The sequence below is a fragment of the Erpetoichthys calabaricus genome, chromosome 3 (assembly GCF_900747795.2).
Source record: "Erpetoichthys calabaricus chromosome 3, fErpCal1.3, whole genome shotgun sequence".
NCBI lineage: Eukaryota > Metazoa > Chordata > Cladistia > Polypteriformes > Polypteridae > Erpetoichthys > Erpetoichthys calabaricus.
The window spans coordinates 43,735,644-43,807,732 of record NC_041396.2 but is presented as its reverse complement, the minus strand read 5'-3'; the positions used below and the strand labels follow the sequence as shown (position 1 = coordinate 43,807,732).

General features: G+C 39.5%; 1 protein-coding gene across 2 annotated transcripts; it reads left to right on the top strand.

The window, feature by feature from the left end:
- The first annotated feature begins 36,214 nt into the window (after positions 1-36,214).
- yod1 (YOD1 deubiquitinase) lies at positions 36,215-71,015 on the top strand. 2 transcript variants are annotated; one of them, XM_028796708.2, is made up of 3 exons: positions 36,215-36,504; positions 47,962-48,189; positions 64,621-71,015. In XM_028796708.2, exons 2-3 carry the CDS (start codon positions 47,982-47,984, stop codon positions 65,322-65,324), a joined length of 912 nt encoding a protein of 303 aa, XP_028652541.1. In that variant the 5' UTR covers positions 36,215-36,504; positions 47,962-47,981; the 3' UTR covers positions 65,325-71,015. The 2 variants fall into 2 exon arrangements, with proteins under 2 accessions (XP_028652541.1, XP_051780525.1); XM_051924565.1 differs by having other exon boundaries at positions 36,215-36,518; positions 47,980-48,189.
- The last annotated feature ends 1,074 nt before the right edge of the window (positions 71,016-72,089 follow it).

Genomic DNA, 72,089 nt, shown 5'->3' with positions numbered 1-72,089 from the left:
GACAAAGAGTAGGACAGCTGCTGTACAGGCTTTTAAATGTTTGAAGCGCCGCGTGAGATGCAGATCACACGACACGGCAGCAGCAAGCCAGCAGCTGATCGAGCAAAGAGGAGGTAAAAAAAAAAAACTGTATTTGTTTCCTATTGTATCACCGTTTAAGAGGGTGTTTCGGAGGATCGACCACATCTCCTTGGGGTGCGTTCAGCCCCCCTCTTCACAACGCGAGCAGTAGAGATATGAAGTGGCCGGCGTATAGCGCAGGCCGGGAGGGGGGTTTGCGAGCGAAGTGAGCAGCGGGTGAACCCCCTAGTAAAATAATAAAATTATAAAATAATAATATAATAAAATAATAAAATTAATAACACATAATGAGAAGTCAAGAAAAATGGCACCTTTTATTGGCTAACTAAAAAGATTACAATATTAAAGCTTTCGAGGCAACACAGGCCCCTTCCTCTTGAAAGCTTGCATGTTGTAATCTTTTTAGTTAGCCAATAAAAGGTGGCATTTTGCTTGACTTCTCATTACATCCATAATGGCTAACACGGTACAACACCCTAGTACTAACCCATAATGACAAAGTGAAAACATGTTTTCAGAAAGGTTTACAAGTTTATTAAATATCAAAAACTGAAACCTCTCAAATACAACGGCATTGGCTTGAAAAAATTGCATATTTGGTGAGTTTTTAATTTTTTTCTCTGTGCCCCTGAACCTCCAATGTGAAGCACCAGTGTGAGAACTGGAGTTTGGAACACAATTCTGTGTGACAAAAGCATATATACCATGTTTGTGAAGAACTAACTTTGACTTGAAAAATACCAAACTTACCCTTTAATGCAGAGATGCCACCGACAGACACATACCCAATAATAATCAAGAACAACACTTGAAATGACAAAAGGCAACTTACCCATATTTCCTGTGTACATCTTGAGTCAGCAGCACTTTACAAAGCTGGACTCTATAAAGTATAAGGCACACCCCATCTGAGTATCGTTGCACAGGTATGTGCTTATGCATCCATCTGTTGAACCAGTATGTGTGAGCAATAAGGCTGAGATCATCTTGTCACCATTTGCAGAAAGGCCAAAACCAGTCCTTCAAGAGACACTATACACACAATTTACACACACTCACAAGCAGTGGGCCATTTCAAAATGTAAGAGAGAACATGCAAAGAATACAAAGAAAATGTTTGAGCTGAAATTTGAATCCACACATCTGGAGATATGGGACATGGGTGCTAACAAATCTCCCATCATGCTTCACATTTTTGTGGTTAAGTGCAGCACATTCCATAGTCACTGCCATTTCAATTAAACATAATAATTTAATAGTTAGGCTGTACTAAATTTTACAAACCACATTCACATCTTGTCCGCCTGTACTGTTTATTTTGTCACGTCCCTCCAATCATATTTTTTCTTACAGCACAAGCACTGTGATAAGAATATTTACAATTAGTTAATGAGATTTATGCAATATATCTATCTATCTATCTATCTATCTATCTATCTATCTATCTATCTATCTATCTATCTATCTATCTATCTATCTAAATCAAAAGGTGCACTCCTGGACAGGGTGTTAAAGCCTATCTAGAAGCCATTTGTACAAAAGAGAAATCAGCCCTGTGAGTGTTGTATGTATTTGTTAAAAGAGAGTACTTTTTATACCAAAAAAGGCAAGCATAAAGGGCCACAGTTACAAGTCACCTTGCAATCCATTACACAGTGACTTGCCTTTTATGATGTGCATCTTTAGATGTAACAGCTTTAATCAGCTAAAAAGCAGGATGCTTAAAGCTATGAATTATGTTTAACACGTGTAATTAATTATACTCATCGTTTAAATTGGCAATAAATAATGAAATTAAACTACCATAGGTTAGCAAGACTAAGGTAAGCAAATGTAATTAATGCTTTAAGATGTGAAAAAGTGGTCATTGCTGACATCTACTGGATGTATGAAGTATTGCATTGTCTGTGCTGCCACCCTGTGCAGGAACAGACACTAACACTGAAGGGCACTTTCTCCTATTATAACCTAACCGGCAGGAAGTGTTTCTCCAGATTTATATACTCTATTAAACAATTTTCCAGTTTATATTAGAAAATTATATTAGAAAAATTGAAAAGAGCATTAGCGTGGAGGTTACTTTCCCCTTTAAGCAGAATGAGGAAGGCATTCCTAGTCAGTCATGGTTCATTTTGATCTTCATTTTGTTGCTTTGTTACGCTAAACTTGTTATCTTTGTGTGTGTGTCTGCCATATACTGAGGGATAATGGGAAAAATTTTCATAGTCCATTGTGAGAATTATACTCAGGAATGGTATTTTTAAAGCAGAGATTTTATCAATGCTTAATGGAGGTGGTTGTACATAAAATGCAGGCCCTCTTTTCTTTTAGTGCAACTAAGTGTTTGGTTTCTAACTTGAGAGTTAATTCAGGCTTCCAGAATCATTATTAACAATATTCATTTTTAGAGCCTTAATCATTTTACCACAGTCATGTGCAATTCCATTAAATGCCTATAGATGCTGCTGTGGAAAATATAAATTAGTTTACCTGATGTCCAGTTATGCTTCCAGTTCAAGAAACCTTGGGGAACATCTCCTGTATAGTTATTGGGAATCTGAAATACAGGGTGAGATGACCGCAAAAAAAAAAAAAAATTACCCTAAAATAATGTAATACAGATGACTTCCAGTTAAAAAGTTTTAAAGTTCTTCCTTGGGCACTGAATACAACCAGTAAATTCCCAGATCGCCCTCCACTCATTATTTAAGTGCATGGTGACCAGCCACCTCTTTGTCCATAGCTAATGAGTTGAACTTTTCTATGTGTCATCTCATGAACATTTTTCATTCTCTTTGTGTGGCTCATCACTCGTGCTGCAGGGCAGCGGGTTAAAGTGGGTGAAGGGTGGGCTTCATGGGTTTAACAGGGATTTTGATAATATTATATATTTGATGTTCTAATGTTCTAATAAATTTAAAGTTTTTCCTGGTACTTTAGACTGGCATGTTGGTTGAACATACAAGTAATAATTTTACCGTATGCTGTACAAATGCCAATACAAATCCTGGAGAAAGTAGGGTGAAATGACACCTTTTATTTTCTAACTAAATAGTTTACAAATGCAATACAAATCCTGTAATACTACTACTAACAGTATGAATAGTGATGAATGAAACAATTTGTGTGAAACTGAATTCATTGTGAAACTTCGAATTTTGCTTTGCAAAAAAAAATATTGCAAAACAAATTTTGTTTCACTTCTATTGAAATTCATGCCATTCGCATAAGAAGAAAGGTATTTACTTCCATCTGGAAGCATTTTCATGCATTAATTCTGCATACATCTGCCTGTCCATTAGTATTTACTGTAAATATCTAGTAAAAAGGACAAAAAAACACTTGAAGTAAATTAGGATAAGCTATATGCTAAGTAAAGAAGGGGGCTTCCCGTGTGGCGAGTTTTTGCTATGTGTGCAATGGTGCATTTTAGTGTGTCTTTGTGTAGAAAAGATGCAGCACATCACATTTTTAAAAAACATACTGCACCCCGACAGTGATGTGAACAGGAGGCATAAATAAATTTGATTTGACAGATGTGGAACAGATTATTTTATGTAGATGCAAAAAAGAAGAACACAGGTAAATACGGAAGTGTGATCACGGCTTGAGGGAGCAGGATTCCTTGTTTTCCACCTAAAGAACACTTTTAAACCTCAAAAAACTCTTTCCTGATTCTCCCATTTTGCAGTTGCAAAAATGCCTGCAAAGTAAATATTAGTGTCAGTTTTGCAGAACTGTATGCATATGAAATCTTTCCTTTGTCACACTACAAGTTACTACAAGTACAAGAAGCATTGACAGGAATGACTCAATGTTAATCATTACAAGGAAAACCCCATGAGAACAAAACCTGTAAGTTTCATGTTTACTTTATGAATTTTAAATGGATGAGCTGCGGACCAAAAAGAAAGAGTTCTGGCCACACACATTGATTTTATGGGCTATGCCATCTACGAGTTTATTGCCCTGCTTACAGCTTTAAAGTGCAATCCCACTTTGCAATTTGAACCCTGAGGCCTGAAACAGGTAGAGTATGAATATTGTAGTAGGATATGAAGACAGCTTCCACATTTTGACCGCGGCACAGAGGTGTACTCAGAACTGCACACTTCTTTAAATGATGTCAACCTTCAGTTGTTCTGCACTTTATGAAGAAAGCACAATGTTCTTTAATGACAGTCAGCTTATAAGGTTTTAACAAAGCTGAATGGCTGTTCTCCTTTAAAAGGTGTTTATTTGATAGTTGCTGCTTGTTAATATGTGATGATCCTTTTGACTTTGTCTTTTTTGTATATTTGAATTAAATTACCTTCAATTCACTGTGTAGCACATTTCCTTTTATAAACAAACGCTGTAAAATAAAAAATAGGATATCATTCAGTAAAGCACAAAGCTGATTAACATGTAAAATGTTTACTATTAATAAATCCATCCATCCATTTTCCAACCCGCTGAATCCGAACACAGGGTCACGGGGGTCTGCTGGAGCCAATCCCAGCCAACATAGGGCACAAGGCAGGAACCAATCCCGGGCAGGGTGCCAACCCACTGCAGGACACACACAAACACACCCACACACCAAGCACACACTGGGGCCAATTTTAGAATCGCCAATCCACCTAAGGATTCCTGTGGGAGGAAACCAGAGCGCCCGGAGGAAACCCACACAGACACAGGGAGAACATGCAAACTCCACGCAGGGAGGACCTGGGAAGCGAACCCAGGTCCCCAGGTCTCCCAACTGCGAGGCAGCAGCGCAACCCACGGCGCCGCCATGCCGCCCCTATTAATAAATTCAACCAGCAAAACAAAAACAAAATGTTCTTACCTGTCTGGGATCATTGTCATTAGATTAAAGCAGGCCATCATCTATCTAGATGCAAAGGTGGTGGCTCTGAGGCTAAGGATCTGCGCTGGAATCCCAAAGGTTGCCGGTTCGAATCCTCGTCACTACCAAAAGAGATCCTACTCTGCTGGGCCCTTGAGCAAGACCCTTAACCTGTAATTGCTCCAGGGGCACTGTACAATGGCTGACCCTGCGCTCTGACCCCAAGGGGTATGCGAAAACTAACAAATTCCTAATACAAGAAATTGTATAAGGCGAAATAAAGATAAAAAAAAAGCAAAATCTGTTTCTGGGCATCAAAACTCTCAGAAATGCAGAAATGTTTTAAGAATTTAGAATCTAAAATATTGTCATAACAGTAAATATGTTTTTTAGTGTATTTATGACAGGTCATTGGATGACTCCAAATTGGCTGTGGGAGAGTGCGAGTGGGCCTTGTGACAGACTGCTGCCCCTTCAAGGGGTGATTCCTCCTTTTTCACCCAATATGGCCAATCCTGCCCAACCCTTTACCCTAAACTGGATAAAATGGGTCTGAGAATGTTATATTAATAGCCTTAAGTTTTTTTGCTCTGTTTGTAGTATTGATAACATGACAGAAAAAAGACTCCAGCAATAACATTTTTAGGAGAATTTCTTTGATTCTGTACTAGAAAAATCACATGACTGGTTGATCCAGTGGATTCAGAAAGTAGTTTGAGCCCTTCACTTTTAGCACACTTTATTGTGTCATAGACTTTAATTTCACATAAAGAAATTTGCCATTTTTGCAAATCCAGGCCCGGCCTTAGGCATAGGCGAAGTAGGCGACCACCTAGGGCCCCGGCATCCGGGGCACCCCGGATCGACTCCTTGGTCTAATTTTCACGCATTTCGCAGAGCTTCCAGGGGGGCTCCGCCCCCCTCAGGGGGCCCCTGGGCCCCCCTTTCGCCTAGGGCCCCATAATACCTAAGACCGGGCCTGGCAAATCAATCAACACTTAATGATCAATAATGACAAATTTAACACATGGTTTGAGAAAAGTATTCCCAATTTAATAAAGAGCAAAAGCAGAAGTCTCTCATTCATAGAAGTATTTGGACCCTTTTTCTGTGGTGTACCAAATTGTGGTCTGGTACATCCTGCTTGCTTTAATGGTCCTTGACATGTGTCTAGAACTTGAATTAGTTGGACATCATTTAGAAAGGCACACACCTGTATATACTGTATGAGGTCTCACGATTCACACTCCATGTCAGGACAAAACCTGATCAGACTGTGGTGGTCAGACTGCTGTGAGGCATAAATCAAGGCAAGGGGATGAAACCATTTCTAAAGCTTTGAATGTCTCCAGGAGCACAGTGGATTCATTAATTGAGAAATGGAAGCAGTTTGAAACTACCAAGACTCTAGAGATTTCTCTAGAAGGCTCAAAGCTGTAATTTCTGCCAAGGGGGCTTCTACAAAGTAGTGGGTTAAAGATCTGAATACTTACATGAATGAGAGATTTCATTTTAAAATGTGTTATCACTTTTGTCATTATGGTATATTGAGTGCAGAATCTGTCAGAAAATGATGGCCACTATCTAGAAATTAGAACACAAAATGATGTTGTGATAACATCTCCAAAGTTAAATATATATTTATATATATATATATATATATATATATATATATATATATATATATATATATATATATATATATATATATATATATATATATGCTGCTCAAAAAATTAAAGGAACACTTTTCAATCAGAGTATAGCATCAAGTCAGTGAAACTTCTTGGCTATTGATGTGGTCAGTTAAGTAGCAGAGGGGATTGTTAATCCGTTTCAGCTGCTTTGGTGTTAATGAAATTAACAACAGGTGCACTAGAGGGGCAACAATGAGACGACCCCCAAAACAGCAATGGTTTAACAGGTGGAGGCCGCTGACATTTTTCCCTCCTCATCTTTTCGGACTGTTTTTTCACTCGTTTTGCATTTGGTTATGGTCAGTGTCACTACTGGTAGCATGAGGCGATACCTGGACCCTCCAGAGGTTACACAGATAGTCCAATTTCTCCAGGATGGCACATCAATACCTACCATTGCCAGAAGGTTTGAATGTGTCTCCCAGCACAGTCTCAAGGGCATGGAGGAGATTCCAGGAGACAGGCATTTACTCTAGGAGAGCTGGACAGGGCCATAGAAGGTCCTTAACCCATCAGCAGGACCAGTATCTGCTCCTTTGGGCAAGGAGGAATAGGATGAACACTGCCAGAGCCCTACAAAATGACCTCCAGCAGGCCACTGGTGTGAATGTATCTGACCAAACAATCGGAAACAGACTTCATGAGGGTGGCCTGAGGGCCCGAATTCCTCTAGTGGGCCCTGTGCTCACTGCTCGGCACCATGGAGCTCGATTGACATTTGCCATAGAATACCAGAATTGGCAGGTCCATCACTGACACCCTGTGCTTTTCACAGAAGAGAGCGGGTTCACCCTGAGCACATGTGACAGATGTTAAAGGGTCTGGAGAAGCCGTGGAGAAAGTTATGCTGCCTGTAACATCATTCAGCATGACTGGTTTGGTGGTTGGTTAATAATGGTCTGGGGAGGCATATCCACGGAGGGACACACAGACCTCTACAGGCTAGACAACGGCACCTTGACTGCCATTAGGTACTGGGATGAAATCCTTGGACCCATTGTCAGACCCCACGCTGGTGCAGTGGGTCCTGGGTTCCTGCTGGTGCACGACAATGCCCAGCCTCATGTGGAGAGAATATGTAGGCAATTCCTGGAGGAAGAAGGAACTGCTACCATTGACTGGCCCCAACGCTCGCCTGACCTAAATCCAATAGAACACCTCTGAGACAGTATGTTATGGTCCATCAGACACCGCCAAGTTGCACCTCAGACTCTCCAGGAGCTCAGTGGTGGGAGGAGATCCCCCAGGACACCACCTGTCATCTCATTATGTTTTCAGGCATGCATACAAGCACGTGGGGGCCATACAAACTACTGAGTACGATTTGAAGTTGCTGCAATGAAATTTCGGCAAAATGGACTAGCCTGCCGCATCATCTTTTACTTTGATTTTTGGGGTGTCTTTAATTTCAGCCTTCTTTAGGTTGATAATTTTCATTTCCATCAAACAATGTGGCATCCTTTCATTCCTAACACATTACCCAGTCCATATCAATAGAGATATCCAGCAGGCTTTTTTCCCATTGAGATCTGATGTGTTTTCAATTTTTTTTGAGCGGTTTATATATTTATATATATATTTTTTTAACATAATTAAATCTCAAATCAGAAAATACACCTTCACCTCAAAACTGTTGTGGGTGAAAAGAAGAACATTTTAAGAAAAAGCTAGATAAAACAACGAGACAACTTGAGCATTTTCTAACCAAATGGGCTTAATGAACTAAGTGGTCTCCTCTTGTTTAAAAGGTTTCATTAGAACATTAGAACAACTGTGATGAGCACAGGCCATTCAGCCCAACAAGCTCGTCAATCCTGTTCACCTAGATTGTCTAAAATAACATGAAATTAAGATTTGGAAGTCCCTGAACTCCTACTTTCCACTACAATATGCAATAATTTCTTCTGTCTTTATAAACACTAAGAAAACTCCTTGAGGGAGATGAATTCTAAAGAAGAGGAAAGGAAAGTCTACTCTACCCTGCTTGTTTGTTACTGCAACCTGCCCAGAACATGCATTTGTAAAACTAGGAATGCATTAGCAGTTCAAAAATTATGTTACTTCTTTACATTCTGCTGAAACTGTCTTGAGAGCAGACTGTGGATGTCACAAAGGATTTGCACTTATGTCTAAATTCAACTTTGTCTTCTGTTCCTTAAAATCCCATAATTCATGGTAAGATTAAGGTTAAAAACATAAAAGGAGCACTAGCCCTACCTGGTGGTGTTTGCTGAGCAGTGTCACGAGATAGAAATAATTTTTTAGACACTACTTTAAAGCTATTGATGTGTTATACAATTTCAAGTGTTCTTTACGGGAAAAAACACATTTGAACATTATAATTATTGGAAAAAATGAAGGGTGACACAGTGGTAGTCGTAAGTATCAATTCATACTCAGACACTGACTCTGTTTCCAGTTGCTGTGTCTTTGTGGACCTTATGCATATTTTCTCAATAAACTCAGTCATAGTTCAAAGTCATACTGATTTGCTGCTTGGTAACTAAATTCTCCCTGGAGTGTGCACTGAAATGGACTGGCACCCCACTCAGAGGAAAGACCCTACTACAGAATGCAGATGCAAGAAGTTACATCACCCTGAGTTTTAATGCTGAAGCTGGATGTTGTCAACGTGGAGATTGTACATTCTTCCTGAGGGCAAGGATTTCCTCACATGTCCTCAATGCAATGGATGGGTGTTTTGTCCAGGGCTGCTTACTGCCTTGTGTCTAGTGCTGCTAGGATCAGCTCCAGACATCTCCAGTTCTGAAATGGATTAATTGGGATTTATGCCATCATCTGTGTTTCTAGTTAAATTTATTATTCTTCATCAGTATTTCACATACAACTTATTCTGATTTGCCTGTGTTAACTGATAGATAGATAGATAGATAGATAGATAGATAGATAGATAGATAGATAGATAGATAGATAGATAGATAGATAGATAGATAGATAGATAGATAGATAGATAGATAGATAGATAGATAGCACTTTATTTGTCCCCAGGGGCAAATGTGGTTTTTTATAGAAGTTCTTTAAGTAAATATATACATACATAGGCAGATTAATAAATAAATATACACACTTTGGTCTGAACAAAGAAGAAATTTAAAGAGAAAAAAAAATTCTGACTTGGCTGTCACAGTTTCAGTCCCAGTGAGGCATTATGCAAATGTAATAACACACTTCTGAATAATTCATTGGCTGAAAGTCCTCAGTGTTGGTGTGTCAGAAATAGTGTGAGCAGCATTGTTCGTAATGGCACTCAGTTCTGTTTTAATTCTCTCCTTTGCTAGAGCCTCAATGGGATCCAGAGTGCATCCCAGCTTGCCCTTTATTTAGCATGTTGATTCAGTGGGCCTCTCATGAAGTGATGTTACCAGCCCAGCTCATCACAACATAGAAACTCACACTAGCTACCACTGAATAATAGAAAATGTGAAGGAAGTCACTCCCCACATTAAAAGAATTGCAGTCTCCCAAGGAAAAGGAGCCTGTTCTGCCCTTTCTTATATAGTTCCTCAGTGTTCCAAGACCAGTCCAACCTATGATTAATGCAGACCCCCAAATACTTGTAGGAGTGGACCACCTCTACATCCACTCCTTGAATAGTGACCGGACCTAGAGGCTCTTTGGTACGGCAAAAGTTAATAACCAGTTCCTTGGTTTTGCTGATGTTAAGATGCAGACAGTCTTCTTTACACGAAGAAACAAACATTTCCACCTGACTCCTGTACTCTGTCTCATCCCCCTTATCAATACATCCCATAAATGCAAAATCTTCTGAGAGTTTGTACAACTGGTATGACCTGGTGTTATATTTATAGTCTGAGGTGTACAGAGTGAAGAGCAAAGCAGAGGGGACTGTTCTTTTGGTGCTCCTTGAGTCTCATAAACTCTGGTCTGTCTGACAGATAGTCCATTATCCATGACAGCTTAGGCTCATCCACCTTACCTGCATAACAGGGATGACTAGATGGTATTGAAAGCACTGCAGAAGAAATCAAAACACACAATCATGATTTAGTTTGTTTTATTGAGTGGTGTGTATTATTACTAATGGTGAGAAAGAGGGGATTGTCTTTACTGCCTTAAATACAGGGTGATTCAAAAAGATTCATCCGATTTCAAAGTGATTTATTTCACTTGTAAATCATTGCAGAACAATGCAGTAAATTGTAAATCGTGAACATAAGGTGAGCATAAATTTTATTATGTAATTTTACAAGTGCTCAATATGACCTCCTCCAGATGTATGGACAACATCAATGCGATAGTCAAATTAATCCCATACTCGATTGAGCATGTCAGGTGTCACTGTACTCATGGCTCATCCAATGCAATTTCGGAGATCTTCTAGTGTTGTTTGGAGTGATGGCACATAAACAGAATCCTTAACGTACTCCCACAAAAAAAGTCACACGACGTGAGATCTAGTGATCTTGGGAGCCAGAAGTCGAGTTCCAAATTGTGGGCTCCTTTACGGGCCAATCCAGCGATGAGGGAGCTCATTGTTGAGAAATGCTTTCTGCTCAGGGGTTGCCATCTCCTCGCAGATGGAAGGGAGTCATCTTCTGGCAACAGTCAGAAACTCTATGACCCCCTCTTTCAATTGGTATGGGATTGCTTCGTAGGCATCTCATGGTTGTAAAAATATGGCACTTTGAAATCAGATGAATCTTTTTGAATCACCCTGTACCTGTTAGGTGGTTAATTTAATTTTTAACTTTTTGGGATCCCTTTGTAATTAAAAAAATCAATTAATAAATAAATAAACTACAATTAGTCAGAGATGTTCCACAACTATTAACAGCACATCAGTCAATCCTCTTTTCACATCACTAATTTTGGCACCTTCTCTGTCTAAAAGCTATTGAGCTACCATAAGCCTATTTGTGCACCATATTTACATTTTAAAGTGCTGTTATAAAGCCTGTTTTTAATGTAGTCTACTAAGGCATATACTTACTTTCTGCTATCACTGTTATTTTTGAATAAAACTTGTTGTTTCAAAAATATTTATCAAACAAAAATATGTTAACTAACTCTTTAATGACGGAACCAAAAAAATGAAAAATGCCCAACACTCATATCACTTGACTATGTCCTTGAATGCACCTGAACGTTAAGCTATGCACACATTTTCTAACTTTTATTTGAAATTAACAAGGACGGAAAAAACATCTTTGATGATTTTTCCAATTTAGTTGCCTTTATTAAATTGTTAGCACATTGAAATATATTGCTCATATGCAAATATGGCAGGACCCTACACCACTTTCTATTTTTCAGTGACATAGCGATGTACTGTTTAAGTTGAAGATTTAATCAATGGGCATTAAAATAGCTATTCTACAAAATATGGAAACCATTTTTGGATAAAGCCCTGCTTTTTTAATCCTCCAGAAGAAACTTACTTACTTATTCCTGCTTATTTTTTTTTTTTTAAATACCACTTAGTGGAGAAAGGTGGGTGAGGGTTGCCGTAAGAGATTTGTCTAGGACAACCTTTCAGACAGGTTCAGTTATAGCATAATGAGGAATGTTAGCCCTGTCCTCTATGGTTTGTTTTTGACAGGAACCCTGTTAGATAAAAGTGCTTTGGACGGCGTCCTCTGCTCTGTACAGCATATACAGTACAGTATATTGTCAAGCGAACTAAAAAAAAAAACAGGTTTGCAGTTCTTAGTAGACTTCTGTCAATCCATCTAGCACTCATTGCCATGTGTCTTTATTATAAAAAATTGAGTCAAGAAGAGACTATTTCCAAGAGATTTTTTCAAGTCCTGCGAGACGAGACTATTGCCAAGAGATTTGATCAAGTCCCTCCCTCCTCTCAACCATTTCCGGTTAACGGCCCACGGTCCTCTCACCTCTCATTCGTGAGAATACTTTTGTCAGACACAGTTCCTGAGCCTTCAGCTCTTATAAATTTTTACATTTTCCTCACTTTAAGTTCAACAAAAGAAGACTCATTATGTCCAAATCTTAAAGAAGCATTTCATCCTGAAGAGTTATCAACAGAAGAAATGAGTACACAGGCAATCATAGCACTGAGAAACAATGAAGTCAAATGAATTAACGCTAAAATTGTCAATCGGTTACACAGTCAAATTGGTTAAATGTGTATCAATAGACTATGCTGAAGCAGTTGGTGGTAATGCTGTGAAAGATAAAAACAACTTACAATATTCCATAGAATATCTACAACCGTTAACACCATCCGGTCTTCCACCGGCTGAATTACTGTTGAAAGAAGGATGTATTGTAATGTTATTGTGTAATTTATGTATGAGTGATGGGCTATGCAATAGGACGAGATTAGTTGTATTCAAAATTGGTCGAACAATTCTGACATGTAAAATTTTAACAGGCAACAAGAAAGGTAATGTAGTACATTTTCCGCAGAAAACATTAGACATCAAAGGAGATCTTGATATGCCATTCGTATTAAAACGTTTACAGTTTCCCATTAGAATAGCTTTTGCTATGACAATTAACAAATAACAGGGACAAACATTCGAAAAAGTCAGTTTATTCATTAGAGAGAAAGAAACGATATTCACTCATGGGCAGTTATATGTTGCGTTGTCTAATTACTCACTGTAATGTAAAATACTTACAGTGCATCTGGAAAGTATTCACAGAGCATCACTTTTTCCACATTTTGTTATGTTACAGCCTTATTCCAAAATGGATTAAATTCATTTTTTCCTCAGAAATTTACACACAACACCCCATAATGACAAAGTGAAAAAAGTTTACTTGAGATTTTTGCAAATTGATTAAAAATAAAAAAATTGAGAAAGCACATGTACATAAGTATTCACAGCCTTTGCCATGAAGCTCAAAATTGAGCTCAGGTGCGTCCTGTTTCCCCTGATCATCCTTGAGATGTTTCTGCAGCTTAATTGGAGTCCACCTGTGGTAAATTCAGTTGATTGGACATGATTTGGAAAGGCACACACCTGTCTATATAAGGTCCCACAGTTGACAGTTCATGTCAGAGCACAAACCAAGCATGAAGTCAAAGGAATTGTCTCGAGGCACAAATCTGGGGAAGGTTACAGAAAAATTTCAGCTGCTTTGAAGGTCCCAATGAGCACAGTGGCCTCCATCATCCATAAGTGGAAGAAGTTTGAAACCACCAGGACTCTTCCTAGAGCTGGCCGGCCATCTAAACTGAGCGATCGGGGGAGAAGGGCCTTAGTCAGGGAGGTGACCAAGAACCCGATGGTCACTCTGTCAGAGCTCCAGAGGTCCTCTGTGGAGAGAGGAGAACCTTCCAGAAGGACAACCATCTCTGCAGCAATCCACCAATCAGGCCTGTATGGTAGAGTGGCCAGACGGAAGCCACTCCTTAGTAAAAGGCACATGGCAGCCCACCTGGAGTTTGCCAAAAGGCACCTGAAGGACTCTCAGACCATGAGAAAGAAAATTCTCTGGTCTGATGAGTCAAAAACTGAACTCTTTGGTGTGAATGCCAGGCATCACGCTTGGAGGAAACCAGGCACCGCTCATCACCAGGCCAACACCATCCCTACAGTGAAGCATGGTGGTGGCAGCATCATGCTGTGGGGATGTTTTTCAGCGGCAGGGACTGGGAGGCTAGTCAGGATAAAGGGAAAGATGACTGCAGCAATGAACACAGACATCCTGGATGCAAACCTGCTCCAGAGCACTCTTGACCTCAGACTGGGGCAACGGTTCATCTTTCAGCAGGACAACGACCCTAAGCACACAGCCAAGATATCAAAGGAGTGGCTTCAGGACAACTCTGTGAATGTCCTTGAGTGGCCCAGCCAGAGCCCAGACTTGAATCCGATTGAACATCTCTGGAGAGATCTTAAAATGGCTGTGCACCGACGCTTCCCATCCAACCTGATGGAGCTTGAGAGGTGCTGCAAAGAGGAATGGGCGAAACTGGCCAAGGATAAGTGTGCCAAGCTTGTGGCATCATATTCAAAAAGACTTGAGGCTGTAATTGCTGCCAAAGGTGCATCGACAAAGTATTGAGCAAAGGCTGTGAATGCTTATGTACATGTGATTTCTCAGTTTTTATATTTTTAATAAATTTGCAAAAACCTCAAGTAAACTTTTTTCACGTTGTCATTATGGGGTGATGTGTGTAGAATTCTGTGGAAAAAAATGAATTTAAACCATTTTGGAATAAGGCTGTAACATAACAAAATGTGGAAAAAGTGATGTGCTATGAATACTTTCCAGATGCACTGTAGGTCTATTATGCATATGTAACAATTCCCATGAAAATAACAATCTGTTTAAATTGTACATCCGCTTCCCCATACGCGAGTGGCAGAGCCGTGAAGTGTCTAGCGCATAGCGCCCGTCCGGGGGTTGGTGAGCGAAGCAAGCAAAATGTTTAATTTTGTTTAAAGTTTCTGAAACCACCTTCCTCTTCTGAACCTTAAAAACCACACACACTTAATCCATTGTTACCTGGACCGTCTTTAAATCGTATGATCCACAATAATGATGCTGTCACTTATTGAGCAGTATATTACATATGAAGCATATGAAGAGCAAGTGGACCTAATCAAACAGTTACTCACTTTGTAAATTGAGAACTTTAACTTCTCAAAGTGTTCAGGCTCAAAGCTACTACCAAGACACAAAGATCTAACATCACTAATTCAGTAGGATATTTTGAGAAAGTATAATGTAAAAAACATTTTTTAATAATATTGACAATAATCCTGAATTACATAGAACAAATAAAATTGGTGATGACTCTCAAAAAGCATTAAGAAATAATGACAGATCAAGTAGCACAATCGCTAAAGTATTGAACCTTGAAAGACAAGGTGATTAATACAGACCCCTGCCCCAATCACACAGCGCGTCTTTGAGCAATTCAATGAAGCTGCTTAAACTCCAGTTACAGTATATAGCTTCAGCTAGAGTGGTAGTCCATCAGCTCTCACTTACTCATTTGAGATAAGTTTATAGATACCAATGTAACCTAACACAAAGTCCTCCATTGTGTAAGAGGATAAACAGAGTAACTGGAATGAAGTGCCAGGCACAACATGCAAAACCAGCACAGTCAGACTCTAGGCTGGGATCTCAACTCAGGACTCCAGAGCAGTAAGAATACACCACCGTGACATCCTTCAGTACAAGTGGAAAGAGGAAAAGTGTAAATGTTTAGAGTCCAAACTTTAGACTTTAAACTTTAGATACTGTTAACTGAACTATACTTAAGAAGAAGAAGAATCAATAACTGCTTAAGATTTCTAATAAAATGTAATGTAAAAATATATTTATATCCAAACTCACTTATGTAGAGTGCCTTTCCTTGTAGGAAGAGTTTTTCATATCTGTTGAAATAATAACATCAAAAAATGTTGATATGTTTACATTATATGTTAAAATATTATATTCTCTGTAATTGGCAGAATATTTACATTAAGGATGTGTTTATTACTTTGCTTTTTGGAATGGAGTAGTAAATTTGGTAGTGCTGCCACCTCACAGTTTCAAAGATCCCAATCTGACTCCTTGATTTTTTGAGTAGATTCTGTCATGATTATCACAGTTAATGTTACAGTTAGTCACATTGTTTTAAGATGGTAAAGTAAGGAGCCTTTTGTGTTAGGGAGTAGATTGCATAACACAACAAAAGGCTAGATATAAAAAAAGAGTAAACTCTCCTCCTGTTGCTCACACTTCCTTCAAGATTCTGAACATGTATGTAACAATTACATGCATTTTTCCATCTTTGTTGTTCTTTCATTCTGTATACCTCACTTGACACTTCTGAAGACAGATTACCTTTCTCAGTGTTTGTCATTCCTTTATTCTGTATCCTGCACTTGACACTTGACGGATTTGATAAACACAAGCATTTCATCCATGCTTGTTGTTCCTGCAATCTGCAACATGCACTTATTGTTCAGCAGATGGCACTGTGCTTCTTCTTCCTATTATGGTGTTCCTTATTATGTCAACAACCTCCATGATCTGCTTGACACTGAGTGGTCATCGCTGTTGTTCTTTGTCTTTCCTCCATGTCACTTCTTTTGACTATCATTTTGCAGTAATAAATCCAGGAGTAGAGGTCAAGTATCAAGGTTGCCACCACCTCAATTTATTTTCATTTCTAGTACATATTAGGTCATAAGTTTTCGATCAAGACCAAGATCAAGATTCTGGTAGGCCCTAGTAGTCCATCCATCCATTATCCAAACCGCTATATGCTAACTACAGGTTCACGGGGGTCTGCTGGAGCCAATCCCAGCCAACACAGGGCGCAAGGCAGGAAACAAACCCCGGGTAGGGCGCCAGCCCACCGCAGGTAAGCCCTAGTAGTTTGCAAGTAATTCCATGACAGATGGACAGACCTTAACATTTTACATATATAGATATATAGATATTTAGCAGGCTGTGTACTATTGTAAAGGTTGCACAACAAGCAATTAATAATATTTTAAATCTAGCAATTCATAACATTCAGGAATTAATAATATTTTTAATATAGTGTATTGCATTGTCATTTAAAGTCCTGAACACTCAAGGTATCTATCCATCCATATTAAATGCACTTAGCTCAATTGGTTTTTTTTTCTTATTTAAAAAACAAAACCTAAAAACAAAACACAACGCAATTAAATACAAATAACAAAGCTTAGCAAGTAAAACAATATTCAGTTCAATTCAATATCACAGTGACTAGAGTCAAACTATTTATTCAACTCCAGCAGGCCTGGATTAAGGCTGACTGATGCCCTAAATATGGCGACTCTTGGCACTTCCATTGCTTAACTGTCAAGACATTAATAAGGGCTGAAGGTGAAATAAGTTCAGTAAATTCAGTTTTCCTACCATTCCACAACTATATTAAATATAAATTTTATTTTAAATTTTATTTAGCACTAAAGTGCAGTAAGCAATAAAAGCAAATTATTTACTTATAACTAGAACAACAGAAAAAATGCAAATTTGCAACACTTTTTATGTTTTTTTAATAAAATTGTTATAAGGGGAAAAATGCAAATACAAACAATTTTGGAAATTTATTTATAATCAAAATCCCAAAGACTTCATACAGTAAAACAAATCAAAATCTGATATTAACTTGAGTGAAATTATGTGATCTCTAGAGCATACTTTTCAATTTTGAAAATCATCTTTCTACAGAAATTAATGTTGGTGGACAATGTTTTAAAAAAGATATTCTAATGGAGAAATGACATTATTTACAGCAAACAAAACATATTTTGTTCATCCATTGCTTCTAACACTGATGATACATAGCATTTCAACATGCCTGGATCAAAAGATGCAAAATAATGATACTTATTGTTGCCTACTTATGATTTTATTTATACTTTAAAAAAATTAAATCATATTTTTAATAATGCAGATTAAAGTCAGACATGGCTGATAATGACAATTACAAAAAAAATCTGGCTAAAGTCAAGTGTGGCAGTGAAAGATTTAAAGGCTTGATAGGGGAAAAAACTCAGTTGTGCCCCGCATCTCTTGGTGCCCTTTTGTGCTTCTTTTGCTTAACTCTTTCAGGGCTGATGTCGATTTTTGTCAAAATTCAGGAGTAGAGGTCAGTAATCAGCTGTAAACTGCAACAAAACTCACCCTTACGTTTTAGTTTGACTCTTTTTGCTAGAAGGAAAGTTACATAGCTTTGTTGATTGAATCTCGAGTCACTACGCATGCATGACTAGCAAAGAGCAAACAACCTCTAAAATTGCGCTGACATCTGGCGAGAGACCAAAGCAAAATACTCCATAGATGTTTTTTACGTAATTTCGTTGAATAGGACTCTGACTTGTCGGACTCTGAGTTTCATGCAAGTGATCTGGAGATGGATATCAAAAATGAAAGTGAGGTACCAGCATCATATAATTGGTCCCCAGCTGATCGTGGTGCTGAACACTTTTGTGTAGCTGATGCGCCTACAACAGTGTTTGCCTGGGAGGACCACCACTTATGATGACAAGAGGTATAAACCATATTGCGTCACACTGCAACTGCCACCGCCACTCACCTGCTGTGCGAAGACAGCCAGGCAGCCGGCCCACCGTGCTTTCCTGCTGACCATCGAGGTGCCCCTGTGCAGTGACTGCCACCAGAGATGCCAAACATGCGCCAACAGCAGCCACAGCACATACCAGCAGACATTTCATGTTGACTTATGTTTGAAACCATTGCTTTGTGTGCTTTTCAGAAAAATTAGTTTTTTGGAAAAAATATTCAGCCCTCAAAGAGTTAATGATTAATCCAGGGCTGAATCCCAGAGAGTATGTCATTCCATTGCAGGCCACAATAAAACACAAACCCTGACTCATTCATGCACATTCATTATGGAGTCACCGATTAATCTAGCACTCATGTCTTCGAGATGCTGCAGGTAAACTATATTGCACAGACATGAGGAGAACTTGCAGCCTCCATGCAGACCATGCCTGGGGTGAGATTTAAACACAGAGCTATAGAGATGTCAGGAAAACCCTCTATCTTCTATGCCACTAATACCACTCACAACTTTATAGATATTTTTATTTGTCATTAGGGTCCTACAGTAAACATATGAAAAATAAATACAGTGCATGTTGTAATAAGACACAAGAAAGAAAGAAAAAAACATATAAAACAATAGTGAGTTAGTCTTTTTCAGACTGCCCCAAGATGGAGCTAGAGCCATTTATGAAGTCTGCAAGCCAGAAGGGGCAGGTTCATGAGGGGTGAAAGCTGGAAGTGACGTCAGGGACAGATGAGCTGTCAATCGTTCTTTCTGCAGAGGGGAGACAAGAGAAGTCATAAGACAACAGCGCTATCCAATGGCTATGAGTATAACAGTTATTAAAGAGCCCTGAGGTGGTCTCCAAGACATACATATATGAATATAGTGTGCTAAGTCTAGCAAGTATTAGAAGAAAAAAAATCATATTCCATGCAGATTCAAAGTGTACTTTGTGAACTGTTTTACTCAACAGTAGACACACTAATTTTATTCCTTAAAGGAGCTTACACCGAGTCCATCTTTATGCAGTTCTTAGGCCAGGAGTAACTTGATGAAGGTGGAAATCATGCCAACCAAGGATGGACAGGGAATGGAAATGCGTAACAAAGTTCCAAAGATTTCATTTCTTTAAGAAAAGCTACCTGAACAGCCTCACCAGCAGCTTAATAAGAAAGCATGCTACTGTGTGTTGAAATGAGTGTTAAGTCTTCATTTATTTGAGATCAATAGGTTAATGGAGTACACTGTATCCAAAAGCCTAGCTTAGTAATTTTATCTGTTCTTGGATTTTTAAGAAGATACGCATCGTTTATTAAGAAGATGGGTAAAGTAAAAGTTTCTAAATCTTTTACACCTTTGTATTTAAAAAGGAGAATTTTTAAAGATGAATGCTATTTGTCTGAATGCATACTGTGGCGTCCATTGTTCTTTGTCAGAAAAGCACCATCCGAATCAAAAATAAAGATAATTAAAGAATGCCAATTCCATCCAACACACCAAGAAAACTCAAACTCTGCACAAGGGTGGGCATTAGAAAGAACACAAAGAATGGGGGATGGGGGTAGTAAGATCACACAGAGGGAGAGGTTAATTTATCCCACACTCCCAAATAACCCAAAGCTCTAAGCAGCAACTGTACTCCAGTACCTACAAATGTCTGTGCCCTTCAAAGCTGTCTCTGTTAACAGTTACAGTACTGCTGTGGCATCATGGGAAATCATTGTCCAGTTACCAAAGACAGAGGTGTGGCTGCTGCTAAAACTTACTGCAGTATATGTCCCAGGGTTGCTAGGTCAGCGGGAATAACTCTTATTTTTGGATGGAATTTAAGGCCATGAGAGGAAAATGGGGAGAAGAGTTTCATCAGGGACAAATTGGGAAAATACAGTGGAAACTCGGGTCACGAACATCTCGGTCCACGTACAAATTGGGTTATGAAAAAAAATTCGCCAAACTTTTGCATCTGTTCACAACCACACACTCGGGTGACGAACAAGCCAGTTTCTCTTCTAGTTCGTACGCGCCGATGATTTCCGCACGTAATACAGTGTCCATTTTAGGACATCCTCCTCCCTCCGAAAGAACTCCATCCTTCCTACTACCTTCGACAAAATATTCCTCCTCCCTCCTCTCTCCTCCCCCCTCCCCTCTCCTCCGCTCTCAGTTCTCCGATGTCCGTTTTCCGTCATCCACCCTCATATCTCCATCATCCGCCTTCAGCTCTCCGTCAAACTCCACACTCCCCCCGCCCCCCATCACGGCATTTTCGTTAATGAAGTGACGTAATACTCCAGCTCCACCTTCTTCACAAGTTCATTCACCGAATTATTTGTCAATTAGATTTCACAGTAAGATTTTACAGCACGACTCAAACGCGGGAACGAAGGTAAATGACGTTAATTGTTGAATGTCTTTTAATACTATGTAAGCATACATATTAACATGTGTGCATTAAAACATGTGCATTTACGGGGTGATTTCTCAGGCTTAAAAGGTCACCTTTTATTAAAAGGTAAATGCAAACTTTTTTCATTGTGAAGGGCACAAACCACGTCGGATTTCAGCCGTTAAACGCGCGAAAATTTTGGTACACCAGATAAATAAGCACAACATATTATCAGTTGTATTGTATGCTTACAAAACATATAGAAATGTGTTAATCGTTAACTAATAGTATGGGATGGTATTTTTCGACTCAGCTACAGATGCAGATGGAAACCAGAACTGCTTTGGAAAAATACAAACGCCTTACTTAGGACCGATCTGGAAGAAGGTAGCGCAGCGCCTTGATTTAAACGATTCCATGTTTTGGTGGGTTTGCGTAGCTTGTTGTCAATATCTTTACACCTGTTTTTAAGGCTTATTGACTGAAAGGGGCTTTCATGAAAAAAGTTAGAGCTTTGCTACAGGATACACCCTCCACAAGTTAAGGAAGTAAAAATAAAAGTTATATATTTCTGTTTTATTTAAACCTTTTAAGTTTGTATGCGGGCGGCATGGTGGCGCAGTAAAAGGTGCCAGTTAAGAGACCCAGGTTCGCTTCCCTGCGTGGAGTTTGCATGTTCTCCCCATGTCTGCGTGGGTTTCGTCCGGGTACTCTGGTTTCCTCCCACAGTCCTGAAATCCGACGTGGTTTGTGCCCATCAGAATGAAAAAAGTTTGTGTTTACCTTTTAATAAAAGGTGAGCTTTTAAGCCTGAGAAATCACCCCGTAAATGCACATGTTTTAATGCACATGTGTTAATATGTATGCTTACATAGTATTAAAAGACACTCAACAATTAACGTCATTTACCTTCGTTCCCGCGTTTGAGCCGTGCTGTAAAATCTTACTGTGAAATCTAATTGACAAATAATTCGGTGAATGAACTTGTGAAGAAGGTGGAGCTGGAGTATTACGTCACTTCATTAACGAAAATGCCGTGATGGGGGACGGGGGGAGTGTGGAGTTTGACGGAGAGCTGAAGGCGGATGATGGAGATATGAGGGTGGATGACGGAAAACGGACATCGGAGAACTGAGAGCGGAGGAGAGGGGAGGGGGGAGGGAGGAGGGGTGACGGGGGATTCCTCGCAGGGAGAAGGAATATTTTGTTGAAGGTAGTAGGAAGGATGGAGTTTTTTCAGAGGGAGGAGGATGTCCTAAAATGGACACTGTACGCACATGTTCAGTCTCTCCCTGTTTATTCCCTGTGTAGCGAGCGAGTGAGCGAGAGAGAGAGAGAAAGAGCATGAGCGCGAGCAAGAGAGAGAGAGCGAGAGAGAGAGAGAGAGAGAGAGCGCGAGCAAGCGTATATATATTTACATACAGCTCATACGGTCCGGAACGGATTAATTGCATTTACATACAATCCTATGGGGGAAATTACATCGGGTTACGACCAAATCGGGTTGCGACAGAGTTTTGGAACGAATTATGGTCGTGACCTGAGGTTCCACTGTATTGGTAACACGTTAGTTTAGGTGCTACAAAAATGTATCTATTACTAATTTATTCTTATGTAACAAGATCTTAGCAGAGGCTCCCTTTGGTGTTCATAACACTTACAAACCATCAGTCAGTCAGTGATTTACCAACCCGCTATATCCTAACACAGGGTCATGGGGGTCCGCTGGAGCCAACAAACCATCAGTAAAGTAGATATTAATTTGTGTAATGCGGCCTACTACGATAACTTCAATTTGGAGCAGTTGGAAGTGGCTTAAGTGACACATATTTCTTTTGATACTGCATATATCAGTACAAGATATGTGAATCCTCCACATCTATAAGTAATTTTCTCAGTATATCAAAGGCTCTTCACATGCTACACTGCTCAGAGATAAATAACGTATTTTCCACTGCTGTATTTGGACCTATACAACTGCCTGCATGTTATTGTTTCTAATATTTAAACTGTTTAATAATTTACTGCATTTACCCTATTCAAGCTATACTTACTGTATTCACTGTCCATATTTTATTTTAACTGTCACTAATCATTCTGTATATACTCTTGACTTACTCTTGTCTGTACAATCCCTCACTGTTGCATATATTTATATGTATCTTATTATTTGTAATTAACTACTATTTGCACTTCTGATTAGAAACTGTGTTTCATTGTCATGATACTCACTGTATACTGTGTGCTCAATGGCAATGACGTAGTGTCTAATTTAGAGGCTGGATAAACTGGGAGAACAGATGCCCATGGCTACCAGGTTTTAATTCCAGATAACCAATCTAAAGATGTTTTGGATCTCTGATCCACTCAATTTTTCCTAATGAAAAACACTTTGATAAGAGCAAAACAACCAGTTCTTCATGCACAATCTTAACTGGGTGTTGCTTTTCAAGGCAGCTACTTATAATGCACCAGAATGCCGTAACCACACTCTCATATGCACACATGCTCTAGAGAATAATATAGTGAAATCGGGCAGCAAGATAAACAATGTTAGCTTTAAAATAACTGGTGCAGCAAGGAATTTACAGTCACTCCAAAAATGAATTATATCCTTTCAAAATTTCCTGCAATATAAATAAGGTATGGATTAAAAAAGGGAAAACAAGGTGAGCCATTCCACTACTGCTTCAATACCAGTTAAAGAAAGAAAGAAATCATCATTATAACCAACATTGTGACAAAACAAACAGAAAATCACTTTTCAAATGTGCTGGAAGAACTTTTTCAACTGATTAAATACAGAGGATATTCCACAAAATGACCATGATAGCAGGAAGGTAACCACATCAGAACCAAGTCAGTGAATGTATAGTGTTGTATGGAATAAGCATCTAGAAACCACAGATAAAAGCAGTCCTTTGTTTACAGGAAAAACAAAGTTTAGGACTGAAAAGTTGGGAAAGCACAGTAATATTAGACTGTTTATTGTACTGCCCAGTCTACAAAATCTAACCAATGCTGATGCAGTGCCAAATCATTTTGTGAAATGTATCACTTGGTAAAAAAATTATATACTAATATGACCAAAAATATAGCTTGTTGATCACATATAAGTATATCAGTGCTTCTGTTTTTAATTGGACTCCTGGGCTAATTAAGTGATGTGTTATTTCCCAAGTTCTCTGTTTTGGGAACAATATAGGAATTATAAAACTGAGTCTGGTAAAAAATATATATATATATATATTTATCTATATATACTGTATAATTCACTAAGTCCATGGCAAGCAAGACGCACGCAAGACAGAGCCCCGCCCACCAACAATTCACTAAGCAGCCCAACATGGCATGCAAGACAGAGACCATGGGATACACACAACAGAGCCACGGCTGCCAACTCACAAAGCCCCGCCCACCAACTCTAAGACCATGGGATACGCACGACATAGCCCCGCCCGCCAACTCTAACCATCCTCCCGAGTCCACCCTCACTCTTGAGGCATGCAGCACCTCACCAAACACCTCCTCAGTCGCTTTCGTCTCTGCTACAGTCCACATGCACCTCTGAGCCATGTTGACTTTTCATTGTTCTTTTCGGTTCCGGCTGCTCTTCTATATATAATCTACCAAGTCGCCCGACCACGGGATACGCACGCACGCAAGACAGAGCCCCGCCCGCCAACTCTAACCCTCCTTCCACGTCATGGGATACGCACGACAGAGCCTCATGTGCCAGCATGCAACACCTCACCTAACACCGCCTCAGTCGCTTTCGTCTCTGCTACAGTCCACATGCACCTCTGAGTCACGTTGACTTTTCATTGTTCTGTTCGGTTCCGGCTGCTTTTCTATATATAATCCACCAAGTCACCCAACCATGGGATACGGAAGCATGCAAGACAGAGCCCCGCCTACCAACTCTAACCCTCCTTCCGCATCATGGGGTAATCACGACAGAGCACTTACTGTTGCCGGTTGCATTAATAAGCAACCTTTGTGGCGTCACATGCATGTACTTGCACTGACGACAAATATGACAGCTCTTCCTCACGAACAAGATTTCGCAAGACGGGAAAAACGGAACACCTGCAACATTACCTTCACATTGTTTTCCTTTTATTTCTGATCCCGTTCAACAACTGTGGCGACATCAACTTCTCAACTGTGACTCCGGAACAACTCAGTACGCGAGCTATATTAAGCGTCACCAACGAAGACTCGCTACACCTTAATGGACAGGTACTGAAACTTATCCCTACCGACGAAGTAACTTTCACCAGCATTGACTCCATCATCACAGACGATCCCGCACATCAACTTTCATTCCCCGTAGAATTTCTTAGTGGCCTTACTCCCACTGGCATGCCTCCGCATAAACTCAAACTTAAAATTGGTTTAGTCGTCATGCTTCTCAGAAACCTCATGCCAGCAAGAAGTCTCTGTAAAGGCACTAGACTGACTGTTACCAGCATTCACCGCAATGTACTAGAGTGTAAAACAATCGCAGCTGCTACCTCACAAACTGTCCATATTCCCTGGATATCCCTGACCCCATCAGATTCAAATTTGCCTTTTACTTTTACACATAGACAATTTCCTGTTAGATTGGCCTTTGCAATGACAATTAATAAGGCGCAGGGACAAACTTTCAAAAAGATATGCCTGTATCTGCCAAAACCAGTTTTCAGTCACGGACAATTGTATGTTGCTCTCTCCAGAGTTCTATCTTTTCATTCACTTACAGTCGTATCCTCAAACCCACCCCATTTGAACAACTGTGTCTTTCAGGAAGTGTTCACCCATCAATAAATAATTATGCGGCGTATGCTACGCCATGGGTTGGGTAGAATATATATATATATATATATATATATATATATATATATATATATATATATATATATTTGTATATATATATACAGTAATCCCTCCTCCATCGCGGGGGTTGCGTTCCAGAGCCACCTGCAAAATAAGAAAATCCGCGAAGTAGAAACCATATGTTTATATGGTTATTTTTATATTGTCATGCTTGGGTCACAGATTTGCACAGAAACACAGGAGGTTGTAGAGAGACAGGAGCTTTATTCAAACACTGCAAACAAACATTTGTCTCTTTTTCAAAAGTTTAAACTGTGCTCCATGACAAGACAGAGATGACAGTTCCGTCTCACAATTAAAAGAATGCAAACATATCTTCCTCTTCAAAGGAGTGCGCGTCAGGAGCAGAGAATGTGATAAAGACAAAGGAAAGCAAACAAATCAATAGGGCTGTTTGGCTTTTAAGTATGCGAAGCACCACGGCACAAAGCTGTTGAAGGCGGCAGCTCACACCCCCTCCGTCAGGAGCAGAGAAAGAGAGAGAGAGAGAGAAGAGAGACAAAGAAAAACAAACAAAAATCAATACGTGCCCTTCGAGCTTTTAAGTATGCGAAGCACCGTGAGCAGCTGCACAGAAGGTAGCAACATGAAGATAATCTTTCAGCATTTTTAGACGAGCGTCCGTATCGTCTAGGTGTGCGAACAGCCCCCCTGCTCAATCCCCCTACGTCAGGATCAGAGAAAGTCAGCGCAAGAGAGAGAGAGAGAAAAGTAAGTTGGGTAGCTTCTCAGCCATCTGCCAATAGCGTCCCTTGTATGAAATCAACTGTGCAAACCAACTGAGGAAGCATGTACCAGAAATTAAAAGACCCATTATCCGCAGAAATCCGCGAACCAGCAAAAAATCCGTGATATATATTTAAATATGCTTACATATAAAATCCGCGATAGAGTGAAGCCGCGAAAGGCGAAGCGCGATATAGCGAGGGATTACTGTAGTGAGACCCGGGTCCGAACACCACCAGACTAACACCAGCTCTTTATCCAACACATGTTTATTGAACAAGTTCCGCACAGCACACAGTGCCCCCAGCACCAATCACCCTCCACAGGCCTTTCTCTTAATGTCCATGGACCGCCTTTCCTCTCCTCATGGGAGGTTCGTCCTGCTCTCAGTCCTGACTCAAGCTCCCTGACTGAAGTGAGGCGGCCCCTTTTATTCCCACCCAGATGTGCTCCAGTTGCCTGATGACACTCTTCCGGAAGCACTTCCTGGTGTAGCGGAAGTGCTGCCCTTGCACCCAGAAGCACTCCGGGAGTCCCTGGAAGGTCCTTCCTCCACCTTCCTAGGTATGGCAGAAGTGTCAATCTCCCGGGCTCCACGATGCTCGGGGCACCCCCTGGTGGTGGCCACAGGCCCCAGTGGGCTTGAGGCTACTTGCTCCTTCCCTGGGGTTCCCTCAACATCCATGGCAGTTGCCCCCTTGTGGCCCAGGGGACATATAAGCCACCTCACGGTCCTTCTAGGCGTCCCCAGCCTCCTGTGATATATACTGTTGTCACACACGAGCACATAGATAGATAGACAGACAGACAGACAGACAGACAGACAGACAGACAGACAGACAGACAGACAGACAGACAGACAGACAGACAGATAGATAGATAGATAGATAGATAGATAGATAGATAGATAGATAGATAGATACTTTATTAATCCCAATGGGAAATTCACATTCTTCAGCAGCAGCATACTGATACAATAAATAATATTAAATTAAAGAATGATAATAATGCATGTGAAAAAGAAACAATAACTTTGTATAATGTTAAATGTTAACGTTTACCCCCCCGGGTGGAATTGAAGAGTCGCATAGTTTGGGGGAGGAACGATCTCCTCAATCTGTCAGTGGAGCAGGACAGTGACCGCAGTCTGTCGCTGAAGCTGCTCTTCTGTCTGGAGATGATACTATTTAGTGGATGCAGTGGATTCTCCATAATTGATAGGAGCCTGCTAAGCGCCCTTCGCTCTGCCACAGATGTTAAACTGTCCAGCTCCATGCCAACAATAGAGCCTGCCTTCCTCACCAGTTTGTCCAGGCGTGAGGCGTCTTTCCTCTTAATGCTGCCTCCCCAGCACACTACCGCGTAGAAGAGGGTGCTCGCCACAACTATCTGATAGAACATCTGCAGCATCTTATTGCAGATGTTGAAGGACGCCAGCCTTCTAAGGAAGTATAGTCGCCTCTGTCCTTTCTTGCACAGCGCATCAGTATTGGCAGTCCAGTCTAATTTATCATCCAGCTGCACTCCCAGATATTTATAGGTCTGCACCATCTGCACACAGTCACCTTTGATGATCACGGGGTCCATGAGGGGTCTGGGCCTCTTAAAATCCACCACCAGCTCCTTGGTTTTGCTGGTGTTCAGTTGTAGGTGGTTTGAGTCGCACCATTTAACAAAGTCATTGATTAGGTCCCTGTACTCATCCTCCAGCCCATTCCTGATGCAGCCCACGATAGCAGTGTCATCAGCGAACTTTTGCACATGGCAGGACTCCGAGTTGTATTGGAAGTCCGATGTATATAGGCTGAACAGGACCGGAGAAATTACAGTCCCTTGTGGCGCTCCTGTGTTGCTGACCACAATGTCAGACGTGCAGTTCCCAAGACGCACATTCTGAGGTCTGTCTTTAAGATAGTCCACGATCCATGCCACTAGGTATGAATCTAATCCCATCTCTGTCAGCTTGTCCCTAAGGAGCAGAGGTTGGATTGTGTTGAAGGCGCTAGAGAAGTCTAGAAACATAATTCTTACAGCACCACTGCCTCTGTCCAAGTGAGAGAGGGATCGGTGTAGCATATAGATGATGGCATCCTCCGCTCCCACCTTCTCCTGATATGCAAACTGCAGAGGGTCAAGGGCGTGTTGAACCTGTGGCCTAAGGTGGTGAAGCAGCAGCCTCTCCATGGTCTTCATCACATGTGATGTCAGAGCAACAGGCCGAAAGTCATTCAGCTCACTAGGATGTGATACCTTTGGGATTGGGGTGATACAAGATGTTTTCCAAAGCCTCGGGACTCTCCCCTGTTCCAGGCTCAGGTTGAAGATGCGCTGTAGAGGACCCCCCAGCTCCGATGCACAGACCTTCAGCAGTCGTGGCGATACTCCATCTGGACCGGCTGCTTTGCTGGCACAAAGTCTCCTCAGCTCTCTGCTCACTTGCGCTGTTGTAATTATGGGTGGGGATGTCTCTCCTATGCTGGTATCAGCAGAAGGATGTGTGGAGGGTGCAGTACTCCGAGGTGAGAGTGAGAGTGGGTTAGGGTGGTCAAACCTGTTAAAGAAGTTGTTCATTTGGTTTGCTCTCTTCACGTCTCTCTCGATGGTGGTACCCCGCTTCGAGCTGCAGCCAGTGATGATCTTCATCCCATCCCATACTTCCTTCATGCTGTTATTCTGCAACTTCTGCTCCAGCTTTCTCCTGTACTGCTCCTTCGCCGCCCTGAGCTGGACTCGGAGTTCCTTCTGCACGCGCTTGAGCTCATCCTGATCACCGTCTTTAAAAGCCCTTTTCTTCTGGTTCAAAAGGCCTTTGATGTCACTTGTAATCCATGGCTTATTGTTAGCATAGCAGTGTACTGTTCTTACTGGAACTACAATGTCCATACAGAAGTTGATGTAGTCAGTAGTGCAGTCAACAACTTCCTCAATGTTCTCACTATGAGATCCCTGCAGGATATCCCAGTCTGTAGTTCCAAAACATTCTCTCAGAGTATTCTCAGCCTCAGGAGACCACTTCCTGAATGATCGTGTGGTTACAGGTAGGACTCTCACTTTTGGTTTGTAGTGAGGCTGAAGCAGAACCAGGTTATGATCTGCTTTCCCAAGCGCAGGCAGCAGGGTGGCGCTGTATGCGTCTTTAACGTTTGCATACAGTAAATCAATAGTCTTATTTCCCCGGTTGTTACAGTCCACATACTGGGAGAAGGCAGGTAATGTTTTGTCCAGCGTCACATGGTTAAAGTCTCCAGCGATTAGCACAAGCGCCTTAGGGTGCTGCGTTTGTAACTTAGCAACAGCAGAATGGATGATGTCACTCGCTGACTCCACGTCCGCCCGAGGAGGTATGTACACGATGACAACAATGACGTGTCCAAACTCTCTGGGCAAGTAATAGGGACGTAAACTTACGGCCAACAGTTCGATGTCCCTGCAGCAAGTGGATATTTTGACGTTAACATGTCCCGAGTTACATTACCGTGTATTAACATAGAGAGTGAGTCCTCCTCCTTTGTGCTTCCCACAGGTACTTGCATCTCTGTCCGCTCTAACTGTGCTAAACCCGGGTAGCTCCACGTTAGCATCTGGGATGTTAGTTGTGAGCCACGTTTCACAAAAACACAACAAACTGCATTCTTTGTAGGTTCTGACATTTTTCACCAGCGCAGCCAGTTCGTCGATCTTATTTGAGATTGAGTTCACATTCCCCAGAATCACAGAAGGCACCGAAGGCTTAAAACGCCACTTTCTCGCAAGCCGCTTCATTTTTAGCTTAGTGCCCGCTCTGCTGCCACAATACCGCCTTCTTACCTCGTCAGGTAAATAGGGAACCTCACCGGCACTGGCATTTGTTCTCAGCGCTCGAAGTTGAGTACTTGAATAGGCGAGTCTCGGCATGTAAAAATCCATGCCCATGTTGTAAAAGTAAGTGTGGCCAGTGAACAAATCCACATAAAACAGTGATAGGAGTGATCAATAAATAAAAATAGAAAAATAAAAGTAGAAAAGTACACATACACATACAGTCGTACATGGAGCTGCTGAAAAGGCTGCCACTCTCGGCAGCGCCGGATGTAATAATTGAGGGAGCGTTTTAAGGACCCGATGGCCGCCGCAAAAAGTTGTGGTACTAACCTCTCTTTTTGTCTTTCTTCAGAAAAAACGAAGCACCATCACCATAACTATCCCCCCCACCGGGACCCCCCCACCGCGAGGAAGACTGCTGATTCCGTCCACTTCCGGGTTCCTTTCTTACCTCTGGTCCCCTCCTGATGACGTCATTTACCCATCCATCACCACGGCTTCCCCATCATCTCGTCACTTCCTGTTCATCCTTATAAATTGTCCACCCCGCTATTTTTGGAACTGTCTGTTGTACTGAGTTGAAAACACTGACGAAAACCCTTTTTTCTTTACAGTATATAGTGCCAAAAAACCCCAAACCTTTATGCTGTGTCTGTTATTTCTTTACACTGTATATATATATATATATATATATATATATATATATATATATATATATATATATATATATAAATTAACCAAGCAGTTATATGGGAATAATGTTTTTTTTTCTTTTCATTCTACTTTTCCAGGTGTTCTAATTGTTTAATTAATCCATTATTTACTAATTAGTGGGTCGGATGCTAAAGTAGCTGCAGCCCTTGATTATTCAGTGTTGTTTACCAGCATGTCTGCTCTGCTTGTTTTTAATTGTCATTAATAAGATACAACAAAGGAGGAAAACTGCACAGAGAAAGGGCAAAATATAATGAAATCAACAAAAGAGAGATAATCATTTAAATCTATAGAAAAAAGAAAAAATATTTCTAAATGTCTTATAAATGTAAAAATCATGCTGCTGTGCTTTTCTGAATGTAGAATAAGAGAAAAAATACCAGCTAATTAAATGAGATCAGTGTTATCAGGTGTTGTCACTGATTATGAATCTGGTTGGGACAAAAACCTGCAGCCACAGTGGGTCCCCAGGACTGAGTTTGGGAAGCACTATAGCATATGAACAGGCCCGGTCTTAGGTATTATGGGGCCCTAGGCGAAAGGGGGGTCCAGGGGCCCCCTAAGGGGGGCGGAGCCCCCTGGAAGCTCTGTGAAATGCGTGAAAATCAGACCAAGGAGTCGATCCGGGGCCCCCCGGACGCCAGGGCCCTAGGCGGTTGCCTACTTCGCCTATGCCTAAGGCCGGGCCTGATTGGGACAAATAATGCTGTAGTATATTTAAGTATATATGACAATTGCTCACTCGGACAATTTGTTTTGGGGGCCCCCAAGAAGGCGGGGGCCCTAAGCTATAGCTTGTGTAGCTTATACGTAAATCCTGCACTGCATATGAATACTGATATGGTTTTAATGTTCAAATAATGCTCTTGTCACAAACTTTTAAGTGTTCAATCTTAGAAAATAGCTATTAACCTTTGGAAATCATAGCAGTATACTGCCATTAAAATCACATATTGCCTAATACAATAACAGAGAGGAATCTCATGAACAATAAGATGCTCATTGTTAACAGACATGTACTCTCAAATTATAATGCAGATCAGAACATAACAAATCTGACAAATGAGAGGGGACCATTCAGTCCATCAAACTAATTTGTTTAGTTAATGGCTAAGTTGTCTCAATATCTCCTCCAGACATTTCTTAAGATTGTCAAGGTTTCTGCTTCAACTAAATGTCTCAGTAGTATTTTACAGATCCCCACAAATCTTTGCTTAAAGAAGTGCTTCCTGGCTTCAGCCTTAAATACACTTCCCCTTAGTTTCTGTCGGTGTCCTCAAGTACGTGATTCACTCTTAAGATGAAAAATTCTGCTGGATCTGCTATATCAATGCCTTCGAGAATTCTGAAGAGCTGGATTAGGTCCCCACGAAGACTCCTCTGCTTGAGACTAAACAGGTTTAATTCTCCGCGTCTGTCAGAGTAGGACATGTCCTCAAGTCCTGGGGTGCACTTAGTTGCTCTCATTTGCACAGTTTCTAGTGCTGCTGTGTCTATCTTGTATTATGGTGACCAGAACAGCCCTCAATACTCCAGATGCAGTTTCACTAGTGCATCATACAGTCTGAGAATAATATCTCTTGATTTATATTCAACAGTTTTACAATTTAAACTAAAATATTATTTGCCTTTTTTATAGCTTTTGCACGTTGTTTAGATGATGAAAATGTTGTGTTAACATAACCCCAAAATCCTTTTCAGAGTTTGCTCCCCAGGGCCATCTTAACATATGGGCACAATGGGCAATGACCAGGGGCACAGGGGTACATGATGTTTCTGATGCCTATGTATATTTCTGTTTTGCTATCAAAACAGGGATCCCAGCACACTACTTTGCCCTGAGGGCCTATGATGCTGGTAAGACGGCCCTGAGTTAATCACTTTAAAACCGTCTTTTCCATCTTATATTTAAAATTGACATTCCTTTTGCCTACATGTAGCTCTTTGCACTTTTCTTACATTAAACTACATTTTCCAAATGTTTGCCCAGTTCTGAAGCTTCTCCAGGATTTTTTGAAATTTTTACTCCCTCCTCAGTGTCTGCCATTCCTCCAATTTTAGTGTCATCTGCAAACTTCACAAGATAACAAGATAACTAAATCAATGTCGTTAATATAAATCAGAAAAAATACTGAACTCAGGACAGACACATTGATGACCTCACTCCATGTGGTCCATTCTCCTCTTTTTTGTAATCTTTGTCTCCTGCTGGTTAACCAACTTGAGACCTAGTTTTGCAGGTTACCTCTGATGCCTACAGCTTCTAGTTTCCAAATTATGTACAGTACACCATAGTTCTATACACGGATGTAGATGTAAAGATGTACAGTATATATAGTCTCTTGTTGGGTGCATACAACTATCAGTTGTGCTACAGACCAGGAAAAGAGTTGACAACCGCTGATGCCTTGAGCCGCTTGCCTATAGCACATCCTATGGCTGATACACCACCTCCTCTTGAGGTTCTGCTCTTGGAATCTGTGCCTAATGCACCTATTCATGCTACCCAAATTGCTGCACTTGTGTTTTATGGGGTAGTCGCGTTGTAGTACCTGTTTTAGCATGGGAGGATGTACTTAAACTACTTCATGACTCCCACCCTGGCATAGTCCACATGAAGGCTCTGGCTAGAAGTTATGCATGGTGGCCAGGAATGGACGGACAAATAGAGAAAACTGTAAAGTGTTGTACAACATGTCAACAGTCACGGAATGCACCATCAAGGGCACCGCTTCATCCCTTGGAATGGCCAACTAAGGCTTGGTTTCTGATCCACATTGATTTTGCTGGACCATTTCAAGGAATGGTCTTCTTTATTTTGGTAGATTCCCATTTCAAGTGGCTGGAGGTGTCTCTTCTATGCTCCATGTCTGCAAATGCTGCCATCGACACTTTGTGCCTTATCTTTGCTACACATGGATTGCCAGATATTATTGTCTCAGACAATGGTGTGGCATTTACATCTGCTGAATTCAAAGAGTTCACAGAAAGAAATGGAATCAGGCATGTGACAATGGCCCCCTATCATCCATCCTCAAATGGGCAAGCAGAGCGAATGGTACAGACAACAAAGGATGCTCTACAGAGAATCATAGCTGGTAATTGGCAAACACGCCTTGCAAGATTTTTGCTATCTCAGCACACCATGCCCAACTCTTCCACAGGGAAGAGTCCAGCAGAGTTGCTAATGAAAAGATGACTGACCACTGCACTTGATCGCCTTCACCCAGACTTTCAAGCTGACATGCACAAAAGCAGGGGGGTGTGTTTAGGCAATTTCAAACCTTACAGACAGTATATGCATGCAATTTTGTAGGAGAACCACGATGGATGCCATCAGTAGTGCAAGAGGCAACTGGCCCTGTGTCTTACCATGTGCAAACAGAAGACGGACACATTTACTGTCGCCATGTTGATCAGCTTCGAGAGCGGATGATGGATGAAGGACCAGTGCCCGAAGCAGAGTCAATGCAGCAGCCAGCTACCACTGTTCAGCAGCCTCCTAGTAGCCCAGAAATACCAACTTCTTTTGAATCTACTACAGATAATGATACAGTAGTGACACCAACCCCTGAAACTGGTAAACCTGTGGATGTTAAGACCCTGCAGCCTATGGTGTCATTAAGGCCCCGTAGAGCTCTTGTTAGGCCAAAATGTTACAAAGATATTTAAAACTGGGGGAAAGGAGTGTTGTGTATTTGTATGTTCAGTAAGAAGTTTAATTTATATTGATGTTGATTGACATTCCTGTTGTTGGTAATTTCCTGTAGAATGTTAGTGGGTGGGATTTTAGAAGGAAAAAGGAATTTCTTAAGAAAAAGGTTTTTGTTTCTTTTTCTTTACGAAGAGAACCTAATGAGAAACTGACACGATTTTACAGTTATTAAAAACTATATTTGAGAATCATATCAACGTCTGTGTGTCGTAATCCGATATTATATATACTGTAGGTCACTATCTGTTCTCAACTAAAGCTGCTTCACCCAGTAAAGGGCATATGCACTTCAGGATAAAAAAAGGTCAAAGCAATTGACAGATAAAGTAATTTGTGGGGGTCTAAAGGAGGTCTGTAAACAAAATTTAAGAATACAGTTCTAATGTGGTATTCATTTCATTACTGTACTGATAAAATATTTTGTATACATTTGAAAAAAGGCAATGCTTCAAAATGGTGCTATCCAGACTGCTGTCACTTTCCTGCTCCACTGACAGACTGAGGAGATCGTTCCTCCCCCACACTATGCGACTCTTCAATACCACCCGGGGGGGTAAACGTTAACATTATTCAAAGTTCTTGTCTGTCTGTATACCTGCATTGATATCACTCTTTAATTTAATATTTTCTTTATCAGTAGGCCTATGCTGCTGCTGGAGTATGTGAATTTCCCATTGGGATTAATAAAGTATCTATCTATCTATCTATCCTTTAAAAATCATCAGTTTACTAAAACATGCTCTTCCCAGATACCGATTGTATTTATATTGCAGTAGAAGATTGGGTATGTTATGCACACATGTACAAAAATACTTCACGAATAAACATTATTATAAAAAAGTCTGTATATAAAGCATGGCTAACAGAAAAGGTATATGGACTACCAGGTTTGCGAAGCTAGTAGTCCAAATGATTTACAATTTGTCCCCCTTAGTAATCTTAGTAAAAAATACGTAAGAGACTTAGTTTTTCAGAACGGAGGGATATTTTCAAAATGAGGGGGTTGGCTGGTCAATCTGGAGGATTTTACCAGTACCTGACAACTTTGAAAAAAAGAAACTCTGGCGCAGGGGGTTCTTTCATTTCACGGTATTATAACCTTTGTCTAATTTCTAAAGCTGTGTCGCGGAAAACCGGAGTTGTATCAAAACCCCAATCCATTGTAGTACATACTGTGTTCTCTCACAGGGTTGAGAAAAAACAAGGTAGGCACAACATTGACACACAATTCTGAAGAACAAAGACATCTCTCCATTCAACTTAGTTTTATATACAGTTGTGAATAGTTCGGTGAATTTGTCCTCCATGCAGCAGGTGGCAGTAAAATGACATTAAGATTATTACTCGCCAACAATATATCTCAAGTCGTCTTAAAACAACCAGCTCCTTTCTTAATACTTTAGCCGCTTTGACTTACGGACTTTTGTGAAGAGAACGGTCCTGAAAGGTCAGCTTTCAGAAAAAAGCTTTTGACTTCTGCCATTTGATGCTACTTATCATACAATATCAACGGCGTTTCCCTTTCTGTTGATGTAACTTTAATTAAAGGGTGAGCGTGTTGTGTGCGCGTCACGTGTTCGTGTCTGCCGGTGACGCGCATGTGTATGTGAAGCGCGTGCCTGTCAAACATTCATTGTGTCCGTGGCAGACGGGCTGGGACGCCAGGTAAGCACGTTTTGGTTTACTCATCTTTACTTTTTTCCAACTAATGTTGGAATTGTTGGAGTGTGTTTAACCCTAACCTGACGGTTTATTCGTCGGGGCCTGTAATCAGAAAAAGGCATCTGGCTTCTCAGCAGTTGATTTCCATTGTGAAAAGACGTTGCTTCGTTTTATTTCAGATACCTCCTTGCGTACCAGATTGGGTTTAGTTGCTGTTTTTATTCAAACGGCGATTTAGCCAATATATAATATTTACCGCACAGGCGACATCATTGTAACTGGTAAAGGACATCAAAATGACGACTGTGCTTTATGTTAGACCGGCACCCATTTATCTGGCATTTCGGAGTAAACCACCGGCATTTCACCAGGGAATGTAGTAACGTAGGCCAACGAAATGTTTCATCTTATACCTTTTAAATAACATTGTTTAACAGTTTTCCTCGGCAAGCAGCGTCATCCCGTTTCTTTAACTTGCTCTGTATTCCATTTATTAGCGGTCATGTAATGGTTTATTTATTCCATTGTGGGGGAGGGGTTCCCATTGTACGATAACGATAAATGCAGAAATTTTAATTCACAAAACAGTGTAGAAGACCTCTTGAACGGTGGAATTGTCTCATGATGGATTGAATGTACAAAAACAAAATATTGCCTCACGGAACATGCCTGCAATTTGTCTAAAAACCAGGTGTTTAGTGTGGGTTAGAAAGAGGACAGAAATGGCAACCACAAGGTCACCGTTTTATCTGGACATTTTTTGTGGTGGTTCTTAATACGAGAGTAATCATTAGTGTATATAATCACTTGCAGTCCTAAGTAAACAACCTTTGCAAGTTGTTGATTTGTTTTCAACATATTTGAACAGGCAAACAGTGCCTGCTGATAAAGGTGATATACTTGAATGAAACAGGAAAAAGTTGCATTTTCAACGGTTTATTCAACAGAAATATCAATAGATGTCATGATCTACCAGGAAAATGTGAGTACATTGGCCTCAAAAACTGATATTGCCCCCTTCAGCAGAATGTATAACTGCCCGCCAGTCTCTTGACATCAATTGGAGTTAAATTTTTGAAAATTCCTCCATCAAAATTTCTTCATTTGCAGGATGTTTCTGGGGTTTTTCATACATTTTGTGCCTGTTTCAAATCCCCAATTCAATAATCACCCACCACCGCTTTCAAAAGGGTTCAAATCAGGGCTTTGACTAAGCCAGTCCATAACCCTTCATTTCTTCTTTTGGAGCCATTCTTTGGGGGATTTTCTACTTTACGTCAGATTATTGTCCTGTTGAAAGGTCCATTTATGGTTCATCTTAAACTTTTGGACAGATGGCTTCACATTCTCTTCAAGCACACTTTGATATGATGCAGAATTCATGTTTTACTCAATGACAGCAAGCAATCCCAAAACAACTTTTCCATCACCATGCTTCACAGCTAGTATGTGGTTCCTCTCCTGAAATGCTGTCTTCGGTTTGTGGCCTGTCTACAGTTGTTGTGGCCAAAAACGTTATCTTTGATTCATTTGTTCAGAGCACGCTGTGTCAGATAGCAAAGGCTTTTATCCTGGCACACCTTGCATGCAGATCAAATTTGGGCAGTGTTTTTCTGATTGTAGATGCGTGCACTTGAAGACTTTTTTTAGTTTCAAATCGTCAACTCTATGACTTAATTTGTGGGGCCAGCCAGTCCTAGACAAATTTGCAGTCAGTTGAAGTCTGTGCTACTTTTAGATGATTTTCCTTACAGTAGAATGATTTCAAATAATTTGGCAATAGACATCCACAACCTTCTTTCTGAGGACCATAAAGAGCTGTTTTGATCTTAGCATGATAACTCCACACATGTCAATAGCAAAAAGAACACCAGAGCTTCGATATCTGTGGTTTAAATAAGACAGGGACTACCTGCATGCTTCCTAAGAAGTTTCTAATTGTTGCACCTCATCTGGAACACCTGATTTAAATTTTATGGATTTCAAGTGGTGATAAAAGTAGGGGTGTACTTTGACCATATGACATCTGCATTTTTGGTAATTTAGATTATGAGAATGAATACATCATGTCCATTTTGTGTGTCTGTTCAGGTATACCAAATATCTGTTTGCGTTTTATGCAAGAAAATTTAATGCTATCCTTTTTTTAAATATGTTGAAAAAGTCGACAATTTCCATGGGGTGTACTTACTTTTTCACAAGACTTATTGTGAATAAACTACATATAATAGAGTTATTGGATCCTGCTGGGGCACATGGCAGGGACTAATGTGTTTATTGCTGAAATGGCTTGAAATGTGAATGTCTTTAAAATCATAAAATAAGTCATTTTTTGTTTCATTTCATTTTTAATGGGAACCATAATTTCAAACCAGACTACACACATTAAAGCACCTTTCATACTAGCACCCCACTTGTTTTCGTCAAAGGTTCTGACCTGAATAGGAACTTATTTTTGCATTATGTTTTATAAATGTATTTATATTGGTGTCTTGTGTGCATTCTTATGCTGTAAGCACACTGTACAGACTTGAAAGTATATGACTTGTGCGCTTTAGAGTTGCATGGTATGCCAGTACTGGTAAAGTCCCAAAAAACCTAAATAAAAAAAATAATGGTACCAGTGTTTTGGGATTTTTGGTACCAGAAGTAAACATCAGCTTTCCTCTCAGTCTACTGCCACTCCATTTCTTTTGGCACACACTATTGCAGTTGTGGAATAATATCAGTTTCGTATTCTTCACTAAACAAAACTACACACTTCAAAGTGTTAAGGACTTCACCAAGGATTCCATGTGAACCCCCCCCAAATATTTTCCACACGATTGTGACATCATGAAAGACTATTGCTTTGACATAATCGGCACTTTGTGGCTATCAAAAAACTGTTCTACCTCATATCTTACTATTCGATACACGTAAGTTGGTGATGTTAAAATGATTCATATTTTACAACCATATGACTTCATGTTATACAGTATCTCACAAACGTGAGTACACCCCTCACATTTTTGTAAATATTTTATTATATCCTTTCATGGGACAACACTGAAGATATGACACTTTGATACAATGTAGTCAATGTACAGCTTGTATAACAGTGTAAATTTGCTGTCCCCTCAAAATAACTCAGCACACAGCCATTAATGTCTAAACCACTGGCAACAAAAGTGAGTACACCCCTAAGTGAAAAATGTCCAAATTGTGCCCAAAGTGTCAATATTTTGTGTGGCCACCATTATTTTCCAGCACTGCCTTAACTCTCTTGGGCATGGAGTTCACTAGAGCTTCACAGGTTGCCACTGGAATCCTCTTCCACTCCTCCATGACAACATCACTGAGCTGGTGGATGTTAGAGACCTTGTGCTCCTCCACCTTCCATTTGAGGATGCCCCACAGATTCTCAATAGGGTTTAGGTCTGGAGACATGCTTGGCCAGTCCAGCACCTTTACCCTCAGTTTCTTTAGCAAGGCAGTAGTCTTCTTGAAGGTGTGTTTGGGGTCATTATCATGTTGCAATACTGCCCAGCGGCCCAGTTTCCGAAGGGAGGGGATCATGTTCTGCTTCAGTATGTCACAGTACATGTTGGTATTCATGGTTCCCTCAATGAACTGTAGCTCCCCAGTGCCAGCAGCACTCCTGCAGCCCCAAACCATGACACACCCACCCACCCATGCTTGACTGTAGGCAAGACACACTTGTCTTTGTACTCCTCACCTGGTTTCTGCTACACACACTTGACACCATCTGAACCAAAAAAGTTTATCTTGGTCTCATCAGACCACAGGACATGGTTCCAGTAATCCATGTCCTTAGTTTGATTGTTTGCGGGCTTTCTTGTGCATCATTTTTAGAAGAGGCTTCCTTCTGGGACGACAGCCATGCAGACCAGTTTGATGCAGTGTGCAACATATGGTCTGAGCACTGACAGGCTGACCCCCCAACCCCTTCAACCTCTGCAGCAATGCTAAATGATAGAGCTGTTTTAGGAAAAAAGATTCTTTATATGCCTAAACTCAGAAAGGATGAAATAAGTTCCAGATCAAACTGACATGAGAATATTTGGGATGAGTGTGGAAGTTTGAAAACCCACAGAAGATACAAAGTGAGAACATTCTAACTTCACAAATACAGTGGTTTGTACTTAAATTTAACCCCTTGCTCTATGAAGTAGAGGTCTAACTGTGGAATTATGCTTTTTAATTATTTACTCATTTCTGTTTAGTGACTTATTTAGAGACATGATTTTCAAGATTCCCATACAAAACCTGGGATGCTGGTTGTGGTCAAGTGATTATCACAAACAGAAGCTGATTTCTGCTGTTTCTTGACAATGTGATGTAATGAAATAGCTTGTTGCAGCTCTGTCTACAATCTTGAATAACCCAACAGTTCCTGTTCAACTGTGAAAAGGAATATATACAGGAACATTTGTCATTTTACTTTCATGATTACCTTTTGAGACCTTGTTGGTTCACCTTTATTAACCAGCCAACAAATAATATACTATTTTGAATGTCACCTGTATCCAGGTCTGGATCATGGTGGGCCCAAACTATTACTAGCAGCACTATACACAATGCAGAAAAACATCAGGTTGCAAGCACAGTAAGATAGCAGTGGAGTATATAATTTGTTTTTACATTTGTGTCTCTGTTTTAAGTCAATGCTGAAGTTAATTAGTTGGAATGAAATGAAAGACAAAAACTGGTAATAACAGATATTGCCTCACACACATTGTTACTTTTTCTCAGAAAAATTTAAATATACACTGGGAAGCCATCTATACAGTGGGGCAAAAAAGTATTTAGTCAGCCACCAATTGTGCAAGTTCTCCCACTTAAAAAGATGACAGAGGGCTGTAATTTTCATCATAGGTATACCTCAACTATGAGAGACAATATGAGAAAAAAAATCCAGAAAATCACATTGTCTGATTTTTGAAGAATCTATTTGCAAATTATGGTGGAAAAAAAGTATTTGGTCAATAACAAAAGTTCATCTCAATACTTTGTTATATACCCTTTGTTGGCAATGACAGAGGTCAGACGTTTTCTGTAAGTCTTCACAAGGTTTTCACACACTGTTGCTGGTATTTTGGCCCATTCCTCCATGCAGATCTCCTCTAGAGCAGTGGTGTTTTGGGGCTGTCGCTGGGCAACACGGACTTTCAACTCCCTCCAAAGATTTTCTATGGGGTTGAGATCTGGAGACTGGCTAGGCCACTCCAGGACCTTGAAATGCTTCTTACGAAGCCACTCCTTCATTACCCGGGCGGTGTGTTTGGGATCATTGTCATGCTGAAAGACCCAGCCACGTTTCATCTTCAATGCCCTTGCTGATGGAAGGAGGTTTTCACTCAAAATCTGATGATACATGGCTCCATTCATTCTTTCCTTTACACGGATCAGTCGTCCTGGTCCTTTTGCAGAAAAACAACCCCAAAGCGTGATGTTTCCACCCCCATGCTTTACAGTAGGTATGGTGTTCTTTGGATGCAACTCAGCATTCTTTCTCCTCCAAACACGACGAGTAGAGTTTTTTTCATCTGACCATATGACATTCTCCCAATCCTCTTCTGGATCATCCAAATGCTCTCTAGCAAACTTCAGACGGGCCTGCACATGTACTAGCTTAAGCAGGGGACCAGTCTGGCACTGCAGGATTTGAGTCCCTGGCGGCGTAGTTTGTTACTGATGGTTGCCTTTGTTACTTTGGTCCCAGCTCTCTGCAGGTCATTCACTAGGTCCCCCCGTGTGGTTCTGGGATTTTTGCTCACAGTTCTTGTGATCATTTTGACCCCACGGAGTGAGATCTTGCATGGAGCCCCAGATCGAGGGAGATTATCAGTGGTCTTGTATGTCTTCCATTTTCTAATAATTGCTCCCACAGTTGATTTCTTCACATCAAGCTGCTTACCTATTGCAGATTCAGTCTTCCCAGCCTGGTGCAGGTCTACAATTTTGTTTCTGGTGTCCTTTGACAGCTCTTTGGTCTTGGCCATAGTGGAGTTTGGAGTGTGACTGTTTGAGGTTGTGGACAGGTGTCTTTTATATTGATAACGAGTTCAAACAGGTGCCATTAATACAGGTAACGAGTGGAGGACAGAGGAGCCTCTTACAGAAGAAGTTACAGGTCTGTGAGAGCCAGAAATCTTGCTTGTTTGTAGGTGACCAAATACTTATTTTCCACCATAATTTGCAAATAAATTCTTTAAAAATCAGACAATGTGATTTTCTGGATTTTCTTTCTCATTTTGTCTCTCATAGTTGAGGTTTACCTATGATGAAAATTACAGGCCTCTCTCATCTTTTTAAGTGGGAGAACTTGCACAATTGGTGGCTGACTACTTTATTGCCCCACTGTATAAACCAGCATAACCTTGGTTAAGATACATTAGTACATTTATCCGTAGAAGACATGTTACAGTTATGTTCATTGGTGATTATTCTTATATTTTAGACATTGGCATATATCTCCAGATGTGGATTGAAGGAGCAATAATTGTTGCACTTGTCTGGTTCCCATTATTATCATATGGGGCAGAGGCACCTTTTTCATTTTAAAGTTCCAGTTCTAAAGTATTCTTGTTGTTGACACACATACTGCACTGATAAAAAGTAATGTAATTCTCATTATAAGAATAGTTTAGAATGAGGCAGTTTTTTTTGTTACTGTTCCCATTCATGCTAAAGCATAAAACATGTTGGACAAATGTCTGTTTTACTGGGAGTGTTGTGATAACTGATGGTAAAAAATACAAATGCTTCACATATAATGATTGATGTTTCACACTGTCTCTTGCTTGATATGATAAATACAATGAAAACAGCTAATATAGTAGGAAAAATAAGTACTGAACACATCATCATTGTTACAGTAAAAACATAACTGAAGAGGCTATTCACATGAAATTCTCACCAGACGTTAGTATTAACTCCAGAAATCCACAAATATGAAGAATTCACAGTGGAGAAGCCTTTGTTTGTAATAACAGCTTCAAGGTGCTTCCTGTATGAAGAAACCAATTGGCTTGCAGTGCTCAGGTGTGATTTTGACCCATTCTTCTAAAGTGATTGTCTTTAAATCTTGAAGATTCCCCGGGGACCTCTTGTGAACCCTGATTTCCTACCACAAATGTTCAATTGGATTTAAGTCAGGTGACTGACTAGACCATTCTAACAACTTCATTTTCTTTCTCTGAAACCAAATTGAGAGTTTACTTTGTTGTTTCTTTTGGATTGTTGTCGTGCTAGAAGGTCCATCCACTTGTCATCTTCATGATCCTAATGGGTGGCAACAGGTTTGTTTCAAGAATCTTTCGGTACACCACCCCATTCATCATTCCTTCAATTATATGAAGTCTGCCAGTACCATGAGATGAGAAACAGCCCTACACTATGATGCTACCATCTTCAAACGTTACGTTGATGTGTTTATCGGGTGATGTGCGGTGCCATTTCTCCTCCAAACATGGTGTGTAGTATGACAGCCAAAAAGTTCGACTTTGGTCTCGTCTGTCCAGACTACATTCTTCCAGTATTTCATAGGCTTGACCAAATGTTGTGTAGCAAACATTAAACGAGACTCAGCCTGCCCTTTCTTCAGTAATGGGGTCTTGCACAATGAACATGCATAGAGGCCATGCCGGTCTCTCTAACAATTGTACCTGCTGCCTCCAAGTCGTTCTGGAGGCACTCTTCCTATTGATAGTTCTAATCTAATTATAATGCAGTTTCACACATAAAAAATATGTTTCATGCATGCTTTGAGAATGTAATGTCTTCATCGGTCAAGGAGCTGTTAGTGTTAATTGCTAAAATGTTTGTTGTTTTGTGGCTAGATTAAGATAGCTTGACTGAAGGACTTAGAAATTGTGGAAGAAAAATTACACTTAAGGATCACATGATCATTTAGGATAAACTGTTTTTGTTTTGCTTTCCATATTAAAATTTCGCATTCATCTTAAGGAAATAGGATAAAACTTTACTAAATGTCAGAAGCCTGTTCAGGTATATAACCAGATAAAGGTCAAGTGAACAACAAAGACAAGAATGTACCAGGAGCAGGTTAAGATCAGCAGATGTCATGTAAACAATTAAACTGGGCAGTTGTCACATACATAGATTTCATGGGTAATATCTAAACTAAGATATATTGAGAAACAAGAATATAATGGAGGAAAACTTTTATTTAGGCTTGTTGTACTCTGTGCTGAACACCTCATGTTTTTAACCAATCAAGAGTATGTTATATAAGCATTAATCAACCCTGTTGTGTAAATTCAGTTATCAATAAGTATGTTCTTCTGCATTTATTCTGTGACCACTGTCATCATGTTGCAACAGACTGCTGTAAGAATGTTCCCTCCTCAGCTTGGTACTGCAGGTGAAATGATGCAGATAGACAAGCTTTTCTCATGCTTGATTACTGACTAAAAGGTTTTATCAGATGTGTCCTGTTAGAGGATAGGTTTCTTAATTCAAGATGTCGATTTGCTACCACAAAATTATACTGAGATACATTGCTGGCTGAAAAAGTGAATAATTAGTCGGGGTCCCCTATAATAAAGTTCTGCCTATCAGAAAGCAATCTTTGCATTCATTCTCTAAATTTGAAGTGGTCTAAAGTTGTGTCATGAACTGTGTCAATTCGTAAAAACACCCCTACCTGCTTCTTCCTGTTCCAGGTCATGGTTTGGAGGCAATGCCTTCCCTGGCAATCCTGGGCGCAGGGCAGTAAGAAGTCTTGAACAGGGTTCCAAAGCTAGTCACACGCACATACTCCTAAACCATTTGCACAGGGACCAATACAGAATGCCCAGTCAACCTAAACAGCATATGTTTGGCATGAAAGTCAAAAACTGGCATACTCAAACCAGTGGAACAGTGGCATTTGATCAATTGGGGAAAGATCAAGAGTCCCCATGTGAAATTGTGAGTGGCTCTATATTTCTCTGTGAAAGTTTGTGCGACACAATTCAGTAACATTCAATTGAAGACAGCAGGTGGAGACAGGGGGTCCCCACATGAAACTGCGAGCAATGTGGCATAAAACAAATACACTCAATTGAAGAGTGATCCCCGCAAAAGTTCCTTAACCATGATTCAGTGACATTCAATTGTGTGTGTCATGGGGGCTCCTCTATGACACTGTAGGTGGATACGTTATCACTACTCTATAAGCTGAAACTGGAAGAGCTGTGAAAATGTACACCACAACATTTCAAAGTTACACAATAAGTAGTGCTTACAAATCAAGTGTAACACTGAGTCCTTCTGCAAACATGTTGTTCTTAATTGTCAGAACTGTGATCAGAATCTGACTCAAGGTCTTCATACATTTTGTAACTTTTCTAGGACTTCCTCAATTGTATATTTCCTTTTTTCCCTTATTCATGCAAATAAAACAGTCCTCATGCTTGTGTAGAAGCTTGTGTATAATAGTTCGTAAAGATGAGCCTTCGCACACGCAATATATTTCCTGCCATTTTCACATAGCTGTCACATGTAATATGAATGACCAATCATAGACAACTATAATTCATTGTAATGCTCTGAATGTCAGCTATCCAGTGGTAATGAGCCTTTCCCTGTATGTGGCTTTGCATGGTCCTGTGGTGGGTTGGCACCCTGCCCGGGATTGGTTCCTGCCTTGTGCCCTGTGTTGGCTGGGATTGGCTCCAACTGACCCCCGTGACCCTGAGTTCGGATTCAGCGGGTTGGAAAATGGATGGATGGATGGCTTTGCATAGCTACACAGTAACACTTTTATTTATATAACAATTCTAATGCTTGTTCCCTTCGATATACTCCCCATTCACAATCACATGCCAAAGCAGTCTTGGTTTCCACTGGTCGAAGACGTGGAGCAGATCAGTGTCTGTCAGCTGTTTCAAGACATCTGATGTTTTCTTCTTTACTGCATCCATTGGCTCAAAACATGTTCCATTAAGCACCAATTTCAATTTAGGAAAAATGCACGCACATGACACATGCAGTCTTGCCCGTAAGCCTCAGTAAGCATTTATAAATTTTCCATTGGTGTTTTGTTCAGTTTTACTAAAAATGTCATATTGACACATTGCTCAACTTTTAAACTTAACATGATTCCGGCACACAAGGGTAAACACAACTGCATCAAATGGTGACTGACAATAAATAATAAGTGTTGTTGTTTGTTGTGCAGGTTTGGACAGATTTAAACCTGCATGGCAAGTGTTTATAATCAGTTCTTACTGCTTCATTTAAGAGATAGGAACACAGTCTCTTTATTTAATAGACAGGCCTCTTATGTGTTCAGATCCCATATTTTACCAAGGAAGGAAAGTAGAGAACATGAAAATGTGTGATATATTTGAAAGATGACATCCTTAGGTATGTAAAAATATCATTATTGCTTTTGGTTGACTTACTGGTTTATTGCAATGTACAAATACAGCTTTGAAATATGGTATGACACCTTGTGCATAAGTAGTTAAACACATGAAAACATTCTCTGTCAATTATATAGTGCCTTTTCATGTGATGCCACATGTAAATAGACAGAACTTTATTTGTGTTCGGGGAAATTTGCCTTGTTACAGAATCTCTTTAAATAAATACATACATATATTATGTAGATAAGTAGGAAAGTAAATAAATATACACACACTTTGTTCTGAACACACACCAGAATGACTATAAAGCAGGAAAATTAAAAAGAAAAAAGTTTAGACTTGGCTGGCACAGTCACAGTGAGGCATTAGTATAAAGGTGTCCCAGTCGCTTTTCTTGGCACACGTCTAGGAAAAAGAGCCTGCTCTACCCTTTCTTATGTAGTTCCTTTGTGTTCCAATACCAGTCCAACTTGTCATTAATGTGGACCACCTCTACACCTACTCCTTAAATAGTGACCGGATGTAGAGGCTCTTTGGTGTGATAAAAGTCAATAAACTGTTCTTTGGTTTTGCTGATGTTAAGATGCAGACAATTCTCTTTGCACCAAAACATAAACTTCTCCACCTGACTCCTATACTCGGTCTCATCCCCTTTAAAACAAGAATTTTAGCATGTTCTAAATAAGCTTCCATACATATTCTGTTTGCCAGATGTTTATTAGAAATGCAATTAAATAATGTTTTCCAAATTTGTTTATAATATTAATATGCAAATATGAAGGTATTTTCTTTCTTCTAATTTTAATTTTTACATAATAGTGCCATGTTCTGCAGGCATAATTGAAAGTAAAAAACAAAATGATCAAGAAGACTAGAAGAGTAATTTCAGGTTAAGCGAATTTCAGAAATGAATGCAGTTTTTGTTTATGTAAAGGTTGTGTAAAATGTGCTTCTGTTATAATACTTGCTTTAAATGTAAATCATAAATTTCATGATTTATATGCAAGTTATAGATAATCTTATTAGGTTGCCTATGTAACAGCAGAAACGTTGAATTTTTTCCCCCCCATTCTCCTGATAGAGTATTCAATGAACTAAGACATGCTGCGTCTCCGCTGCAAAGCCAAGAATGGGACTCACCTCATGCAGGGGCTGACAACCTTATCTTGTGTACATGAACTGAAGGACAAGGTAGCAGAGCTGACGGGTATTCCTTGTGAAGTGCAGAAGATCATGGTGGGCTTTCCACCATCCAGCCTAGATCTCAGCAATGGAGATGCCTACCTCCGGGATTTCCCAATTAAGTCAGGTACTGTGATTTATTGTTGGCTTGAGGGTTTTTGGTCATTTTGGAGGTAATGGCATGCAACATTGGTTTGTAACTTTTTTTTATTTTTTACAAGCTATAAGTATGCCTACATCTTCCTTTTGGATACATATTTCAATGCAAGAAAATTTCCATTAGACTTCTTACTGTTTATTAATACATATATATATAAAATTGAGCTTTCACAGTTTTCAAGTTGAAGTGGCAATCTGGTCTGTAAGTTAGAATCTGTCAAGTACTTACATCAGTATGAGCAAAAAATGGCATTTGCTGGTAACGGAAAAGTCAATGGAAATGTTATCCCTCAATCCAAGAGACCTCAATTACACAACAAGAGCTGCTGTGTCTTATATGGCACTATTATCTCTATGACAACTTCAGTTTGATTGTAACTGAACCCAAGAAGAGACTATGATGGTTTAAAAGAATTTTAGAAATAGAATGATTTAAACCACATAAAACTAGGATTATTTCATTAAATTTGAATCATTTTATCACTTAATTCTTTATATTTTTAAACAAAGGTTTCATATTTTTAATGCAATATGTCCATGTTAATTTAAATGTACACCCCCATAAACAACTACTATGTATTATCCCAGCCCTACATGAATGTGTTTGCTTTGCCAAATGATCTTTTTGTTCTTGCAGTCACCTTCTGGGTAGTCTGGGCTTACTCCAGAATCCAGTTTATAACAAATATATATATAACTTTGGTACCAGCAGTTTTTTAAAGTTGAAATATATACCACTGTATAGTAGATTTATGCACATTAACTCTTAGAGGTGAGAATGGTTTATTATTTATTCTTATAAAGCACTGTTTTAAAAGTATTAATTTGTTACTTTTAAGAATATAACTTTTGATTGTGATTCTTGGCCTTGTATTCCATTCCATTTTGCTGGTTAAAGTGAATGAAGGCCATACTTATTAAAGGAAGGAAATCATATTATTCCTCATAATGTTCTTAAATTTAGACAAGTGTGTGGCCACATAATAAGCCTATGTCCAAAGAATGCAGTTTTCCTTAACATCTGAAAATATAGCCAGGTGTTTGGTACTGCTCAGTATTCATACTCTGTGTCTGTCTTTTCTTGTAATTTTTTTCTGAATAGTAAACGAATATGAGGTGGCAGAAAATGTAAGCTGAAATTGGCTTCAAATATTAAAAAAAAATAGACAGGAAGTGTATGTACTGCTGGAAAACTTTTTCACTGGTGAAACAAGAATGCTAGCTGTGCAAAACACACAGCTATGCATATGGATTTTTGTGTTTGTGCAGGTTATTCTAGGTAAAAAATATATTTCTAACAGGAGTGCTATAGTCAAATATGAAAGTATTATTAGAAAGTAGAATATTTCTTTTACACCTGCCTATATTAATTTGAAATTATATTGAAAGATTCAGATCTGTTCACTCAGCTTTGTGGAACTGCAGTGAACCCACAGTGTCATTTGCTGGAGGATTATCCTGTAAGATGGCTCCAGCAAACATTACATAAAGATGCCATGAGAAGTGTTCATAGGTTATGTATTATCGCTTGGAATACACTCGGAAATTCTCCATTAAAGAAAAAGTACCACTTTGTGTTTTCTTATGCTAATGATTAAATATAGAAAAACCCTGAATATATCTATATGGATAGATTATAATTGAGATTGCACAGGTGCTAAACCAGCTGAGTGTAGGGAAGGCTGCAGAGATCTGTAGTATCCAGGGGTGGACTTATACAGGCTAATGGTAAGGCTGTCCTCCTGGCATTACAAGCAATCTTTGCTTCTATTTGGGAGACTGGCGTCATCCCAACTAACTGGAAAACGGGACTTGTCATCCCTGTCTGGAAAGGGAATGGTGATCACCTAGATTGCGGCAACTACAGGGGAATAACACTGTTCTTGTGCCGGGTAAAGTCCTTGCTAGGGTCGTCCTCAGCAGGATCCGTGATCACTTACTCACCTACCAGTGAGCGGAGCAGTCTGGTTTTATGCCTAAGAAGTCTATCATCGACTGCATCCTATCACTGAGGGTTCTCATGGAGCACAAATGCGAATATTGGCATGGTTTCTTTGCAGCCTTTGTCAAATTTCGTAAAGCATTTGACTCAGTTGATCCACTCAAGGTTGCTGGATATCATGGCCGGCCTGTACGCTGGTGCTGTGAGTGCTGTGCAGAGTGGAGGTAGAACATTTGTATTTTTCATAGTTGATTCTGAGGTTCATCAGGGGTTTGTTCTTGGTCCTACTCTGGGGCATTTGTTGACGAAGAAAAATTCACTTGTACGAAAGTCCAAGTCTTCAGAGTCCTGGTGCATCCTATCTTGCTATATGGTTGTGAGACATGGACACTATCTAGTAACCTGAGATGAAGACTGGATTCCTTTGGTACTGTTTCTCTTCGGAGAATGCTTGGGTTCCACTGGTCTGACTTTGTGTCGAATGAGTGGTTGCTCATGGATTCCCGAATGAGGAACATTACCTACTTTGCAAGGGAGTGTCAGTTACAGCACTATGGCCATTGTTGAGGATCCGAGTGGCTTGACCAGGCCAAGAGGACGCCCACGTAACACCTGGCTGCAGCAGATAGATGGTCATTTCCGGAGGGTGGGACTGGACCATGTGTCTGCCTGGGGTTTGCCAACCAGGATCACAAGCTGTTTTGTCGTGTGGTGGGTGTGGCAACATGATGTACCAGTGCATGCTCCCCAACCTGACCTGAGCCTGCACTATCCCCCATTGTGAAGGTATTGATAACTCTTTCAGTGTGTGAGTTTTCCTTTCATTTTTCATGTACTGTATGCATGCACTAATTTGCTGCAACCATGAATTTCTCACAGAGTGCCTCTTGAGGGCACCATCTTAATTTTCAGCAAGTTGCACTTCAGGTATTTCGTATCTCCAAACACACCAGAAACACAAACATTATACGTATTTTTTTACCACCTGTCATCTTACCATGGAATTAAACTTACTAAAACCATGCTTCTTTTGCCCTACTTTAAAATAGTTTTTTTTAAATCTTACCTATAAGTATTCAGATTTATTTTACTAATTGTTTTAAAAGTTGCTTTGAATAAAGATGCTGTACCAGAATTTTTGTATTTGATACCAATACCAGATACTTTTTACAATACTTGGTGCATTTTGATACCACAGCAAAAACGGAAATGCCATTCAGTGGCTTTTTATTTAAATACCCCTGTTATTCAAGTGAGCAATTTTGTGCCTTTTTTCTGTAATACAATATAGAATCCATATTACTAACCGAGAATGGTAAACCGGAAGGCATGGACGCAGGTACATGGCGATGGGACCATGAGACATAGTGCGCAGGCGCCTACAGCGCGCACGTCTCATAAACCGAAAGCGAAGTCTGATCCACCGCGAACGAAGGAGTCACGGCCCAAAAACAAAAGAGCTCAACTGACGTGAATGAGAAATGAAGCAACAACGCGCCCATAGCTAACGACTAACGACACAGCTACACAAAAAAGAGGATTCTGCGCTGCACCCCAGAGTCGAATGGAAGAGGCTACGGAGGCCCCACAGGTCCACAAAGATAGTACGGAAGGCGCGTGAAAGTACGAAAGGCGCATGCGCCTACAACGCGCTTCTGAACTAAACGTCCACACTACACAGCATGGTCCGGGTAATGAGAATAAACGAACTCTCCGTATTAAACGTACGGCATCCTCACACGTCCAAACCATATAGCATATGTGAATCACATTACAGTGATGCATTATTAACAGTACAACCACAGAAAATGCTCCGTATTAACTGTAAATGCAATTATCCATATTACTAACGGTAGACAACGGATAACTAATGGAGTCACGGTCACAGCTCCGGCTCCAAAACGAAACTTTTCAACTAACAGACATACAGAACACAGGCGCCTACAACGCGCCTCTCAAACAGCAGAGGCAATAGATAAACGGCAAAGAAAGGAACAACAAACAGCCACTAAACAATTCCGCCAATTAGCTGACAACGCATTCTGTAATGCGTCCACTATTAATGAACATTCATTAGGATTAATGAATATCATTTGCTGTCATTGTCATTCACTTAACTTCCCTGAATAAACAGCTGGCAATACAACTAATGAGTTTACACGTTGTTGTCAAAGGGGTCAGGTTAGACTGCCTCCTTTAGATGAATATTGTGAATATCTACGGATGTTTCTAACTAACAATGTACCCGAAAGTAAAAACATTATGGACTGCGTTAGATCCTACAATAGTTCATTTGCTTTTGCATCTACCGGGGTAAATATCAGTCCACCAGCTGGCAATGGCGCATACTGCTTTCGCGTATGTGGACAAATATTACATCGGATTGGAACAGTGCACCCTGAGCCAAATCACGAATGCAAATATGCACAGATCTACATGTTAGATCCAGATGACGCAATCTGTCTGCGATTTTACTACAACTGTTGTGTATAAAGAAGTATTCCAATAGATCCTTCTAATGTGCATGCTACGGGTTCTTTACTTCCTTTGTTCGTCATCTACACCTTTACACTCCAATATATCTCATACATTCATCAGTGTATTTTGGGTTACCCAACCCCGGGGGTAGGCGAGCGAAGTGAGCAGGAGGCAGAGCCCCCTTGTATATAAATAAGTGTAAGCAAAAATGTATATCTTCTTCTTCTTCTTCTTTCGGCTTCTCCCATTAGGGGTTGCCACAGCAGAGTAAGCAAAAATGTATATACAAATGGTAAACTTTCTCATATCATTAACTTAGATTGCACATGCCATTACAGTTTGTTTACACGTCAGTGTTTATTTTTTGTCAAGGGTTTTGTAGAGGAAGATGAGCTGCTCTTCATGTCCTGCTTTCAGATCACTTTTCTGTGCTGTAACGATGTCTCCTGCGGTGGAGAAAACTCACTCCGCGGAGACACTTGTGACAGGCATGCAAAGGAAACACTTCGCTACTCAGGATAACTGGGGATATTCATGCTTATATTCCTTCCTTCTACTCACTCAGGGTTAGGTTGGTGATCAGCCTCCCCTAACTGGTCAATCTCCTCCACCAGACTGTCTACTTCCTCTTGCTGCTAAAAAAACATCAAAGCATCAAATCAGAATAGTATTGGACAGAGTGGCGGCTCTGTGGCTAAAGATCTGCACCAGTATTTGGAAGCTTACTGTTTCAAATCCCATTACTGCCATTAGGAGTCCTACTCCATTGGGCCCTTGAGCAAGGCCCTTAACATAATTGTTTTGGGCCTCTGTACAATGGCTTACCTGACGCTGTGACCACCAAAGGGCATGAGAAAAGACAGTTTTTCCTCAGGGATTATTAAAGTACATCACTCCAGCTTCCACTCATCCATTATGTGATGTGCTATTACTGTTACATATGATTCAGTTGCCCTTGATGTCCAAGCATTGCATGTTAAAGCGACTCTCTCAGCTGAGCTGAAAGATTCCAGTACCCTTGTTTTTGCCTCCTTGTACAATTTGGGCTCAGTGATGTTTTGTCAGGAAGGTATGGTGTAATGAGGCTCCATTGTGTTCATCATATTTCAGAAACCTTCATTCTCTACAACACTGAAAGGGCATTTATCTTTGCAAATGAAATAGAGTATTGTCTGAGTTATTTGGTTTGCTTGAGTTGAGGTTAGTGCTAACTTTGTTATATGAATTTGTTTTATAGTGAGTTGAAAGGGATCCACTCATTTAATGTTGGCCGTTTGCTGCTCCATTAGGTGTATATCAGAATGGTGTCTTGCTAAGTGTGCTGTCAGATTCGTTGTGTTCCCCTAATATTTAATTTTGGCATAACACATTTTGCAGATGGCATGGCTCTTGTCAATCTCATTAGTGCCTTCTTTATTGTGAAAGCCAAAATGAACTCGCACTTCCACTGTGTATGCTGTGGGAGCTGGTCTAACTCCTCTAGATTCAGCCATCGGTGGTAGCATTACTAGTCAGCTTAGTTTGCCACTTCCCGATGCACACGTGCCTGAATATATTAAAAGCCTACATACATCAGATGTGTGCTCTTGTGCTATTTCCTGTCCCAATTTATGTTGTTACGTTAGCTGAAGATAGATTTCAACACTGCTATCTTGCGTTCGGGGGTTTAAACAACTCAAAATGAACCACTGTGTGCCTTGAATCTTTGTATGTAAACTAGTAGTTAAAAATCAATACAATGTTTTTGAGAATTGATACAGTATCAGAACACCTATTATTGCAATACTCAAGTGTATAGATATTTTTTACACACCTATTGCCCATACTCTACAACAGAGGGTATAAGGCATGGAGGAAAAGCTTAAAAAATTTACCAAATGCATCAATTTTTTAAGCCAAGACAGTTGTCGAATGTGATTCCCTTTTGTAAGTTGTCAAATAAACACAGAATTAAATTGAAATAAAAGCAACCATGTTGCACAAAACATTTGTTGTGATTTAGTCATGTGAGAGGAAACCTGTGAAAGGTTGTTACGCAGGAAGACTAAGTGCTAAGTTATCATACACGGCTGGTCTTCTTTTGAAATGGATGAATCTCATAATATCCATCCATTTTCCAACCCGCTGAATCCGAATACAGGGTCACGGGGGTCTGCTGGAGCCAATCCCAGCCAACACAGGGCACAAGGCAGGAACCAATCCCGGGCAGGGTGCCAACCCACCGCAGGACACACACAAACACACCCACACACCAAGCACACACTAAGGCCAATTTTAGAATCACCAATCCACCTAACCAGCATGTCTTTGGACTGTGGGAGGAAACCGGAGCGCCCGGAGGAAACCCACGCAGACACGGGGAGAACATGCAAACTCCACGCAGGGAGGACCCGGGAAGCGAACCCAGGTCCCCAGGTGTCCCAACTGCGAGGCAGCAGCGCTACCCACTGCGCCACCGTGCCTGAATCTCATAATATTGGAATTATATTGTTTTTAGTATGAACTATTCTATAATGTGTTTGTGTAATCACATCTGTCTTGGCTTGAAAAATGGACGCATTTGGTAATTTTTTTTACACTTTTTCGCCTTGCCCCATATACTACAATGTAAAGCATCCATGCAAGCAAGATGTATGTTTTTTAATTTATAGAAAATGGTTAACTTTAGAACACAGTTTCATTAGGCAAATACATATGTACCATGTTTGTGAAGAAATAACTTCAACTTGAAAAATACCAAACTTTTTCTTTAATCCCCCCTTTTTTATTTTTTTATTTTATTTAATTTTTTTACATTTGTTACAACTTTAAAGCTTCCTGTGTGAAATCAAACATGCCAATTTTATATGAATCCTTTATTTCAGAACTCCTGTATGGTAGCCCTTGTTTACTGTTTTTAATGTTTCTTACATGACTAATCACACTTTGATATTGCTTATGCCAGCGTACAAGACCAGAATATGAAAATTACTTGGTGACATTACATATATTCAGTGAATTTATAACTGTGAGACAGCATTACATTCTTCAATGTACCATTCAGATAGTTGATGTGTGCTTTCACTTATGGGTTATACTAATGAACATTAGATTGCCTTCAAAAAGCAAACAAAATGACACAAAATCAGTGTTTGCAGAAAAGCACTATATAAATGCAAAGAATTATTATTATTATTCATATTTAAGAATGAAAAATGGTGTTTTGCTTGTCTTGCTGCTTCTTCTTTCGGCTGCTCTCGTTAGGGGTTGCCACAGCGGATCATCTTCTTCCATATCTTTCTGTCCTCTGCATTTTGCTCTGTTACACCCATCACCTGCATGTCCTCTGTCACCACATCCATAAACCTTCTCTTAGGCCTTCCTCTTTTCCTCTTCCCTTGTAGCTCTTTCCTTAGCATCCTTCTCCCAATATAACCAGTATCTCTCCTCTGCACATGTCCAAACCAACGCAATCTCGCCTCTCTGACTTTGTCTCCCAACTGTCCAACTTGAGCTGACCCTCTAATGTACTCATTTCTAATCCTATCCATCCTCATCACACCCAGTGCAAATCTTAGCATCTTTAACTCTGCTACCTCCAGCTCTGTCTCCTGCTTTCTGGTCAGTGCAACCCTCTCCAACATATATAACATAGCTGGTCTCACTGCCGTCCTGTAGACTTTCCCTTTCACTCTTGGTGATACCCGTCTGTCACATATTACTCCTGACACTCTTCTCCACCCACTCCACCCTGCCTGCACTCTCTTTTTCACCTCTCTTTCACAAGCCCCATTACTCTGTACTGTTGATCCCAAGTATTTAAACTCATCCACCTTCTCCAACTCTACTCCCTGCATCCTCACCATTCCACTGACCTCCCTCTCATTTACACACATGAATTCTGTCTTGTTCCTACTGACCTTCATTCCTCTCCTCTCTAGAGCATATCTCCACCTCTCCAGGGTCTCCTCAACCTGCTACCTACTATCGCTACAGATCACAATGTCATCAGCAAACATCATAATCCACGGGGACTCCTGTCTAATCTTGTCTGTCAACCTGTCCATCACCATTGCAAACAAGAAAGGGCTCAGAGCCAATCCCTGATATAATCCCACCTCCAACTTGAATGCATCCGTCATTCCTACCGCAGACCTCACCACTGTCACACTTCCCTCATATTTGTAGAACTTCCCTCCCTGTAGAACTCTTATGTACTTCTCTGCCACTCACAACTTCCTCATACAATACCACAGCTCCACTCGAGGCAACCTGTCATATGTTTTCTCCAGGTCCACAAAGACGCAATGCAACTCCTTCTGGCCTTCTCTAAACTATTAAGGATGTTGTGGGAGGACTGTTCATTGGAAGAAGGTGGCAGTGGGAGGGAATAACTATTAAAAAATTGGTTCAGGGTGTTAGATTTTCCACATCCCCTTGTAGCACCTGAGCCCTGGATTGCTTGAGTCCAATAATTATACCCATTCCATTCCATGTCCATTCCATTATTCATTTTGTTTACTATTTGAGTTTTGTAAACTTACTTTCCTTCTCTCAGCTTTTTCTTCAGCATTCACTGTGCATCCTTTAGAGCCTCTTTGTCGCCTGGATGATGTTGCCACCACCACATTTTTCAGTGGGTGGGTGTTACTTGGCTGATGTGCAGTTCTGGATTTACGCCACACAAACTGCTTAGTGTTTAAGCCAGAAAGTTTTACTTTACTCTTGTCAGTACAGGAACACTTTCTGACATACCTTTAGAGTGCCTTCCAAAGGATTATTTGCAAAATTTCTTTATAGACAAGGACATTTTTTTTTTATTCTTCCGTAGCACGTTTTCCATGAAGACCTTTTCTGAGCAGTGCCTTAGAGATCATTGAGCCACGAACAATTGCAGCCACTGATTTCTGCCACTCTAAGTGACAGTTGCTTTTGCAGTAGCATCCCTGACAAATGTAATTCTTGTAACTAAGCTCAGAGAGTGACAGGATCTATTAGGTGTAGCTGTAGTTTAATATTTTTTCCACTTCCGTATGATGGACTGCACCAAGCTTACAAGTATGTGCAGTGCCTTTGAGATAGTTTTGTTCCCTTCCCTAGTTCAGTGATTCTCTATAATTATATCCCTGACTTGTTTTGAATGCTGCTCTATTAATTTTGGTTTGCTTTGAAGAAAATATCTATCTTATGGGTGGACCTCTGCAAGAGAGTGGCTGTGTATCCTCGTAAATTAATTGAGAACAGGTGATCCACATATTTTCTACACAGATGGAGAACATTGACGAATTGGGTGAGTTGGGAAGGTAATAGGCTGCATCTGAGCACAGTTGGCTGTATATTTCCAAATGTTTTTTTCAATCTTAGAATTCTGATTTTCCTTTTTAGCAAATTGTTGAAAGCATTTCAATTTGTTTCCTTTGATTTGACATGATGTACACTGTTTTTTTTTTTTAGATCAGCTGGAAAAAAAATCTTACTTTAATACAGTACATTATAAGTTTAGAATCTGAGACAGTAAAATATGAAAATAGCTTTGGAGGCCGAATACCTTTCCAAGGTTAACGCTTATGTAAACCAATTCAGATTGTTTCAAACCCTACTTTGTTTATAAGTTTTATCAATAGTTGTGTTTTCATGTGTATTTATTATACAAATAGGTAGCAAGACTCTTCCTTGTACAATCAATCTTCAAAAGGCATTACATTAGGTTCCTTGTGAAAATAAAAAATGTACCACCGTTGAAAAGAATGTGAAAGCAAGGCCACATGAGAATCCGTATGCAACTTTGGATAAAATTTTGAAAGAGACTTTTACATTAGTAATCTGCTCAAGTGCATCTGTTGACATGCAGACATACATATCTGAACTAATACTGCAAGAACAGACAGTGTTCTCCACTATTGGGCAAATAATATAGTTAGATTATTTTCCTTTACTGCTATAACTGGAAAGTTTCTGTCAGCACCACATTCCCACATGGACAGTGAATGGCAATCTGATGCAACTGAGAGAGTGTATTCTAGTTAAGGAAAGAAACTAACTTATCTGTGATGGAGCTGCAATGTTACAGTCTTTAAAAATGAATGTCTTTTTTGCATATGAAAGCCTAGTTAGGCTAGATATTTGTTTCTGTTTTTTTAATTAAATGGAGATTTTGATTTATTAATAATTTGCTTCTGGGATAGACTAAATATTTTAAATATTAATTTTAATACATGTTAGTACAAATAAGATTATCTTAGACAAAAACCATAAGTTTCATTCACTTTAGCTTATTAAGTACTCATACACGTATTCCATACTGGCCCAGTGTAGCTATCTAATTATGACATGAATTAGGTGCTGTGTTTAAAGAAATACACTATTAGATTCATTCAGAAAACAGTAAACTGATTCAGTGTAACTGATATTAAATGTGATAAAAAGGCATGCTGTACTGTTAAAAACACTGAAGATAATTGGGAGGTGACTTTTTGGAGAATACCTGTGTAGAAGGATTAATATGAAAAGTAACCAGTAAGTACCTGACAGATTTCCATTTACTGACCAAAAAAAAAAAATCATTTCAGTGAACAAGCTGCATCTGTTAGATATCTTGTACTAAAATGTTAAAATAGCAATATAAAACCCATGATAGGTGGGAGTTAGTCCTTGTTTATATGATTGGAAGGCAGTAAAATATAGGAAAGCTCTGCACAAAGAAGTTCACAATTGCCAAAAATAGGGTTAATGTTTTTTTGTTTTTTTTGTATGCTTTTAGACTTGTACTTTTCAGTTATCAGTTGTATGTTTGTATGTGTGTATAGTCTCTCTGGATGTCGAGAAATAGTTGCTGGAGTGTATCACATAACTAGCTTAAAATAAACTTGTGAGTTGTAGTCTCTAGTGTGCTCACCAATGGCTATAGGAGAAAAAAACAACACCACAGACTGTGTGTATTATACACAGAACATAACATAATGAGGAAACTTAAAATGAAGGGATTGTGTTAAAAAAATGCTTTAGTTGCCTCACATTTTTATGCAATCGTTTTGTTCACCCCACTGAATTAAAGCTGAAAGTCTGCACTTCAACTGCATCTGAGTTGTTTCATTTAAAATTCATTGTGGTAATGTACAGAACCAAAATTAGAAAAAAGTTGTCTCTGTCCAAATATTATATATATATATATATATATATATATATATATATATATATATATATATATATATATATATAATATTCCATTAAATAGCACATCTATGGTGGTCTTGTATAGTTATACTTGCAATTACAAAACTTTTACTAAAATATATGGTTATACTTAAGTATATGGTTGTATTAAATTCTATTTTGTTACATTTTAAGTTTCCTCATTATGTTACGTTCTGTGTATAATACACACAGTCTGTGGTGTTGTTTTTCTTTTCTCCTATAAGCATTGGTGAGCACACTAGAGACTACAACTCACAAGTTTATTTTAAGTTAGTTATGTGATACACTCCAGCAGCTATTTCTCGACATCCAGTGAGACTACCTAACAGATCTACTTATAGAAACTCCACCTCTGTTCAGTTTATACAGATTTTACAATTTTATATATATAATATATAAAAAACACTTTTACAGAGAAGCTAAGTTTGACTTTGTCTCGCTGTTATATTTCTAATGTTAGCATATGATCTGCAGTTTAAATAAATTATTCATGATTACATATTAACCAAAACATTTCCTGGGAAAAAGTGCTACGGTTTTCTTTTATTTAGTAAATTCATGCTGATTATGTTTAGTGTTACACTTGGAACTTTACATAGGATACTTATAAACAATATTGCGGCATCATATCCCTTTCTATTGTGCTCAGTAATTTAATAAAATATAAAGTATGTGATTGGTCACTTACACTAAGACAGGTTTGTTTAAAAGTGTTCACAACATCAGTCTGTTTTATGCCGCCTTTATAGAGGTTCCTATAATTACAGTGATGCTTTCAGTCAGTGCCGATGCTGATTGTCATAAGGATATGAACTCTGTTACAAAGGAGACAGTAGGCTGAGAGTTTAGAAATGTACGTAGATTATTTTTCAGTCTTTGCTCTCAAATTGTAAATCAAAAATACACATTAACATCGTGCACACATCAGCTTGTGTGATAGGCACCTCACAACACAACAGCTTAAAAGTGGTCGAAAACAGCAAGTCTCAGTTTCTACTATGAAGAGGAGACTTTGTGCTGCAGGTTTGACATGGTGAGTGGCAGTAAGAAAGCCATTCCTTAAAGGACAAAATTGGGCCTTGAAATACCAGCTGTGAACTACTGAAAAAATGAAAGATTTTTATGGACCGTCCATCCATCCATCCATCCATTATCCAACCCGCTATATCCTAACACAGGGTCACGGGAGTCTGCTGGAGCCAATCCCAGCTGCACACACACACACACCAAGTACACATTAGGGACAATTTAGGATCGCCAATGCACCTAACCTGCATGTCTTTGGACCAATCAATCAAAATTTGAAGTCTTCGGTTCATCACACAAAGTGTTTGTAAGTTGTCGAATTAATCATAGGATGGTTCCTAAGTGTGTGATACCAACTGTCAAACATGGAGGAGGAAATGCAATGGTCTGGGGTTCTTTTACTGGAGGCAGGGTTGGTGACTTGCACAGAGTGACTGGCCTTCTGAATCAAAAGGTTTACCACAGTTTGGCTGTTATATCAGCAAAAGGTGGCTACTTTGATGAATCAAAAATTAGAAAAAATTTGTACACTTAATGATTTTTTGACTTATTTTTGTATTTGCTATTGTTTATTTGTTCTATGCCAGTATAATATTGTCCAAGTAGTACTTCAGAAGGTGTAGTAACACAGTCTGTTCCAACTTTATTTTAAGACTAGAGAGTTTTTAAGTAAGCAACAGAAGTTGGGACACCTGTGCAAATTGTTTGCTTCCACATGCAAGGCTTCATTTGCTTTAACTGCTACAAAACATCTGTAGGTTGTAATCTATTAGTTGTTCCCTAAAGAAGCCCCATTTGTAATATTTTGAAATTAACTTTTTTTTTAGTTTTTTGTAACCTAAACTTTCGATATAAACCTCTAGCACTTTACTGCTAACCCTTTCACCATTTTAGGTCATTCATTGTATTTCAGCTGATTAAATTTGTGGAAAAACTGATGTCTTCTAAAAAATTTTCACCCATAATGTATATCCTCACTGGAGCTTGCAAATTTGCAAAAACTGAAGTTTGGTTACTTAGTGCTATTATTGCAGTGTTTCATTTTACTTGGTCACTTTTTCTTTGACTTCACCAAATTAGTCTTTTGTCTGAAACATTTTTGGGTATTGTTGACTTATGTGAAGTGTTTTCTTTGGATTTAATCAGTATACTGCTTATTTTTTGGCCATTGTTTTGATTAAAGAAAGGTAATTAAATGTATATTAGTTACTTAACTTGTAATTTTATTGCTTATACACTGCTTGGCGATAAAAAACTCACGCACACTAATATTTCGTTGGCAGCCCTTAGCTTTGATTACAGCACGCACTCGCCATGGTATCGTTTCAATAAGCTTATGCAGTGTCACAACATTTATTTCAGTCCAGAGTTGCATTCATTTTTCATAGGAGAGTTGGATCGCTGCCTCATGTGTTCTCTAGCACATCCCAAAGATTCTAAATGGGGTTAAAGTCTGGACTCTGTGGTGAGTAAGCCATGTGTGAAAATAATGTCTCCTGTTCTCTGAACCACTCTTTCATTTGAGCCTGTTGAATCTTGGAATTGTCACCTTAGAATATGCCTGTGCCATCAGCAAAGAAAAACCTGGTTATTCAGTATATTCAGGGAGTTGGCTGATCTCATTTTTCTGGGCACATTACATTGATGAACCTAGACCTGACCAACTGAAGCAACCCCAGATCTTGACACTGCCCCCACAGGTTTGTACAATAGGCACTAGGTATGATGGGTGCATCACTTCATCTGCCTTTCTTCTTACCCTGATGCGCCCATCATTCTGGAACAGGGTATATCTGGACTCATCAGACCACATGACCTTTTTCCATTGCTCCAGAGTCCAATCTTTATGTTCCCTAGCAAACTGAAACTTTTTTCCGATTAGTTTCACTCTGTTTGCATTGTGCATGTGGAAATGTTCTTACTTTCATTATTAAACATAGCCATGAGTTCTGCTGTTGATTTTTTACAGTTTGATTTCACCATACATTTAAGTCATCTCTGATCACAAACGTTTTTAAGATTGTTGGAGTGGAACAGTGCAATCTGAAGTAAAGATGTTATATTTCGTGTGACACATCAAAAGCTTAACTTTTAGTTTCTTGATTTCTCCCCAGTACTGAGCAATATGTTAAAATACTTTGAAAAGTTTTAAAGAAAGATCTCCCATTTCAAGTGTTTTTTGTTTTGTGTTTTTTTTTTGTTTTTTGCTTTTTAATGACTGCTAAACTTGATCTCAGGAACATAAAGCACTACAAAGGGTGTTAAAGTTGTCTCAGTGTTCCTGATTCATGTCTTTCCTAAGTTCAAGTTGTATAGAGCATATGCCACTTTAGAAAATAAAAACTGATATAATCATTTTTATACACCATGCCTAGAAAAGGTTTTCTACCTCCAAGACAAAATCCAATAATTTGCTAAAAAGGGCAAATTAGAATTGTGAGATTTGAAAGTTTTTCCTGCCTTTTGTAAATATAAGGGTCATTTTGCTCAGGTAATAGGATATTAACTTACCAACTCACCTAATTTGTTGTTGGTCTCCACCTGAGTAGAAAATGTGTGGACCACCTGTTCTTTACTAATTTAAATATAAATGCACCCACCCCCAAACCTTGTTGAAGCCCAACAGTATTGTAGACATTTTCTACAATGTGTTTGGGTAGGGGTGTCCAAGAACTTGCAAAGCATCACTTGAAGACGCTATAAAGATTTGACTGAATTTTTGCTGCTGTATATTAAGCATGTAATTGCCCTCTGCCAGAAAGATTAAACTGGAGGGGACGCTTGTCTTCCAACAGGCCAATAGCCAAAAGCACACTACCAGAGCAGCAAAAAGTTATCTTAAAATGAATAAAATGTATGTGCTTTAAGCTTGGCTGGTCCAGTCTTGTCCAAAATCCCATCGAACATTTGTGGCACAACCTAAAATTACGCTGCACTGCTACTCCCCAACCAACAAGAATTCACAAATCTTTTCCATCACGTTGTGTAAACTTAATAAAGTTTTCTCCAAAAAGAATCCATCCTGTAAGAGCTGCGAAAGGGGGTTAAACCAACTACTGAATGGGTCGTTGGATGACCTACAGATTGCCTACATTTCAATTTTTGGACTTTTAATTTTTTAATAGTTTATATATATATATATATATATATATATATATAATAATTATACACACACACATGCTCATTACTGCCAGTTTTATCCAAATATGGAGTTAGTTCAGAAATAGATCCTTGGAGAGCAAAATAACATTAATGATCAGATGAGATTTAACTAGTTATGTCATGCATTTGTAAGAGGAGATGAAGTGATAACAAGATTAGTTGCTGTACTAACTGTTAGAGGTGGTTCAACCAAGTATTGAAATAGGGCTGTTGAATACTTAGACATTATTGCCATTTCAGGTTTTAGATTTAAATTTTCTTTAATGGTTTATATTTTTTTTTCATTTTGAGCAGTATTGTAAAAAGAGTATTCAAAATGTTTTAACAATCATTTATGTGAAAAAAGTGCTTGGGGTGTGCTATATATTAAATAACTCAGATTTTAATTTTTACATTATTCGTCACAAATATCAGACTGTTAATAGCTACATGGAATCTACCAAGTTTTAATTTTATTTAATTTTTTTTTAAACTAAATTCTCTGTTGCCTTTATTTTAAATATACTATTATTTTGTTGATGTATAGCAGGACATATATCCATTTGTTTGGGGTACCCAACTTGCATCATTTTTCTTTAGAATTACACATTTTACAATAATTATTGTTTTGTGTTGCAGGGGACACACTGATTGTCGAAGAGGAGAAAAATAAAATGACATCACATAACGTTGGAGACTCGAAAACTTCTGGCATCCAGGTGAATGACTCCTCTCCTGTCCTTGCTAGACGTGTGGTTCCTGCAGATAACTCCTGTTTGTTTACCAGCATTTTCTATGTAGTGGAAGGAGGTGTTTATGATCCAACCTGTGCACCAGAATTGCGGAATCTTATTGCACAAATAGTGGCCAATGACCCCCGATCATATTCTGAGGCAGTGCTGGGAAAATCAAATAGAGATTACTGTACTTGGATCCGACGTGATGACACTTGGGGAGGGGCAATAGAGATTTCAATATTGTCCAAGTTTTATCAGTGTGAAATCTGTGTGGTGGACACTCAGACACTCAGGGTGGACCGGTTTGGAGAAGATGTAGGATATACCAAGAGAGTCCTACTAATATATGATGGGATTCATTATGATCCCCTACAAAAAGTGATTGCAGGGTCAGATGCTCCACCACAAACGATCTTTTCAACTAATGATGATATCATCCTTGTACAAGCATTAGAACTGGCAGATGAAGCCAGAAAGAAGCGTCAGTTTACTGATGTGCAACGCTTCTCTCTCCGCTGCATGGTGTGTCAGAAAGGTTTGGTTGGACAGTCTGAAGCTCGTGAACATGCAAAGGAGACAGGACATTCTAACTTTGGAGAAGTGTAATGTTCAGCTGCTGTGAGACACGTTCTACCTCACAGGCCCACTTTTTACCATGGGGCTGCTGATACTAAGCTAATTTCGTCTTTACAGTATTAAAAAAAAAAAGAAATGGAAGCTGGTTCTAGATCACAGGTTTCCAAACTAGTTCCATTATGTTTATTAAAGGTACACATGTTCTACTGTTACACATTAAAATGGAAAAAACATAAAATCAGGGAGGTCATTTACGACAGTTCTGTAGCAGAGTGAGCGTGTAATCAGAGAAGTACATGTTTTCCGTAGTTTAAATTATTTTATCGGTATATCCTCATTTATGTAGCTTTTAATGAAAAAGGAAGACCTACATCAGCTGAGCTGTGAAAGGAAAAAAATGAATGCTGTATTGTATATCTGGATTTTAACAAGCTGGAATTTTCATATTGCAGATCAGAGGAGTTGGACTAGTGTCCTGAGCCTTACTGAAGCACTACTTAAAGCTAGGGGTATCCTATTTTTCTGGCTGTTATTTTTCACTCAGAACATATTTGACTGAGTAAATTGAACAAAAGGAAAATAATTTATTGATGAAATTAGCACTTCAAACAGTAAGGATTGCTGATCAAAGATATGTATTAATTGGAAATAAAGAATAACGTTGATGAGTTTGTCACATGCAAGAGGACTTCATTTTTTTTTCTTCCTTTCAGAATTATTGCAATATTAGTAAGACTTGATTAGCATTAACTGGGAACTGACAGACCTAATTGGATAAAAAGACAACACTAAAAATGCAAATATGCATCTGCACCTACTTTCTTTTCTGCATTCTATAGGCACATTACTGTGCCTTGAGAAAGTATTGAGCAGCCTATATTTTGTACTTATTTCTTGTTGTCTTGTACGCCAAATTTTAAAATGAATTGTTTTCTTTCCTTAGTGATGTATAAAGCTTTGCCCACCATGCTAAAGCTGGAAATGTCAAAAAGATATAAAATGGAGATTTTTCTTATAAAAGGATGCCAGAGTTTGCTTGGCAATCTGTTATCTCTGCAGGGGAGAAATGCTTGTGATGAGCTTCACCTCTGTGGGAGTTAGTAGAGCACCTGCTTTATGTTATTAATGTAAGAGGATAAATTCCTGCCTGTGTTGACGTGTTATTAATGTAAGAGGATAAATTCCTGCCTGTGTTGAAGTCCCACAGTATTGTAACAACTTTTAAAGAAACACTCACAAAGATGCAAGAGTATTATAAGCAAGTCGTATCTTTTTATGGACAGGGCAAAAATGTGTGGGGTGCAAACCATTGTATCAACATTAAACATCCTTCAGAGTTAATCACTGTAGAGGGACGAGCTGATTTAGGCAAATTTGGTTGGAAGACAGCAAGGGCATTTGATGCAAAACCAGGTTTTATTGTAGAAATGTGTGTATACAGCATCAGCAGTCTATTGCACATAATGGCAAGGAAGAAGTCTTGGCTGAACAAGTACTGTAGCCTCATAATTGTGCCCTAAGTAATTGCAGAACACCACCTAAAAGATATTGCAGATAATTGGTGAAAAGTGTTATCTTTTGGGGTGATTCCCTTACAATAAAGTGTGGTGGTAACAGCATGTTTGGGTATGGTTTTCAGCAGCAGTAGTAGTAGTTGTTGGGTTTGAGGAAAAGGTAAAAGTAGAGAGAGATTAAACCGTGCGTGCCACTGACAGAACACTAAATTTCAGAAAGACAATTATCCCAAGGACTCAGCCTAAGTTGAAATGCAGAGGCTCAAAATAAATAAATACTAGATGACTTTGACCGGCCCTGGCAGAGGTTTGCATATAATGATCGTGGTACCTTAGCTAACATGACATGGCTAAAGCAATTTTAGAAGTAAAAATTGGCAAGTATTGCTCCATCAAAATGTGCAAAGTTCAAGTTACTTTCTGAAAGATTACAGGATTTTTTCATACCATGCGGAGAGAGTTGAAAAAGTATTGCAGTTTTTAAAATCATGTTTGCTGTATTCTTTCTTCATCAGAGGAATTTTTGCAAAAGATTAATGTGCCATTCTTACACAGTATATTACTCCCAAGAGGTGATACTGTTAAATGTGAGAAAGAGATAAGTGCTGACTTTAAGGCAGTTTGTCTCTGTGCACATCTACAGCCACCTTAATAAAAAGATAAGTATCTGTCCGCAAGTCCATCTGGTTGCTTTGTGTCTATCATTTCAAGAGATGGTGCATCACAAACATTTTCATAAAGTGCATTGAATTTGACATTCCAATAGATGGCACATCAGAAACATTAACACTGCTTTTATGAATCAAATGCCAAATAATACAAACATCTGCATTACATGTTGCACTGCAAATGAGGTCTGCATTCATTATTTACATTTCAAGTTGACGTAGACAAGGTAGCAGAGTTCGCTATGATGAAATCAATATATAGTTTAACTTTTTGAAGTCTCTTTTATTTTCCTTAATAATATACTGAATTCTCATTGATGTGAATTGATGTTTATATTGTAGTTTCCTTTTTTGAAAACCAGGCAGCACTTTTTTTGCCACAAGCCAGCTGGCGATCTTACAAGGATTTTCACTTCACTCTCTACTAAGCATACAAATGCCTCGGCAGATGCATTACTTACATTGCTGTCTGTGTTTCAGGTATCTATTCTGTTCTTGCACATGGTGGAACTATTTTATGGTTTTAAAGTGGTAGTTTTGCAGTACCAACACATGCAACATATTTCTAAGGAAGAAACCGCTTAATAAACAGTATAGTGGCCAAGGTGCTCTTTAGGTTTTGGGACACATCGCTGATGACACCTCATTCTTGCAGTTAAGAGACTGAAGTGTATGCAGTGTTGAGAAGGTAGTTAAAAAGAGCAAGTCTGAGATCACCATGTAAGACCACAAGATACAAGAGAAACTGCTTTACATGAAAATCTATCCTCAGACTTCAAAGTTTGGAGTCTGTTATTTTTGTTACAAATCTAATGAAGTAAATTGGTAACTGTATTTTAAGTCTAATTTGAATAGCTTAGCAACTAACATTTCACCTCATGATTTGATTTCCATTGATGCAGAACATAAGATATTTAGCCCACATCTAACTTGAGTCATAATTGGATTGAACATCCTTGGGTTTAAGATCCTGTGCATTAGCAAACATACTGCCCATACATGTTGCCCTCTGGTGTTCAAGAACTTGTGGGTTTTAATAAATATTCTCCACCTCCTTATGTTTAAAATATCGCATTTACAGGCGTTTTTTGGAACCATTTTTTCCGATAATTTTTGTGTTTTTAATTATGTCTGTATGGTCCTTGGCATAGTTGGGCTTATCCAGTAAATAATAGTAGAAACAGAAATCTTAACGTTGTTTTTGCAAAATCAGCACTCCCACTCCTCCTCACCACTGCTTATACAAACAGCTCTGTTCTGATTCATGTTGATTGGCTGCATATCGAACTAACAGGTAACCAGTCTAATTTGTAAACTGTTTTATAAGTGTAGAAAGATTTTTAGGACTGCACTGGCATTTGAGGGTAGCATTGCCTTCTGATTAAGAAACTAGGTGGTACAAAAACACCAGGTATGAAAGGCAGTATTGTTAGCCATTTTAACCATGTAAAATAAAGATTGGGTGCAACTTTAAAATTGGCCCAAGTGTTTCATGTGGGACAGCCGCTCTACACCAGTGAAATTGAAAAGGCTGTTTTTTATACATTGAAACATTTAATCTTTTTATCTTGTACATTAGATACTGATTTTAGTAAAACACTCTACTATAGTGTCCTACTTCAGAATATAAAAAATACCTGGGCTTTTGCTTGCATTAAGTCTGGTGTGTATCTAGGAGTCGTTCTCTTGGCAGTTCATAATGGGCGATTTTAGTTCTGTCTCAGAACTCACCGGACTCCTTTTTATTTTAATTCACCATGGAATTTGTCATGCGGACAATGTCAACATTTGTACCTCATGTATAGCCCTGGTTTATGTGGAAGCTGGTGGTAAATTCTTATTAACTCTTTGAGGACTGAATTTTCTTTCCAAAAAACAGCATTTCTGAAAAGCAATGGTTTCGCACAGAAATCAAGATAAAACGTCTGTTGCTGCATGCTGTGGCTGCCAATTTGCCAACAATGTGCGTCAGGCTTGCTGCCAGGCTGTTTTCGTGTGGCTGGGGAGGCAGCAGCAGTGGTCACAGTTCCAGTGCATTGCAATTTGGTTTGACCTCTTATCATTGTTAAGTGGCAGTCCTCCCTGGCAAACATTGCCATAGGCGCATCAGCTACATGAACCTGTTCAGCACCACAAATAGCTGGGGACCAGTCAGCTGAAGCTGGAACCTCACATTCGTTTCCTATCACTTGTATCAAAATCGGAGTCCGACAAGTCGTAGTCCAGTTTAGAGATAATAGGCAAAATGTCGTCCACAGAGTATATTGCTTTACGCATTTGCTTTGATCTCTTGCCAGATATCAGTGCCATTGTTTGCATCTTACTACTCGCGCAAGTGCAGGAAATCTCGGTCAAACCAGTGAAGCTAACTTTCCTTCTAGCAACAGGAGTCCAACTAAAACCTAACGGTTTTGTCACAGTTTACAGTTGATTACTATCATCAATGCTACCTTTTGACAAAAGTCAACATCAGCCCTGAAAGAGTTAAGGTTTTATGAAAAAATAAATGTTGGCCCATCACAGGACATGCCCCTGAATGATTACAGCCACACAGTTTCAGGTGGTTATATGTTACATTACAGTAATCCCTCACCTGTCGCGGGGGTTACGTTCCAGAGCCCCCTGCGATAGGTGAAAATCCGCGAAGTAGCGACCTATATTTATTTTATTATTTATACATATTTTAAGGCTTTAGAAACCCTTCCCACACTCTTATAAACCTTTCTCACTCTCTTGTTAACCTTTCCCATACTCTTATAAACACTTCCTATGCTCTTAAACACTTTCTACATTCTTAAACACCGCAGACCAACACTGCACGCAGCGATCAGACGTTGATGTGTCTGCACTCGCTTTGTGAAGGGGGGCAGCTGAACTCACGCTGAGCAGAAATGGACTTTGTGCTGCTTTTGCCAAAATGCCTGCTTGTCGCTCTGCGTTCGGAAGGAGGAGGAGTGTGTGTGTGGTTTTGTGAGGGCTGAACGCACCCGTTCGCTCAAACCCCCCTCCCCGGAGGCACAGTTCGCATTGTCAAGGGGGTGGGGAGCTGAATGAACGCTAAGGAGAAGTGGACTTTGTGCTGGCTTTGTGCTGCTTGTCGTTCTGCGTGTCAATAATTTAAAAGCCTGTATATCACCAATTTTCCTGTCTCACTGTCTTGTCTTGCGTGAAGTTAAAATGTTTTATAATAGTGAGATGTTACTCATATCCTTAGCCCGACATCCACATATCATATGTGTTAACAAAGTGTGTTTTATAAGTTTACATGTGTTTAAAGCATGTGGGATGGGTATTTTAGGGCTTAAACTATAAAAATGTTTATTTATATGGTCTTTCTATATCGCGGATTTTCTCCTGTTGCTGATGGGTCTGGAACATAACTTCCGCGATAGGCGGGCAATCACTTGTATTTAACAACCCGCAAAGTCGTGAATCCGCGAAAAGTGAACCACGAAGTAGCGAGGGATTACTGTACATGTGAATCTTTTTATGCAAAAAAAAAAAAAAAAACTGATTCAGTACACACATTGATATATAAATGAAGGGCTTTACAGATTAGTTTGGGGAGAAGTAATTACACTTTGTTTCATTTCTGTTGTTTTAAATATTAGGATATAATAGTGATCTGGCCTTTGCCAAGTCCTTGAATTTTATCATTAAATATTATTAAATACAGTGACAGTCAGTTACGAATTCAGCAAAGTACAGTACATAAACATGTCAAAGCCATGTATGAGAAACTAAGTCCACTCCTGTAGAATCGGCTTTAGTAGCAATGGTCCTTGTCGCTTTTTGTACTGCTCTGAGCCTCTTGCATTGCGATTGGTTGAAATCACTGTTGCCTGGAAAGGTCACACCAGTTACTTAAAGCAGAGGTTTGCTTACTTTTTCCAAAAAAGATATTTAATATTGAATCATTTTGATCAATAAATGAGTGAAAAAGTATAGCAATTTGAGTATGATGTTTTATTGTATATTCTTAAATCAATTTTTATGATTTCGATAAAGACCGGCTCACATTTCGGGTCATATTTTGTGTTGATTTTCAAAAAATTCTAAAGGGTTAACACTAGCACCACTGTATGTCCTAATATATACAACTATAAAACTGGCAGACGGGGTATATACGTTTCACTGGACTCTATGCAAATAGGTAATTGCGTCCCACTGTTGTTTGGACCATCAATAAGTTTATTTTCAACATAATCTACTGCATTACATGCCAAATCACTCTCAGACTGCTTTATGATATATTTTAATTGTGAAATGTCTTGAGAACTTGCTGACCTGAGAGAAGTGGGACATGGCCGTAATGCCCAGTTGGGTTTGAACGACGACCACCCTGTTAACTATGGCTTGCACTTCAAGGAGGCCCATGCAGGGATAGACTTGGAATGAACATTTTTTCATTCCGTGTTGCCTTCTGCTTGGCTATACTGTACTTGTGTCTTATCACTGTATTGTTTTAACTTCACTAAAAGTCTCCAAATACAGTGCTGAAATGAAACACTCCTGGTGCATACAGTAAACGTTAGATTGTCAAGCGGTTTTTCTTGAATGACAATAGAGGTGTTTCATCAAATACAGCCCGAGTTACACTTTTAAAAAAATGT

Excerpts from the sequence above, each read along its gene's own strand:
- yod1 (XM_028796708.2), top strand. The coding sequence starts at position 47,982 with ATGCTGCGTCTCCGCTGCAAAGCCAAGAATGGGACTCACCTCATGCAG. Across the intron at positions 48,190-64,620 it reads GGATTTCCCAATTAAGTCAG|GGGACACACTGATTGTCGAA; the intron begins GTACTGTGATTT and ends TTTGTGTTGCAG.